Source organism: Pan troglodytes, chromosome 2 (assembly GCF_028858775.2).
Source record: "Pan troglodytes isolate AG18354 chromosome 2, NHGRI_mPanTro3-v2.0_pri, whole genome shotgun sequence".
Classification (NCBI taxonomy): domain Eukaryota; kingdom Metazoa; phylum Chordata; class Mammalia; order Primates; family Hominidae; genus Pan; species Pan troglodytes.
The window spans coordinates 52,311,921-52,383,374 of record NC_086015.1 but is presented as its reverse complement, the minus strand read 5'-3'; the positions used below and the strand labels follow the sequence as shown (position 1 = coordinate 52,383,374).

The following is a 71,454-nucleotide window of genomic DNA, read 5'->3' as shown; positions in this document are numbered from 1 at the left end:
GAAGCAAGTCCCCTATTCTCTCAAAACTTCAGTTTCCTCAGAGTCTCCTGTGCCTCCAAACTGCATCCCTCTGGTCACAAGTTCAGCTCTGTAATTCATCATCTATTCAGCAAATATTTAATGTGTACCTACTCTTTGTAGTTCCTTATATAAGCCCTGGGGCTCACCAGAGAAAGAATTCAGGCTTCACTTTTCCTGTTCTGTCTGACTAGCTCAGAAGATTCCGAGGCAGCAAAAGAGCGCAGGTACGGCTAGGTTGGCAAGCTCTAGGAAGGCGAGGTGGTTGCTCTACCCATCCCTATTGAGTTCCCAGCCTCTTGCAGTTTCCTCTGACCAGTCCACAGACCTGGCCCAGTGCCTGGCACATAGTAGGTATTTAGTTAATATTTGCTGAATGTGTAACTCATTGAGTGGATGAATGAATATCTATATGAGAAAGAAAAGTTAGGAAAGATGAAGAAGAAATAAAAGGACAAACAGAGACTATGAAAGACAAAAAGAATGGCAGAGACAGAAACTTGGAAGCAAGACAGCAAGACAAAGTGATCCAGGAGCCTGACCCAGGCTCCTCTGCTCACTGTTCTCAGTTGTAGGGATCTAGGCAGAGTGGGAAGAAAATTCTGTTCCACCAAAGTGCAGTTGGTTGGTTTTGAAGCCACCAGAGAATCCTGAGCATCTCTGCCCCAAGATTCTTGGAGGAGACCTATCCATCCTGAGTGTCAGGAAGAAGGACCACACAAGTACTTGCCTGGGCCTGGCTGAGGGTCCCACCCCTGTTCATTGTACCACAGTGGCACCTATGAACTACCACCCTTAGTATTCATGGAAGGCCAATGAAGGGGACAATGACAGTAGAATGGAAATTTGCATGGGTGGGCAGTGGCAGGTCACCTACAACTCAGGCCAGCCTGTAGGGCCATCTGTGGGTATCAGGAAGGCATGGAGACCCAGGGCTAACAAGGAGCCCTGCCTCTACCCTGTCATGTCCTGGGGAGGCCACACAACCTGAGAGTCTCCTCCTCATCCATGTGAGGAATCTGGGGCTGTTTCATGCCAGAAGGGGTCTTAGCAGGTCCACAGCCAGCAAACTTAGGCCATGAGTGTCACTACTTCCCTCCTTTCCTCTCTCCAAACCCCACCCCAAGGACCATGACTTGGTCCTTGTACTCTGTCTTAATAACCCTGAGCCACCCCCATGGACTTCCTCCACCCTGCTCTCTGCCTGGGCATGGGATGAAAGTGTTCTCCCATGATGAACTTCAATTCACAGGATGGGCATGGATCTCCCAAGACCACACAGGAGCCAGAGGAGACAATGTAAAGTGCAGGCCCAATGGGCAGAAATGAGAGCATCTGGAAATGTGGAATGGGAGAGAAGTATGGACAGGAGGTCTTGAAAGCTGCACTGCCAAGTGGAGTCATGAGGGTCCTGAGCAGTAAATAAAATCACGTGGCCAGAGGGTTTGGGAGGGCCCTGAAATGATCCTGTGGGACACAGGGTTGCTGTGGACCAAGGCAAGAGCATTGGGAATGGAGAGTGGGGTTGGGACCAAGAGTCTCAGCAGAGAGGGAAAGGGATCTATAGGTTCCAGTGCTTTCATGCAGGATATGGGGGCCACAGAGAGTTCCATGGACAGAGGTGTCTAGGCTGGGCAGATAGAAGGCAAGGTGATGAGACATTCTTGAAGACCAGGAACCCAGCAGAAAACATGAGTCTGTTGGGAGAGGAGGACATCGCTTTGCGTGCATTGAATTTAGAAGCTGCATGAAGGGCTGTGAAAATGGAACTTCATGTGCTCATTGAATAATCTTGTGTTTGGCGGCCTCAGGTGCACTCAGAAGGTACATGGCTAGAACAGGTCTTCACAGATTCAGAGCCATTGTCTTGGGTGAGGTGATAGGCACATGGGAAGGAGATGACTCACATGGCATTGCCATGCACACTGGGGCACTTGATACAAACCCAGGCGGTAAGGGAAGCACCAGAGCCATGGTGGGCTGACAGCAGAACTGGGGGCCAGGCACAGTGGCTCATGCCTGTAATCCCAGCACTTTGGGAGGCTGAGGCGGGCAGATCATGAGATTAGGAGTTCGAGACCAGCCTGGCCAATATGGTGAAACCCCATCTCTACTAAAAATACAAAGAGTAGCTGGGTGTGGTGGCGCACACCTGTAGTCCCAGCTGCTTGGGAGGCTGAGGCAGGAGAATCGCTTGAACCCAGGAGGTGGAGGTTGCAGGGAGCTGAGATTGCGCCACTGCACTCCAACCTGGGCAACAGAGTGAGACTCCGTCTCAAAAAAAAAAAAAAAAAAAAAAAGTAGAACTGTGGGCCCATGATGGGGCCAGAGTTTTCCCTGGACCTGCACAAAGAAAGATAACTCATCACTCATGACTTGTTCCTTTCTTCACCCACCAGATGCCCAGGAACTTTAACATACTTTGGACACTTCCTACCTTACTGCCATTGTTCCAAGTATTAAATCCTCAAAGTTACCAGTGAAGACATTTCTATTCTGTTTCCCTCCTAAAAGAAAACACTAAGGCCCAGAGAACTGCGACACACTGAATATTCAACTTCCCATCTTGCTGGCACATGTTGAACAGGCCCTGTAGCTCCTTTGCGGTATAATTCGCCTCCTCCCTGAATATGGCCAGTATTTCTCTGGTGGAGAATATTGTGAATTAACTTAGTTAAACCTATGGTTGTGTAATGACACCGTATTTGAGGTATAGAACAGTTCCATTTCCCGCCTGTCCTCCCAATTCCCCTGTACTCCTCTGTGGTGGCTTTTGATAAATTGAAGTTCTTTAATGAAATCCAATATCTCAACTTTGTTCTTTAATGGACTGTGTTTCCTTTTGCAGATACATTTGCCCACCACAAAATCACTTATTGCTTGAATCTTTATTCTTTTCACATTTCATATGTAAACGTGTGATTACTGTGAATTACTTTTTCCATAGGGATAGCCAATGGACACGCACCATGTGTTGAAAAGGCCATTCTTTTTTTTTTATTTTCTCATCCTGTGACTCTCAAGACCATTCTTTATTATATTTCTCTGACCTCTTTGCTTAAAATCAAGTGATTGTATATATGTTGATCTGTTTCTGGATTCTCCATTATGCTCCACTGATCTATGTAAGTGATTAATTTATTCACTTCTTTATCAAGACTGGGGTAAAATCATGTTAATCAGACAAGGCACTGAGATGACAGGAGATCAATTTGCAGCATTTTAAGATTGCAATTTTTTTTTTTTTGAGACAGAGTCTCGCTATGTCACCCAGACTGGACTGCAGTAGTGCGATCTCGCTCACTGCAACCTCCGCCTCCTGGGTTCAAGCAATTCTCCTGCCTCAGCTTCCTGAGTAGCTGGGATTACAGGTGCCTGCCACCATGCCCAGCTAATTTTTGTAATTTTAGCAGAGATGAGGTTTCACCATATTGGTCAGGCTGGTCTCGAACTCCTGACCTCAAGGGATCCACACGCCTCGGCTTCCCAAAGTGCTGAGATTACAGGCGTGAACCACCATGCCCAGCCAAGATTGAGCTACATTTAAGATCTACTTCTGGATCGCCTTGATGTTACCTCAGGTGTGGACCTTGAGGTCACCCAGCCCAAAGTGTAGTGTATTTACTAAGGGGGCCCTTGACTTGGTTGGGCCTTGAAATTCAGTGTTTTCCTCTTTAGCCCTGAGAAACCAGGACATATGTTAGGGGATTTCTGCCCAACTTCTTATTCCCCTACTCAATGCAGTCCAAGAATCTGACAAATGCCTGAAGTGGAAGGAGAAACCAAACCAGGTGTTAGGGTCTCATCCTTCTACCTCCTTTCCCTGGGATATTGGCCACCCAAATCCTGACTGCTTGCCATCACACATTCCAATTTTGTCACTTCGTTTTGTTCACCTCTTGGTCTCTTAGCAGCAACTCTACCTAGACCTCCCTGTGCCCGGGTTTTCAGGCTCCTTCGTGCTATTAACAGCCAAATGCCCACAGGCAAAAATCAGATAACGAATTCTGGCTCACCACGCCAGTTCACTTCCTTTTGCCATCTGCCCACTCAAATCCATGTTGCCTAGGCAGCTCTCTGAAGGTTTCATACAGATTAATTTTTTAAAATCTTATTTCCTTCTTAATCTGTTTTTCATGGGAGCACGAGTTTTCCACAAATCACTCCAACAGCCAGAAAAGGAAGTCTGGATCCCTGGTTTCAATGAGGTCTATATACTGATGACTCCCATATCTGTATACCCTTCCCTCCCTCACACTATATGTGAGTTAAAAACTGTATAACTGTTTGTCTTCTTAGCATCTGTACTTTTGTGTTTAAAAGGCAGCTGAGATTTTGCATGTTTGAAACAGAATTATCTCCGCTCCCACAAACACACATTCTCCCTGTGTTCCCACTCACAGTAAAGGCCACTAACATTTATTCCCTTGTTCAGGCCAGAAATCTCAGTGTTTTTCTGGATTTCTCTTTGCTAATGAGGCTAACTGCCCTCATCTTCTCTGTAGTCCTTCATCACCCCCTTCACGGCTCAGCTAAAACACCATCGCCACATAAAGCTCTTCCTAAAATAACGCTTCTCATCCAGCTTTGTCCTTCATGCTACTTTATTTGTCGTTACCCTCAACAGCCCCTGTAATTAGATTTTAAATAAATTATTAAGTAAATTTATTTATTTATTTGCTTATTGTCTGTTTCCTTCTATGGAATATAATTTCTTTGATGAAAGGAATATGCCCCTCTGATTCACTTCTGAATAAACATAGTCCAGGCTTGTTTCTGGTGCATGTGATTTAATTATAACCTGATGAATGACGGGATGGATGAATAAATTCTAAGCTGATGAGAATTACGAGTTCTCTAAACATGGTTACTAGCAACTATGGCTAACACAGAAGAGCTCTTGCTTGATGTAAAGGCAAACACAAATTTAAAATGAGGCTTACTTCTGGTTGAAAATAAGGGAAGAGATTTCCCTCCCTTCCCTTTTCTTAGAGCATTTACTTTAGAAAATTTGTCACTGTAAGTTCTTTTTCTATCTCGAAATGCGTGTCAGCTGAGTACAGTGGCTCACGCCTATAATCCCAGCACTTTGAGAGACTGAGGCAGGTGGATCGCTTGAGCCCAGAAGTTTGAGACAAGCCTGGGCAACAGGGAGACTCCATCTCTACAAAAAATACAAAAATTAGCTGGGTGTGGTGGTGCACACCTGTAGTCTCAGCTACTCAGAAGGCTGAGGCAGAAGGATCAATTGAGCTTGGGAGGTCAAGGATGCAGTAAGCCATGCTTACGCCACTGCACTCCAGCCTAGGTGACACAGTGAGACCCTGTCTCAAGAAAAAGAAAAAAAAAAAGCTTTTAAGAAGTTAAATAAGCTTCTTGCCAACTTTATGACACAGGGATGTCTTTCTCAAAGACCTAGGAGCTGTAGGGGCACTATCTCCCTTGATGTTTACGTTTCAATGAAATATAAGAGCATCCCTATCTCCCGGTTTCCATCAGGGGTAGGAGTCTAACTTCACTGGGTGCCTTGCTCCCGGTTGCAAAACTATCTCCTGTCATAAAGATCAAAGTTTATTTTGCTTTTGTATAAAACCACTACTAACACAGGTGGACACCCCAATTACCAGGTGAATTTAGGCTGAACTATGTGCAATAAATGGTGCTATCAAGTTCTCTTACTTGAAGACTAATTAAGGACTAATTACTGTTTATTTTTGAGAACATGTATGTAACAGATCGTATCTGCTTGGCTATATGAAAGGGTGAGATTTCTTTCTGTCTCTGCAGTCTCTTAGTGGATCACCTGTGATGCACATCACATTCTGGTTGGGTGCTTATTAAAACTATTTTATTTCTCAGGTGGAAGTTGGGGCTCAGGCTGGTAATCCCAGCACTTTGGGAGGCTGGGGTAGGAGGATCGCTTGAGGCCAGGAGTTTGAAACTAGCCTGGCCAATATGGCAAAACCCTCTCTGTACTAAAGAATACAAAACTTAGCCGGGTCTGGTGGTGCATGCCTGTAATTCCAGCTACTTGGGAGGCTGAGGCACGAGAATTGCCTGAATCCAGGAGGCGAACATTGCAGTGAGCCAAGATCGTGCCATTGTACTCCAGCCTGGGTGACAGAGTGAAACCCTGTCTCAAAAAATTAAATTAAAAATAAAAATGCAACTATTTTATTTCTTTTACCTTTGTGAAGAGGTTTTCTGAGTTGGGAGAATATTTTGTTTTTAATTATATATTTCCACAACACTGGCAAAGATAGAAAAAAAATTTCTCTTGAGATTACATGAATTTCAGACATATTCTAAACATGCTCATTTGTCCCCAAAGCAATATTCCAAAGGGCTATATAAACATGAGTCACATCCAACATAAATGAAGATGAAGTCACAATCAAAGATCCAGCTACATGAGTTGGAAGAGGTTTAGTTGTGTTTCATATTTTCCCACCCTTTCATGAGGAAAAATATAGTAGAATTATAGAATTAGTTTTCTCAATAGAAAGAAATACAATATCAAAAAATACATAATATGTATTGCTGGACAATCCCAAACTACCACCTGCCTTTTTCTGAACAAAGTTACGTTTTTCAGATAAATGTTTGATAAACCCATAGAGTTACAGATGAGGCCTCCAAGGAGCTTTCTCAAGTGACAATTGACACTGAATATCTTAATAAAGAGAATAGATTTTTCTTGTTCTGGGGGAAGATATGCAAATTAGGAGAGGGCCTAATTATAGACAATTGATACAAATTTGAATGCTCATGGGTAGTTGTTTCTAGGGAGAGAAAGAGAAAAATCTAGACTTGGAGTAGATTGCAAAAATGAGTACAATTTCCCATGCCTCCTGGTGTGTGTGGCCCTTTACAATGAGACTTTGTAGCTCCTCCCAAGATGAGTCCTACTTCTCTACCTCTTGAATCAGGTCTGGCTTTATGACTTCCTTTGGCCAATACAGAGCCCCCAAGATGTCACTGTGCCATCTCAGAGCCTATGCCTCAAGAGGACAGGCATGCTTCCCTTCTCTCTCTGGGAACCATGCCCATTCCAAGCAATCCTGGGCTAGCCTGTTGGATGGCAGAGACGCACAGCCTCATTACTCCTGTCATACAAGTGGACCATCATCATCCTCCAGCCACGTAAGTGATGCCACTCGAGACGAGCAGCACCCAAGTGACCTGCCGCTTGGCTGCAGATGCGTGCATGAGCCCAGCTGAGATGCAGCTAAGTCAGAAACGGATTAGAAGAACAGCCTGACTGAGCCAGGCCCAAATTGCCAACCCACAAAAACATGAGCTAAATAAATGGTTTATTTATAGCTGTAAAGTTTTGGGGGTGGTTTGTATGTAGCAATATAACTAATAAAACAATGCACAGTCAAATGCCTTTGACATCAGGATGCCTCTTGAATAAACTTCATATTCAAATTTACTTTCTAGCTAAGTCTTCACCATGATTTTGAAAGAGCCATATTTCTTTTTTTTTTCTGAAAGAATTGTATTTCAAAAACCCATTCTGTTTACATGAAAAATTTAAACATTGCTGAAGTTTTGCAGATCCGTAATTTAAGAAAAGAGAAAATATCTTCTGCTGACTAGATCATGGCAATAAATATAAACCTGCGAAATAACAGAAAAATCACATCATAGCTCAGGCACCATCATTCCACTCTAACATGAAGAAATCTGATGTTTCCCTTGCTCTCTTCTACACATGGGGATCACAAGGACCTTACTGAATCTCTGCCAAAGTCATATCCCAGGAGCCATTATTTAGGTTGAAGGTTGATATTTTCCATATCAATGAAGGTTATTCCAGTTTCTGGAACAGCAAGCACCACAATTTTTCAGTGAGATAAATTGCCTGAATCCAGAGATAACACATGAAGTTTATCTGCCACTGGCACAGGAGTCTGATGTGGCTCCACCATTCCTTGTGGCCTCAGAGCCTACTATATGCAAGTGGGATGAAAAACAGTGGAGACACAACCATGCCTTAACCACCCCGGCCCAGCAGTCACCCACAGGACTTGGTGTCTGGCAAGTGTGTCAGCCCACGGGTAGTGGGTCCTCAAAAGATCCCATCCAGATGCAAAGAGGATTGACACCTCTACATGAAGGATAAACATGTTTTTGGCACATTCCACCAAATAGCATCTATTCATCTAAGTTTAATTTCACTATTTTTCTGGTGGAAAATTATTCCCATTCATTGTAAATTGGTATTTAACTTGTTCTTTGTAAGTACCCATGATTATAAAAAAAATCAGTCTTTGAAAAAGTGTATTTCAGGCCAGGCACGGTGGCTCATGCCTGTAATCCCAGCACTTTGGGAGGCCGAGGTGGGCGGATCAGTTGAGGTCAGGAGTTCGAGACCAGCCTGGCCAACATGGTGAAATCCCGTCTCTACTAAAAATACAAAAATTAGCCGGGCGTGGTGGCAGGCCCCTGTAATTCCAGCTACTCAGTAGGCTGAGGCAGGAGAATTGCTTGAACCCAGGAGGCGGAGGTTGCAGTGAGCCGCGATGGTGCCACTGCACTCCAGCCTGGGTGACAGAGTGAGATTCTGTCTCAAAAAAAAAAAAAAAAAAAAAAAAAAAGAGTGTATTTCTACTTCATGACTATTTTCTTTCATTTAGGAAAATCCATAATTTCTCCCCACAATTAGGTGTCTCAGTGGCTCTCAATTTGGTTAGCCACATTCTCCTAGTGAGAGTAAATCAGCAACTCTCAAACCACATGAGTGTAGGATGCCCATGGCTGATATTTATAATCTTGAAATCTTAAAGACCCCTGTTAAATGTCTTCTAATGAGAAAATGTCTTTTCCTGAAATGAATAAGGATTTAGAGAAAATATGATTCTCTGAACTTGCTCTGTGCTTTGAACACGTTTATAAGCAACTTGGCAAGTTTCTCAGGTCCTCAATGAAGAGGAATAGAGTGGTTCCACTGATTGTCCTGGGGATGGAAGCTCTGATTCATTCACTAGATTGCACTGAGATGTGTGTCAGACACTGCTGGTGACCCCTTGGTGCTCCCTTGGCCCATCTGAGTTCTCCTGCAGCCGTAGGGCAGGACGGCTTCCTGTGTGTTATCATCTCCATAATATCTCACATCTGGGCATCTCTTCTCCGCCTGAGGCTTTCTGTGGTATCACATGAGCTTATTTGTTTGAACACAGGCAGGGACCAGGGCTGTGGGGGTAAAAGTCAAACACTGGGGCATGGGAGTTGATGGACAAATGTTGCAGCTTTACATACTCAACTGGGAGGATTCCGAGTTTGTTTCACAGCATTTCTCAGCGATTCACCAAGTGGGAGTGAGCTCATTAATGCCACCTTGGATGGCTTTTCTACCTTCCTTGTCTCATTTCCCCATTTCCTCACTTTTGTTTTTCAGGACCATCTTCCAAGTAAAGGCTGGCTTTGCAAACTGGGGGGACTTGATCCACAAAGATTTGTGGCAAAAGGCAAATAGGTCTTGTTGTTCCTAGGGATGAGATGGGATGGGCAGCCAGTGATGATATTGCTCAGCTTCTATGACCAGAAATGACAAAGATTAGGCATACAGAAGATTCATGTCAGCCACCAAACAGAAAGTTATGACCCTTCCCACAATTTTGATATCTGAACTAGTTCTTGCACATAGGGCCCATTGTTTGAATGGGGACCTGGGTGTCATTGAGAATGAAAGCAACAGAACCTCTGTAAGTATAGAAAACTTATATCTACCTAGTGTTTGCAGTAGGACCTCTTGCCATGGACCTGAGTAATAAACACTAGGGAAGGGAATATGCCTAGATTTATTGAGGACTATTGGATATAGATAATGAGCTCACCCTGATACTAGGATGATAAAAATGTTAAACTGGGGCATGTGGGGACCAGAGGATAGATGGCCCAAGTCAATTCTTTTTTTTTTTTTTTTCCTTGAGACAGGGTCTTGCTCTGTCACCCAGGCTGGAGTGCAGTGGCGCGATCTCGGCTCACTGCAACCTCCGCCTCCCGGGTTCAAGCCATTTTCCTGCCTCAGCCTCCCAGGTAGCTTGGGACTACAGGCATGTGCCACCATGCCTGGATAATTTTTTCGTATTTTTAGTAAAGATGGGTTTCACCATGCTGGCCAGGCTGGCCTCGAGCTCCTAAACCTCAAGTGATCTGCCTGCCTCAGCCTCCCAAAGTGCTGGGATTACAGGCATGAGCCACCACACCTGGCCCCAAGTCCATCTTCTGTTGGATCCAGTGGTTCTGCAAACTTACCCTATTGTCAGCTCCCTGGTCTATAATTATAAAATTATGATGGATGTACCTGGCAGCTGGCAGAGCACACATACTGGTTGTATGACCCATAAAGTAAAATTCATTACAGTAAGTAGAAGTAAGTGATTATTCCCAAAACTGCCTTGACTGATTAAAATAGTGTAAAGCAGAGTCATACTTCACTCAGGTAAAATTGCAGCCATGAAGATAAAGGGGATATAGGACCCATCATAGCCCAAGAATGGCTACTGCAAAAACAAGATGGATCAGGGCAGATGAGAGTCAACTACCCTAACCCTAACCCTGTGGTTGTTTCATAAGCAGCTGCTGTGCATATTGTGTTAACCTTACAGGACTAGATCAACAGGCTCTGGCAAGTGGTATGTGCCCATTTATCTGAAGAATGTCTTCTTTTTTCATCTTTATCAGCAAAGATGATCAAAAGCGATTTTCATTTACCTAGATAAGAAAGCAATTCATATTTCTCTCCAGAGATGATGGCAAATTTTCTGTACTATGTCACAATGTATCTGAAGGGATCCTGATCATTTTGACATTTTACTATACTGAGAACATCATGCTAATTGAATCTCATGGATAGGAAGTAGAAAGTTCTCTGGGTGACATGGTATGATGTATGTGTACCAGAGGATATGATAAATGCTAAAAATCCTCTTTCCACTTTTAAAAGATTTAATAGAGTTTCTTATATAACAATGTTTGCCTCCACTTCCTAGACTTCTTCAAAACCACAGTTTCAACGAGGCTACTATAGCCATCAATCCCTCAAAAACTTCCTTCATGCTTAATTCAGGAGTTACTCCTATAGTGTTATATTAAAGTCTCTCTTAATAGTTTTGGACAAAATCAGCATTTCCTCTTTGTTAAGATGGCATTGGTGGGAGAAAAAATGGTCCTTATGTATTTATATCTCCTTGGCAGTTCTACTCTTTTTAAAATATATATCTAATTTTCTTTTGTTAGTAAGAATCTTCACCGGGAAGTTCCACTCTTTCTTTTGTTTCTATTTCACTGTTTCTATCATAAATGTCTGGGTATTTAAGATTTGTGAGGAAGTATGTAGAATCACACATTCAGGGAAATTTATCCCTCAAAGGAACCATAATTCCATCTGGAAAGTAGAATTCAATTCTCTACACTCATTTATTGCATCTGAGGATATCTGCTTCCCATCCCTCTGGAAATTGCTGGAAAGTTTCTCCTCTAATTACTTTTGACAGTCTCTTTGGATATTTTCATTAACCACTAGTAGTTGTTTACAATAATTAATACCTTGGATGAAATGTTTTTAGAGAATTAGCATGATGTCCCTTTAGCCACTGTCATTACTGCTGCAGATGACATAATAATCACAGCTCTGGAAAGAGATGAGGTCAGAGGTTCCCAAAGTTATAACCCAGAGTTCAGCTGCTCCTGACCACACACAGATAGACTCTGACTTCTGAGCCACAGTCCTAGCAGCAGAGGTTGGTTAGATGAGTATTCATATATTTCAGGCAAGAGGAAATGTTGGAAAAGATGCCAACTGGGCTCTCCAATGAAGAAGACAAAGAGTTGTTCCTGGAACTGCAGATCTGATCAAGGCGCTTCCTCTTGATCAGCCTTAGCTATATAGCTTCCTATGTCTTCCAGCCAAAGTGCTGTGTGAATTTATCGACCTATTCTTGCTGATAAAAGTACTTTTATCATTGTAATCTGCAAAATAAACATTATAGCACACACATCTCAAGATATTTTAATACTGTCATGCACGGCATAACGTTTCAGTCCACAATGAATCACATATATGACAGTGGTCCCATAATATTATAATGGAGCTGAAAACTCTTTTTGCTAAGTGACATCTTAATGATGCTGACCCCATATAGGCCTAAGCTAATGTGCTTGTGTCTCAGTTTTTTGTTGTTGTTTTTGGTTTTGTTTTTGTTTTTTGAGATGGAGTTTAACTCTGTTGCCCAGGCTGGAGTGCAGTGGTGCAATCTCAGTTCACTGCAACCTCTGCCTCCCGGGTTCAAACAATTTTCCTGCCTCAGCCTCCCGAGTAGCTGGGATTACAGGTGCCTGCTACCATGCCTGGCTAATTTTTATATTTTTAGTAGAGATGGGGTTTCACCATGTTGGTCAGGCTGGTCTCGAACTCCTGACCTCAGGTGATCCGCCCACCTTGGGCCTCCCAAAGTGCTGGGATTACAGGCATGGGCCACCGCGCCTGCCCTTGTGTCTTAGATTTTAACAAAAGTTTAAAAAGTAAAAAAAAATAAAAATAAAAATAAAAAAGCTTATATATAAGGATATCAAGAAAATATTTTTGTACAGTCATACAATGTGTTTATGTTTTAAGCTTACTGTTATTACAAAGTAGACAAAACATTTTTAAAAGTTTATAAAGTAAAAAGTTAAAGTAAAGGTTACTTTATCATTGAAGAAAAAAGTTTTAAATTAGTGTAGCCTCAGTGTTCAGTGTTAAATTTACAAGAGTGTACAGTAATGTCCTAGGCCTTCACATTCACCCACCACTCACTCACTGACTCACCCAGAGCAACTTCCAGTCCTGCAAGCTCTATTCATGATAAGTGCCCTATATAAGTGGTACCATTTTTATCTTTTATACCATATTTATGCTGTACCCTTTTTATGTTTGGATATGTTTAGGTACGGAAATACTTACCTCATGTCACAATTGCCTACAGTACTCAGTACAGTAACATGCTATACAGGTTTGTAGTCTAAGAGCCATACACTGTACCATAGTAGGCTATACCACTTAGGATTGTGTAAGTACACTCTATGATGTTCACACAACGATGAAATCGCCTAATGACGCATTTCTCAGAACGTATCCCCATCATTAAGTGATGCATGACTATAGTTAGATGAGATCATCGAAGCAATTATCAGATGAATTATGTTTAATATATGTTCGTCTACCACCTTCCCTCTGGGCCCTGGCTGGATGAGCCTGATGTATTTTTTTTCGTTGAGAAAATAATTCGCTTGAATGCTCATGAACAGGCTTACAGTCCCATTTGTATCGTCTTCAGTTAAGGATTAGTGGGCCTGAGAAAGTGTCCATCACTGCTGAGTCTGAGCCTATCACTGTATGTTGAACACCATGAAATCACTGGCTATGAAGTTCTTAAGAGAAGAAAGCAAACCTAACACTTGACAGTAACATCAGAGTTACTGGCCTTATTTTCATATAGCATATAAAGCTGAGACATTTCCACTCTTACTTGACTTTTATGATCACCTTTATCCCATCACACATCCAAAATGTGACCTTGTCATCTTCTCTAAGCTCTAACAGACTCTAAAATATTGCAACATGAAAAGTGCCATGTCAGAGTAATGCCAAAGTGGCAGTGCTGCGTTGCTCGTGCAAAAAAAAAACTGTCAAAGTTTAGAGAGTGAGAGTGTACATGGATTTTAGGGAGACTGTTTCCTCAATTTTTAATCAAGTTCAGAGGCCAATGGATGATAATAAATCCATCCAGGCTTCTTCTGAGCTGTATTTACACTGCATTGCGCTTTTCCTCGTAAGCAATCTACTCTTTCTAATCATCTCAGCTCATATCTGTGTTCAAAGACCTACTGTTTTAGAGAAGTACATGTTTTATGTAACATATGTATGCATTATATATAATTGACATATATGTATATTATGACACATATATTATATATATATATATATCATTTTTTGAAGCACCTAATACCAAATCAATCCCTTTGGAAATTAAGCTTATATAGTGAGTCATTATCTTTCACTAAATTATTATTGCCTATTTTGTTAGTCTTCAGTTTTTCTGTTTCAGATTCCTGCCCACTTTTATTGTTTGTTTATTTTTCTTAACTCCTTTTCTCTTACTTGAGTGCTGTTATCCTGGCTTCTCTCTTTATCACAGATCCTTCTGTAGATTTTAAAAATCCATTTTAGGAACTATTTTCATTTGTCATTTTTCATTATTTAGTCTTTAATGTTAGTCAAGCATTGATTCACTGAGGGAAAAAATCCTTCAATAGAAACATATAATCAAACATCACTCTTACCTTTATAAAAAAACAAAACTTCAAGGCCAGGCACAGTGGCTCACGCCTGTAATCCCAGGACTTTGGAAGGCCGAGGCGGGTGGATCATGAGGTCAGGACTTCGAGACCAGCCTGACCAACTGGTGAAACCCCATCTCTACTAAAAATACAAAAATTAGCTGGGCATGGTGGCGCACACCTGTAATCTGAGCTACTCGGGAGGCTGAAGCAGAAGAATCGCTTGAATCTGGGAGGCAGAGTTTGCAGTGAGCCGAGATGGTGCCACGGCACTCCAGCTTGGGCAACAGAGCGAGACTCCATAGCAAAACAAAACAAAACAAAAAGAAAAACAAAACAAAACTTCTTAATATTTCATCTCTACTATTACTATTCTGTGGAGCTCTAACTATCCATTTGCTCACTTCTTTTCCCTCTCTCTCTCTCCTTCTTTCTCCACCTGCTCAGGGGCTTATGTTTCTTTTTCTTTCTTTTCTTTTTTTTTTTTTTTTGAGATGGAGTCTTTGTCACCCAGGCTGGAGTGCAGTGGCACATCTCGGCTCACTGAAACCCCTGCCTCCCTTGTTCAAGCGATTCTCCTGCCCCAGCCTCTGGAGTAGCTGGGATTACAGGCACGTGCCACCATGCCTGGCTAATTTTTGTATTTTTTTGTAGAGACGAGGTTTCACCACGTTGGTCAGGGTGGTCTCGAACTCCTGACCTCAGATGATCCACCCTCCTCAGCCTCCCAAAGTGCTGAGATTACAGGCATCAGCCACCACGCCCAGCATGCTTGTCTTTAAATATCTTAAAAATATGCTGGCTTTCTATAATATGGCAAAATCTAAGTTGTTTGATTCTATGCCTTTGCATTCTATGTCTCAAACTTAAATGATTTTCTAATCCAGACTCTCTTGTCACATTAAATATTCCATTAAATATGTACTTTGAAACTGGGATAATTTTCTTTTAATAAACACGCACATTTAGCATTCTATATCTTCCCACTTTCTGAGAACTTGGAATGGAATATTCTGCAGTGTGGGTTAGATCTGGAAAGGGTTCAGATATTCTGAACCTTTCTGTCCCTAACTACTTAGATTTCATTTAGGATAATCTTCTAAGAATACCCATTTGCTGTTTAACACTGACTCTAATTAAAGTTGATTTTTAAAGTGTTTTATTTTATTTTATTTTGAGATGGAGTCTTGCTCTGTCACCCATGCTGGAGTGCAGTGGCACGATCTTGGCTCACTGCAAACTCTGCCTCCCATGCTCAAGCAATTCTCATGCCTCAGCCTCCTGAGCAGCTGGATTACAGACACATACCACCATGCCCGGCTAATTTTTGTATTTTTAGTAGAGACAGGGTTTCACCATGTTGGCCAGACTGGTCTTGAACTCCTGGCCTCAAGTGATCCGCCTGCCTTGGCCTCCCAAAGTGCTGGGATTACAGGCATGAGCCACCACGCCCAGCCAAAGTGTTTTAGAATTCTAAATTTTCCTCTGCCATCTTCCATAAAATGTTATTTCACATACAAATACTAGGAACAATATTAAAAATTTTCTATTTATGTGTGACCATATAGTCCTCTACCAACATCCTATTTCTTTTGAGAGAGTCTCACACTGTTGCCCAGGCTGGAGTACAGTGGCACCATCTCAGCTCACCGCAACCTCCGCCTCCTGGGATTGAGCGATTCTCCAACCTCAACCTCCCAAGTAGCTGAGATTACAGGCATGTGCCACCACGCCCGGCTAATTTTTGTAATTTTAGTAGAGATGGGGTTTCACCATGTTAGCTAAGCTGGTATTGAACTCCTGGCCTCAAGTGACGTCCCTGACTCAGCCTCCCAAAGTGCTAGGATTATAGGCATGAGCCACTGCGCCCGGCCTAACGTCCGATTTCTAAGAGATGAATTCAGAGTTTTTCCTGGGGATTCTAAGTATTAGCACAAAAAGATGATTCTTAACCATGTCTATTTATGTGAGATTCTGAAGCGTGGCCCGCACTATCTTAAGTCCTAACCTGGAGGTGCCTACCATGCCAAATGAAGATAAATTAAGATTTTTCTGTGATTCATTGAAACCTGGCCACGTGTAAGGGAAAATTAGTCTTAATATTTTCTTTCCAGTGCCCCATCAGTAGAGCCTCACTTTCTTTTCATGTGTCAAATGACTGGTTTGGATTAGATTTCAGCAACCTTCAGGGTCTGACATTCTCGATTCTCAGTGATTAGTACTTGGGGAATTTAAAGTGATTGTTTAAAATATTAAATTTTAGTAATAATTTCATGTGTCATGTTAAATTTTATTAAAATATATGCATACAAAATATATGCATGCAAAGTACCTATATTTTGTATGCATACATATATTTTAATAAAATTTAACGTGAATATATATATATATTTTTTGAGACAAGGTCATTCTCTGTCACCCAGGCTGGAGTACAGTGGTGTGAGCTCAGCTCACTGTAGCCTCAAACTTGTGGGCTCAAGCAATCCTCCAACCTCAGCCTCCCTGAGTAGCTGGGACTACAAGCACACACCACCACACCTGGCTAATTTTTTAATTTTTTTGTACAGACAGGGGTATTGTTATGTTGCCGAGGCTGATCTTGAACTCCTGGCCTCAAGTGATCTTCCTGTCTTGGCCTCCCAAAGCCTGGGATTACAAGCATGAGCCACTGTGCCCGGCTTAAAAAATATTTAAATATATATGATACATATAAACATTTACGATACCATGCCTATTCCAGAGTAGGCACTGAATAAATGTTTTCTTCAACTCTCTATATACTGCCTTTGTTATTATTATTATTATTTTTGTCATTTAATAAGCTAAGTAAGCTCTTGACTGTATCATTCATTTGAAAAACCAGTCAGGCAGCACTGACTAAATTGCCTGTAAACTGAGGCAAATGTTGTCTTTCTGAGCTTCTACCTGCTTGCCTGTTTCATTGGATAGGCAGATAAAAGGGAAACTATGCTAAGAACTTTTCTTAAAAGGACTTTGCCTGGTGTTGAGGAATCCACAAGCATTCAACCTAGCACAAGTAAAATATGCGGTGAGTTGGGTAAGGATGCACAAAAATTTGGACATGTTTCAGAAGGGTAAGAATTAGGGCATGAATCCTCTACCATTGCCACGGTTCACCTATAGGTCGCCAAACTTTTGGTGTCCTAATTTCAAACCTCAAGAGAAGATGCCTAGAACAGGAGTAACAACAGAGTTTACTCCTTTCCAGAGCTTACCATTCATCTAAAGGTGGAAATAATCACTCAACGAATGAATGCATTCCCAATAAGATTTCTGGTGGAGATAATTGAAATAGAGATCTATAAAGCAAGATAAGGGAATCAAATAATGGAATAAAATATGTATTAAGTCAGGGAGAGTTTTACTGAAGAGATTAGCTCAGCAGAGAACACTTCTTACTTCCTAATGTGATGATCTGTCCTGGAGAATGGTCCATGTGTGGTTAGGAACGTGTATTCTGCAGCTGTTGAATGAAATATTCTATAAATGTCTGTTAGGTCCTTTTTGTATATGGTGTAGTTTCAGCCCAATATTTCTTTGTTGACTTTCTGTCTGGATATTTCAACTGTTGTGACTGAGGAAGTGGGCTGGCTAGCTGCCACGGGCAAGGAGACTAGGTGAGTGCCTGTGACAGATGCTCTCTGGTGGTTCAGGGCCAACTCCAGGCCAGCTGTCAATCCTAGAGTGGGTGCTTGGGGCCCAGTGGCTGCAGGGGCCTCCCTGCGGTGTAGGTCAGCCAGTGTCCCTGGGTGATAGTGTGCCTTGTGGGTTTGGGCTTAGGATCCCAGTCATTCCTTTGGACCTACACTCTGGGCATCCAGGGTTTTGGTGCCGCAGGTACCCATGTAAATTTAGTGGAATTACGGCAGGACCTCAGGGATGGAGGGTTTTGCGGCTACTGGCCCCCAGGTAGGCCGCACTACAGATAGGGGTCCCGTTTCAAGATGGCCCCATGCTAGCCGTTAAGGTCACGGGGATTGGGGATGTCAAGGGGGTTCCTGCTTTGGGATAATGTAGCCATGCAGACTCCTGGCAACTGTTCACATTGAATTCTGCCCCGTGAGGACAGGGGCAGTTGGGGGACACTCCTGTAGCAATGACTTCTGGCATCTGTGGTGGTGATGGGGACAGCCAAGGGTCTTCAGCTTACCTTTTCCCTGGAAAAAGTCCTCCCTGGCTCCCATCTGATCCTGGCAGGGGAGACAGTGTGCAGAGGCAGATGCCTCACTCCCCACCCTATGGCCCTATCCTGGGCTCCCATGCTCTGCAAGAGTTTCGCTCTTCTCCTGGTGCTCTCACATGCGCTTCCTCAGCCACTCTAGACAAAATATAGTTGGTTATTTATTGTTTTGCTTCCTTTTTGGGGGCGGGAAGTAGGGGAGGAACAAGAGCCAGGCAACTCTAGTGTAAGCCATCTTGCTGACCTCACTCGCCTATCACAATGTTATTTCTGGTATAAAATTTGGAAGAACTTCCAAGACTTAAGTGACACTGCTATATAAAACTCTTTCAATTCCCATCTACTTACTTATTGTAAACATGATTTTTCAGTGTGTGGAAAACAAAGAATAAATATAGAACTGATGTTGAGTCCTGAGTCGTTCTAGCAACAAGTAATATTCAAGGGTAGATATTTAAACTAACTGAAAAGCATCAGCAAGCGTCAACCATGTATTACTCTGTTCTGGCACTGCTTTAAAGAAATATGTGCGGCCGGGCACAGTGACTCACGCCTGTAATCCCAGCACTTTGGGAGGCCAAGGTGGGTGGATCACTTGAGGTCAGGAGTTCAAGACCAGCTTGGCCAACATGGTGGCCAAGTGTCTCTACTAAAAATACAAAAATTTGCCAGGTGTAGTGGTGCATGCCTGTAATCCCAGCTACTCGGGAGGCTGAGGCAAGAGAATCACTTGAACCCAGGAGGTGGCAGTTGCAGTGAGCCGAGATTGCACCACTGCACTCCAGCCTGGGCGACAGGGTGAGACTCCATCTCAAGAAAAAAAAAAAGAAAGAAAGAAATACGTGAAACCAGGTAATTTATAAAGAGAAAAGGTTTAATTGGCTCATGGTTCCACAGGCTGTATAGACTTCTACTTTTGGGGAGGCCTCAGTAAACTTACAATCATGGCAGAAGGCAAAGCAGGAAGGAGGCATCTCACATGGCTGGAGCAGGAGGAAGAGAATGAATGGGGAGGTGCTATACACCTTTAAACAACCAGTTATTGCAAGAACTTGCTACCAGGAGAACAGCACCAAGGGGGATGCTGTTAAACTATGAGAAACCACCGCTGTGATCTAATCACCTCCCACCAGGCCCCACCTCCAACAATGGGGATTACAATGTCACATGATATTTGGTGGGGACACAGATCCAAACCAAATCAATCCATCACAGTAAGAAATGTATACTTACGCTGGGCGCGGTGGCTCATGCCTGTAATCCCAGCACTGTGGGAGGCTGAGGCACATGGATCACGAAGTCAGGAGTTCGAGACCAACCTGGCCAACATGGTGAAACCCCATCTCTACTAAAAATACAAAAATTAGCTGGGCATGGTGGCGTGTGCCTGTAATCCAGCTACTCAGGAGGCTAAGGCAGGAGAATCACTTGAATCCGGGAGGTGGAGGTTGCAGTGAGCTGAGATTGCACCACTGCACTCCAGCCTGGGGGACAGAGTGAGACTCCATCTCAAAAAAAAAAAAAAAAAAGAAAAGAAAAGAAATAAATGTACCTCTACATCAAATAACTATCAAATTTTATAGTATACCTATGTTTTGATTGACATGTACTATTAACTGTGATAATAACTCAGTTCAAGAGAAACAGATTAAAACTTTATATCCTATGATCCCAGGAACTTTGAAAAATCCATTTATTTGCATATTTCTGATGATGAAAAGTAGAAAAGCATGATCAGTAACTCACCATCAAGCATAACATTGAAATAAAAGTTATATGGAGAAAGCAGAATGAAACGTTCATTCAAGGAGAAAAAGAAATGACGTACAATTTCTAACTGAGTTCATCCATGTGGCTTTCAAATATACAATGTAAAATCAAATTGCCATAGAATGTAAATTCCATGGGTTATGTCTAAGATAATGATTTTTATTTTAAAATAGTAATATTTAAACTAGGCCAGTAATTGAGTTATTTGTAACTATTTAAACTTTTTTTTAAAGACAGTTTTGCAGGCAACCCCCTTTGGGTCCCCTCCTTCGTATGGGAGCTCTGTTTTCACTCTATTAAATCTTGCAACTGCATACTCTTCTGTTCCATGTTTGTTCCAGCTCGAGCTGAGCTTTCACTCACTGTCCACCACTGCTGAAAGCCACCATCGCTGACCCACCATTGGCTTCCACCCCTCCGGATTGGGCAGGGTGGCTGCTATGCTTCTGATCCAGCGAGGTGCCCATTGCCACTCCCAATCAGGCTAGAGGCTCGCCATTGTCCCTGCATGGCTAAGTGCCTGGGTTCATCCTAATCGAGCTAAACACTAGTCGCTGGGTTCCAGAGTTCTCTTCCATGACCGACGGCTTCTAATAGAGCTATAACACTCACTGCATGTCCCAAGTTTCCATTCCTTGGAATCCGTGAGGCCAAGAACCCCAGGTCAGAGAACAAAAGGCTTGCCGCCATCTTGGGAGCGGCCTGCCACCATCTCAGGAGCTCTAAGAACAAAGACCTGCCTGGTAACAGCTGTTGGCCCGTACAGGTATTCTCCAAAGTGGTGAGTAATATTGGACCACTTTAGCTTGCTATCCTGTCCTATCCTTCCTTAGAATCAGAGGAAATACTGGGCACCTGTCGGCCAGTTAAAAATGATTCGCATGGCCACTGGACTTAAGACTCAGCTGTGAGGCTTTCTGGGAAAGGGCTTTCTAACAACCCCCAACCTTTTGGGGTTAGGAGCGTTGGTCTGCCTGGAACCAGCTTCCGCTTTCACAATTTCCTGGGGGGAAGCCGAGGGCCGACTAGAGGCAGAAAGCTGTCGTCCTGAACTCCCGGCATTCGCTGGTTGAGATCATGGTGCAGCCAGAAGTCTCTACTCAACAGTTGCCCACATGTGCACCCCTACCTTTCCTTCTGACCCATACCTCCTGGGTCCCGACCATGACTTTCTTGAAAGTGTAGCCCCAAAAATTCTCCTTACCTCTGAATCTACTTCCTCCAATCCCTGCCTCCTAGGTACTAATGCTTCAGACTTTCATTTCCTCTCCCAAGTATTAGGGCAAGTTGTATCTCCAAAGGGATCTAAGGAAGCTCTATGCTGTGGCCTTAGATATCTAGGCTATGAACCCAGGGAGTCTTGCCCCTGGTGTCCCTCCCAATTTAGGTATATAGCTGTCAACATGGGCTGTTATGTGGGACCCATTCCCCACCACCCTTGCCAGGGCCCCAAGTTTGTAAATAGCTAGGAAGATTGCTCTCCCATTGTGTAAGATGCTCTCCTCCCCTAATTTCTACCCAGTTTACTACCCCCTGCAATACAATCTCCAAGCCTTGGCTCCTTGGCCAGGCCCTTAGAACTGATAACCCAGTATTTTAACAACTGGAACTGAGTCTACAACAACATAATAGATCAGGATGAAAACGAATTTGAGTAAATTAAAGGGAGGCACATGTTCCTATAGTGGCAAACTGGGGCAACAAGTGAACGTCCTTCCACTGCGTTTCCAAAATCCATCTAAAAAAAGACAGACAGAGAGAGGAAGAGGCAGAAAGTCAAAGAGAGAAAGAAAGAAAAAAGGGAAAGAGAGAGGTAGTAAAGAAAAAACAGTGTACCCTATTCCTTTAAAAGCCAAGGTAAATTTAGAACCTATAATTGATAATTAAAGGTCTTCTCCACGACCCTATAACACTCCAATACTACCTTGTTGTCAGTGTAAACAAGGGCGTAGCCCGAAAACACTGAGACCACTGACAACCCGTAGCCTTCCTATCAAAAATCCTGAACCCAGTAACCCGTGGATGGCCCAAATGCATTCAATCTGTAGTGGCAACTGCTTTGCTAACAGAATAAAGTAGAAAAATAACCTTTAGAGGAAACCTCATTGTGAGCACACCTCACCAGTTCAGAACAATCCTAAGACCAAAAAAAAAAAAAGGTAGCTTACTAGCTCAAAATTCTTAAAGTATGGGGCTATTCTGTTAGAAAAAGGTGATTTAACACCAACCACTGATAATTCCCTTAACCCAGCAGATTTCCTAACAGGGGATTTAAATCTTAATTACCATACAAAGGTCCAACCAGACCTAGGAGGAACTTCCTTTAGGATAGGACGATAGATGGTTCCTCCCAGGCGATTGAGGAAAAAACCACAATGGGTATTCAGTAATTGATAAGGAAACTCTCGTGGAAGCAGAGTTAGGAGAATTGCCTCATAATTGGTCTGCACAAACTGCGAGCTGTTTGCACTCAGCCAAGCCTTAAAGTACTTACAAAAAGAGCAAGCCCATCTTTTTCTCCTCGCTCTCCTTCTCGTAGGAAAAAGGCACATAGGATAAACAGGAGCCATCTCTCATATTTCGTACCCAAAAGGACTTAATCCGGGGCAACAAAATCTTAAGATCGATAATTAAGGCATATTCCTACAAAGGAAAAGGACAAAGGCCCTAGTGGGCAAAAACTCTTATCTCAATCCTGACTCAAAAAGTTACCTACACCCTCTCTGAAACGAATTTGCATAAGAACTGTTGTTTATGAAAATGCATCTTGATGGGGCAACTGCGTTGTTATGAAATACTCAGAAACCCAGCCCAGCTCTAGAACTCACTCCTGAGTGCAAAGGCAATGTCAGGCACGCTGGTAAAGGACCACTAGAATCCAGCAGCCCAGACCCCTTTCTTTGTGGTCAAGAAGGGCAGGAAAACAGGTGCAGGACTGTTACATCAGTGAGTGTAACTAATCTGATAAGCAGAGGTCCGTGGGTGGTTACGCACCCTGAAAAGGAATAAGCATTAGGACCACAGAGGACGCTCTAGGACTAATGCTCATCAGAAAATGACTAGGGGTGCTGGCATCCCTATGTTCTTTTTAAACGTTCCCTCCCCCAGGCAAAAACGCCCCTAAGATGTATTCTAGAGAATTAGGACCAATTTGACCCTCAGATGCTAAGAAAGAAACGACTTATATTCTTCTGCAGTACCCCTGGCCACAATATCCTCTTCAAGAGGGAGAAACCTGCCCTCCAAGGGAAGTATAAATTATAACACCATCTTACAGCTAGACTTCTTTTGTAGAAAATAGGGCAAATGGAGTGAAGTGCTATATGTGCAAACTTTCTTTTCATTAAGAGACAACTCACAATTATGTTAAAAGTGTGATTTATGCCCTACAGGAAGCCCTCAGAATCTACCCCCCTGCCCCGGCGTTCCCCTGGCTCCTTCCCCAACTAATAATGACTCCCCTTCAACACCAACGGTGCAAAAGGAGATAGAGAAAGGGGTAAACAATGAACCAAAGAGTGCCAATATTCCCAGATTATGCCCCCTTGAAGCGGTGGGAGGAGGAGAATTCAGCCCAGAGTGTGTGTACCTTTTTCCCTCTCAGACTTGAAGCAAATTAAAATAGACCTAGGTAAATTCTCAAATAACCCTGATGGCTATATTGATGTTTTACAAGGGTTAGGACAATCCTTTGATCTGACATGGAGAGACATAATGTTACTGCTAGATCAGATACTAACCCCAAATGAGAGAAGTGCCGCTATAACTGCAGCCCGAGAGTTTGGCAATCTCTGGTATCTCAGTCAGGTCAATGATAGGATGACAACAGAGGAAAGAGAATGATTCCCCACAGGCCAGCAGGCAGTTCCCAGTGTAGACCCTCAATGGGACGCAGAATCAGAATGTGGAGATTGGTGCCGCAGACATTTGCTAACTTGCATGCTAGAAGGACTAAGAAAAACTAGGAAGAACCCTATGAATTATTCAATGATGCCCACTATAACACAGGGAAAGGAAGAAAATCCTACTGCCTTTCTGGAGAGACTAAGGGAGGCACTGAGGAAGCATACCTCTCTGTCACCTGGATCTATTGAAGGCCAACTAATCTTAAAGGGTAAGTTTATCACTCAGCTGCAGACATTAGAAAAAAACTTCAAAAGTCCGCCTTAGGCCTGGAACAAAACTTAAACTAAGAACTTGGCAACCTCAGTTTTTATAATAGAGATCAGAAGGAGCAGGCAGAACTGGACAAACGGGATAAAAAGAAGGCCACCGCTTTAGTCATGGCCTTCAGGCAAGTGGACTTTGGAGGCTCTGGAAAAGTGAAAGGCTGGGCAAATCGAATGCCTAATAGGGATTTGCTTCCAGTGCGGTCTACAAGGACACTTTAAAAAAGATTGTCCAAATAGAAATAAGCCACCCTCTCATCCATGCCCCTTATTTCAAGGGTATCACTGGAAGGCCCACTGCCCCAGGGGATGAAGGTCCTCTGAGTCAGAAGCCACTAACCAGATGATCCAGCAGCAGGACTGAGGGTGCCTGGGGCAAGCGCCAGCCCCTGGCATCACCCTCTCCAGGTATGCTTGACCACTGAGGGCCAGGAGGTTAACTGTCTGCTGGACACTAGCGTGGCCTTCTCAGTCTTACTCTCCTGTCCCAGACAACTGTCCTCCAGATCTGTCACTATCCGAGGGGTCCTAGGACAGGCAGTCACTAGATACTTCTCCCAGACACTAAGTTGTGACTAGGGAACTTTACTCTTTTCAAATACCTTTCTAATTATGCCTGAAAGCCCCATTCCCTTGTTAGGGAGAGACATTCTAGCAAAAACAGGGGTCATTATACACTAGAATTAGGAGAAGAAAAAAAGGTAAATATCTATATAGACTCTAAGTATGCTTACCTAGTCCTCCATGCCCACGCAGCAATATGGAGAGAAAGAGAATTCCTAACTTCTGAGGGAACACCTATCAAATATCAGGAAGCCATTAGAAGATTATCATTGGCTGTACAGAAACCTAAAGAGGTGGCAGTCTTACACTGCAGGAGTCATCAGAAAGGAAAGGAAAGGGAAATAGAAGGGAACCGCCAAGCAGATATTGAAGCCAAAGAGCCACAAGGCAGGACCCTCCATTAGAAAGGCTTATAGAAGGACCCCTAGTATAGGGTAATCCCCTCCGTGCCGCTATACTACCAGTAGCTCCCCTTACCAAGAGCTTCTATGGAGAATGCGGCTTCCCGGAAATATTGAAGCCCCATCTTATAGGAGTTTTTCTAAAGGAAACCCCACTTTCAGCCCCACACCCATATGCCCCTGAACTTCAGGCCATACATTTCAATCCCTGTATCTTTAACCTCCTTGTTAAGTTTCTCTCTTCCAGAATCAAAGCTGTAAAACTACAAATGTTCTTCAAATGGAGCCCCAGATGCAGTCCCTGACTAAGATCTACCAGGGATCCCTGGACCGGCCTGCTAGCCCATGCTGTGATATTGATGACATCGAAGGCACCCCTCCCTAGGAAATCTCAACTGCACGACCCCTACTATGCCCCAGTTGAGCAGGAAGCAGTTAGAGCAGTTGTCAGCCAACACCCCCAACAGCACTTGGGTTTTCCTGTTGAGAGCGGGGACTGAGAGACAGGACTAGCTGGATTTCTTAGGCTGACTAAGAATTTGTAAGCCTAGCTAGGGAAGGTGAACGCACCCACGTTTAAACAGTTGTAACTCAGCTCAAGCCCGACCAATCAGGTAGTAAAGAGGGCTCACTAAAATACAAAATAGGCTAAAAGCAGGAGGTAAAGAAATAGTCAAATCATATATCGCCTGAGAACACAGGGGAGGGACAATGATCGGGATATAAACCCAGGCATTCAAGCAGGGAGCGGCAACCCCCTTTGGGTCTCTTCCCATCATATGGGAGCTCTGTTTCCACTCTATTAAATCTTGCAACTGAAAAACAAAAAGACAGTTTTGCTCTGTCTCCCAAGCTAGAGTGCAGTGGTGCGATCTCGGCTTACTGCAACCTCTGCCTCTTGGGTTCAAGCGATTCTCATGCCTCAGCCTCATGAGTAGCTGGGATTACAGGCACATACCACCACGCCCAGCTAATTTTTGCATTTTTAGTAGAGACAGGGTCTCACCATGTTGGCCAAGCCGGTCTCGAACTCCTAGCCTCAAGTGATCCGCCTGCCTCAGCTTCCCAAAGTGCTGAGATTACAGGCTTGAGCCACAGTACCCAGCCTATTAAAATTTCTGATGGAAAATTTTACATGTAACTTAAAAATATATATAAGCAGGCACCAAATTTAGAGGGATTAAAAGCAAAAATTCTGAAGACCACCATGGTAGACACTGTGGTTGATCAGAGCAGTGCTGAGAAAATACACTTGACCTCCCAGAACTATGTGGCATGTCCCCAGTTAAGGCCATTCATTTAGGACTTAGACCTGAGGAATTTATGATAACCAATAACTTCTGAACTTCTGCTTTAAAAAATGTTAGCGTTTTGAGAAATTTTTGTTCAAATGGTAGAACAAGCTATCATTTAAGGGAAATGAGCACTCTATCTCCAGATTTCTCAGCTCTGCTAAATAAGACTGAACTTGGAGGATTCCATATAAGGTAATTTTCTACTTTAAAACCCTGTGAGTCAGGGCAAATCAGTGGCTCACACCTGTAATCCCAATGCTTTGGGAGGCCAAGCAAGAGGGTCACTTGAGGCTAGGCGTTCAAGGCTGCAGTGACCTGTGATTATGCCACTGTACTTCAGCCTGGGCAACAGAGAAAGACCTTGTCTCTAAAGAAATAAAAATAAATAGAACCTCTATAAGTCAATATAGAAATAATCTAAAGCAGATGCTTCAATAAAGTGACCACTTTTGACTTGATAAAATAACTGCACATGCAGATGTGGTACTTTATAGTATTGTGTCAATATCTGAAGCCGTCGGCCGGGCGCGGTGGCTCACGCCTGTAATCCCAGCACTTTGGGAGGCCGAGGCGGGCGGATCACGAGGTCAGGAGATCGAGACCATCCTGGCTAACACGGTGAAACCCCGTCTCTACTAAAAATACAAAAAATTAGCCGGGCGTGGTAGCGGGCGCCTGTAGTCCCAGCTACTCGGGAGGCTGAGGCAGGAGAATGGCGTGAACCCGGGAGGCGGAGCTTGCAGTGAGCAGAGATCGCGCCACTGCACTCCAGCCTGGGCGACAGAGCGAGACTCCATCTCAAAAAAAAAAAAAAAAAAAAAAAATCTGAAGCCGTCTTGAATGTAATAATTATAATGCAAATTAAAATGTAGGAATTCAAAAATTGTGTATGACATATGTCTAAAATGGTAGGTTCAGCTTTGGCAAGAACAGCTAGATTTGGGAGTAGTACTGGACAGTACATACCACCCTCAGAAATTTGAAATATGAACTCACAAGATTTAAGCATTACAGAATTTAGAGTTGAAAGAAATAGATTTGAGTCATATCTACACTTCCTAATTTCAAAGCTCACTCTCTTCTACTGCCAGGCATTGGAACCTTGAAAAGACAAATAAGCTTTGCCTTCCTTCCTAGTTCATTATGAACAAACTATCAACAAAAACCATCCTGTTCAGCCAGTTTCTCAGAGCAACCATGGGAGTCACAGCAGGTAAAGTGGACTTCTTAATTTGCAAACTTTTAAGGGTTGTATTATTTATTACTTGGTTTTTTTCTCAGGGGAGGCCTTGGGTAGAAATTATCTCGATATAGAATGAAAAATGTTTGCCTGGAAAATGTGTAGGATGAAGAGAATAGAAACCAGTAATTAAAATATCAATTGGTATGTACTATAATAATTTCAATAATGCAAGTAAGCTGTTGGTAAATATACTATGATTTTCCTTTCAGTAATTTTACTGGATACTAAGTATTAACACCAAGTAACAACATTAGGGAAGATTACAAGTAAAGGAGTGAGGTTTTGGTGTTTTGTCCCTTCTTGTTTCTTATTGCCTGTTGACTTACACATGTTGTTGAGTGACTGCTCTTCAGAAATGGGGTCCTACTATGTTGCCCAGGCTGGTCTCGAACTCCTGGGCTCAAGTGATCCTCCTGCCTTGGCCTCCCAAAATGCTGGGATTACAGGCATGAGCCACCATGCCTGGCTACTTTTAAATATTTTATTGGAAAACTCTTGGTATTTATTCTTTCCCTTGGCAAGCATTCTTTACTAACTCTTTTTCTGGCATCTTCTAAAATTCTGTTTTAAAAATTTTTTTTTCAAATGTCCAAAGATTTTAGGGAAATGAATTAAACAATTGAGTTGCATCAGACACAATTCATTCCAAATGACCTGAGGAAAGAACAAATTATTTAGACTTCATTTCCTGGTCAGTGAGGGATCTCTGTGAGAACTTGTACTTCGCATAGATGTTTGTCCTACATCAAAAGTTGCATATTTCCACAGTTCTTCTGTCACCATGAAGGGGATCTGCTCAGACGCCATCCTTGTTCTAGCTACCTCCATGTGGATGGCCTTTGCAATTGGTGAGTTATGTGTCCTTGCTCTGCCCACATTTTCTACAGTAAATCTAGAATCATGGGAAAATTAGAGATGGAAGTGGAAGTGCTGTTCAGTTTTATTTAATCCTAATTTCTCATGTTACAAATGTAGAAATTAAAACCCAGAGAAAGGATTCATACAATGTTGCTACTATCAAAGCTGGGATTTGAATCCAAACCATCCAAGTCCAGGAACATTGAACTTCCCAAAATGCCAGGTTACTACCTAAGATATTTAAACCTCAGAAATGTACATTTCTAGAGTTTGTATATTTACATATCTCAAATCAAAAAAAGAAACTCATTAGACTATGTGGAAGTAGACTCAGATATTATTCTGGTTAATGGCGGGTTTTAGCAAAAGTCATGCTTATAGTTAACTGTAGGGAATCTCTGAAGGCCTCAACATGTCATTTTTCTATTCGATTTCTGCAACTCTTTCCTACTTGTCTCCAATCTCTTACTTTCCATTGGTATGGCGTCTCACTTAAAACATTTTTTTCAAGGCTCTCACATCTTAGGAGAGTTCTGTAACAAGCTGAAAACTATTTTTCATGACTCTCATATCTTACGTAAAAAACAAATAAGCCTGGTCCCTCTCCTCCCCTTCCCTCTCCAATTTAATCATCTGTTGACAAATCTAGGTATATTTCTACACTTCCTCACCTTTCATTCAATCCTCACCCCCACTGCTACTGAGCATATCAGCCATTGGCATCAGCCTCCCTGTAAGCCTGCTGTGTTCCCTTCTGGCTGAGTCTCATCCTCTGTCGGGAACACACCATAACTCAACCAAAGTGGACCACTCCATCTTTCTTGCAAATCACCCTTTCCTTGTTCTCGTAGTTGTATGGCCTTATATTTTTGCCTCAAACCTATTTCTCCCCTGTATGCCCATAACCAGTGACTAAGTTCGGTTGATAGAACACTTCATATATCATGTAAATTCATGCTTTTCCACATTTCCACAACAGTGACTTCCTCAGTGAAGGTTCTCATCATTTCATGAAAATATTTTTATATTCTCCTTAACCGTTCCCTTTGCCTCTAACTTGACTTACTCTAACCCATGTACCACTGCTACAATAGTTGTCATTTTTAGTGCAAATCTTATCTTAGTTCTGCTGTAATAAACACAAAGCCTTTGTGATGTGGCCCTTACTACTATGCTGGGTTTCCCAGCACCCATTTATTTACATATTCAATAAATATATACTGTGTGTTGACCTTATGCCAGTAACTGGGCTAGACATGGGTTATGTGTCAGGAGTGGTACCTGAACACACCAGTGGTGGAAGATATATAGATATCATAGTTCATACCTAATATTAACACACTTTTTTTTTTTTTTGAGACAGAGTCTTGCTGTTACCCAGGCTGGAGTGCAGTGGTGTGATCTCAGCTCACTGCACCTCCACCTCCTGGGTTCAAGCGAGTTTCCCACCTCAGCCCCCAAAGTGGCTGGAACTATATGCATGTGCCACCATGCCTGGCTAAATTTTTTTTATTTTTAGTAGATACATGGTTTGACTATGTTGGCCAGGGTGGTCTCGAACACCTGACCTCGAGTGATCCATCCGGCTTGGCCTCCTAAAGTGCTGAGATTACAGGCATGAGCCACCTCACCTGGCCACACCTTTTTTTTTTCTTGAGACAGAGTCTCCCTCAGCCACCCAGGATGGAGTGCAGTGGCACCATCTCAGATCACTGCAACCACTGCCTCCCAAGTTCAAGCGATTCTCCCATCTCAGCCTTCCAAGTAGCTAGGATTACAGGCATCCGCCATCATGCCCAGCTAATTTTTGTATTTTAGTAGAGACAGGGTTTCACTATGTTGGTCAGGCTGGTCTTGAACTCCTGACCTCAGGTGACCTGCCAGCCTTGGCCTCACAAAGTGCTGGGATTACAGGCGTGAGCCACCGCGCCCGGCCAGACCACACATTTTGATAAATGTTTCAAAAGGTAGGAACAGCAAGAATGTGTAGAACTTAAGCCACTGCCTATCTTTCCCCTTCCCTTCCCAGTGCAATGTGAGGGAAGATCTACTCTGGACAGATATGGCCAAGATGAGTTTTTCTTCTCTCCCTAAGCTTACAGGTGGCAATGGTATATCTCCCTCGGAAGGACACGTCGTCAACATTTTTCATTCCCCCATACCTTTGTGTTGCTGAGGCTAAATTCCAGGAAAGTGAGTCCCAGAGGCAGGGTCCTCTTTTTTCCCACGCATCTCCTACTTGTGAGACTGAGGCTCCATCCCAGGTGAGGCAGACTGAGAGTAGTGGGGCCCTGATGGCCCTCACCCTAGCTTAGGTCAGCCCAGTGTCTCAAAAAAAAAAAAGAAAAGAAAAGAAAAGAAAGGACGGTTGGTCATGGTGGCTCATGCCTGTAATCCCAGCACTTTGGGAGGCCAAGGCGGGCAGATCACCTGAGGTCGGGAGTTTGAGACCAGCCTGACCAACTTGGAGAAACCCCATCTCTACTAAACATACAAAAGTTAGCCAGCCATGGTGGTGCATGCCTGTAATCCCAGCCTCCCATCTCAGGAGGCTGAAGCAGGAGAATCGCTTGAACCTGGGAGGCAGAGGTTGCAGTGAGCTGAGTTCGCACCATTGCACTCCAGCTTGGGTGACAAGAGTGAAACTCACTCTCAAAAAAAAAAAAAAAATTAGCCAGGCATGGTGGTGCAGACCTATAGTCCCAGCTACTGGGGAGGCTGAGGCAGGAGAATCACTTGAACTAGGGAGGTGGAGGTTGCAGTGAGCCAAGAATGTACCAGTGCACTACAGCCTGGGCAACGGAGTGAGCCACTGTCTCAAAAAAAAAAAAAAAAAAAAAAAAATTACAACGTTACATTAAAAAATACTTACTTAGTGCAACACAAACCAGTGAAGGAGGACTTGAGAAAAAAGGAGACATACACAAAACAAAAAGTAAAATGGCAGGTGTAAGTCAATCCAACTATATCAATAAAAAAATTAAATGCGAATGAATTACACAATCCAATCAAAAGGCATAAACTGTCAGACTGAACAAAAAAAACCCAACATCCAACTATATGCTTTATATGGAGATACTCCTTAGATTCAAAAACACAAATAAGCTGAAAGTAAAATGATGAGAAAAATATATCATGCAAACTGCAACCATAAAAATTTGGAATGGCTATACTAATATCAGACAAAATACACTTCAAAACAAAAATGTTACTACAAATGAAGAGAGACATGTTATGATAAAGGGTCAGTCTATCAGGAAGATAAAACAATTATGAACATATATGCACCTAAAAATAAAGCCCCAAATATATGAAGCAAAATTAACAGAATTGAAGGGAGAAATTGATAATACAACAATAATGGTTGGAGACATCACCTCAAACTTTTAATAATGGCTAAAACAACTAGACAGAAGACCAATAAGGAAATAGAAGACTAGAACAACACTATTAACCAACTAGACCCAACAGACATCTACAGACTACACCATCCAACAACATCAGAATACACATACTGCTCAGGTGCACATGCAGTGTTCTCCAGGATAGGCCATATCCTAGATCATAAAACAAGCCTCAATAAATCTAAAAGGATTGAAATCATGTAAAGTAATTTTTCTACTATATAGAAATGTTTATTTGAATGTATTCTATATGTTCTCTATGTTAGAGAACATATAGAAATGTAATATATTTGATAATAGCACAAAGCGGGTGAGTGGGAGCAACCTTGCTCTCACCACTACTATTTAACATTGTACTGGAGGTTCAAGTCAGGGTAATTAGGCAAGAGAAAATGAATAAAAGTTATCCAGATAGGATTGGAAGAAGTAAAATGATCTCTGTTTGTAGATGACATAATTTTGTGAATAGAAAGTCCTAAGGAATACTCTAAAAACTGTTAGTGTTAATAGCAAGTTTGCAGAATACAAGAGCAATATACAAAAATCATTTGTATATCTATACACTACTAATGAACATCCTGAAAATGAAATTAAGAAAACAATTTCACTTACAATAGCATCAAAAATAATAAAATACCTAAGGATAATTTACCAAAGGAGGTGAAAGACCTGCACACTGAAAACTACAAAACATTGATGAAAGAAATTAAAGAAGACTTAAACCAACATAAAGATATCCCATCTTCATGGATTGGAAGACTTAACATTGTTAAGATGGCAATACTCTAGAAATCAATCTACAGATTCCATGCAAATCCTATCAAAACCACAGCTGGCTTTTTTGCAGAAATGGAAAAGCTGATTCTAAAATTCATATGGAAAAGCAAAAGACTGACAATAGACAAAATAGACCTCAAAAAAAAAAAAAAAAAACAAAGTTGAAGTACTCACACTTTTCAATTTCAAAGCTTACTACAAAGTTACAGACATCAAGACAGTTTGGTACTAGCATGAGAATAGAAATACAGGTCAATGTTTCAGTCATAGAAAATATCTATCTCGCTCTCCCCTCTCCCCTCCCCCCTCTCCCCTCCCCCCTCTCCCCTCTCCCCTCCCCCCTCTCCCCTCTCCCCTCTCCCCTCTCCCCTCTCCCCTCTTTCCACGGTCTCCCTCTCCCTCTCTCTCCCACCATGGTCTCCCTCTCCCTCTCTTTCCACGGTCTCCCTCTGATGCCGAGCCGAAGCTGGATGGTACTGCTGCCATCTCAGCTCACTGCAACCTCCCTGCCTGATTCTCCTGCCTCAGCCTGCCGAGTGCCTGCGATTGCAGGCCCGCGCCGCCACGCCTGACTGGTTTTCGTATTTTTTTGGTGGAGACGGGGTTTCGATGTGTCGGCTGGGCTGGTCTCCAGCTCCTAACCGCGAGTGATCCGCCAGCCTCGGCCTCCCGAGGTGCCGGGATTGCAGACGGAGTCTCGTTAACTCAGTGCTCAATGGCGCCCAGGCTGGAGTGCAGTGGCGTGATCTCGGCTCACTACAACCACCTCCCAGCCGCCTGCCTTGGCCTCCCTAAGTGCCGAGATTGCAGCCTCTGCCTGGCAGCCACCCCGTCTGGGAAGTGAGGAGCGTCTCTGCCTGACCGCCCATCGTCTGGGATGTGAGGAGCCCCTCTGCCTGGCTGCCCAGTCTGGAAAGTGAGGAGCGTCTCTGCCCGGCCGCCATCCCATCTAGGAAGTGAGGAGCGCCTCTTCCCGGCCGCCATCCCATCTGGGAAGTGAGGAGCGTCTCTGCCCGGCCGCCCATCGTCTGAGATGTGGGGAGCACCTCTGCCCTGCCGCCCCGTCCGGGATGTGAGGAGCGTCTCTGCCCGGCCGCCCTGTCTGAGAAGTGAGGAGACCCTCTGCCTGGCAACCGCCCCGTCTGAGAAGTGAGGAGCCCCTCCGCCCGGCAGCCATCCCGTCTGAGAAGTGAGGAGCGTCCTCCCTCCTCGTTCGGGAGGGAGGTGGGGGGGTCAGCCCCCCGCCCGGCCAGCCGCCCCGTCCGGGAGGGAGGTGGGGGGGTCAGCCCCCCGCCTGGCCAGCTGCCCCGTCCGGGAGGCGAGGGGTGCCTCTGCCCGGCCGCCCCTACTGGGAAGTGAGGAGCCCCTCTGCCCGGCCAGCCGCCCCGTCCGGGAGGGAGGTGGGGGGGTCAGCCCCCCGCCCGGCCAGCTGCCCCATCCGGGAGGGAGGTGGGGGGGTCAGCCCCCCGCCCGGCCAGCCGCCCCGTCCGGGAGGAGGTGGGGGGATCAGCCCCCCGCCCGGCCAGCCGCCCTGTCCAGGAGGTGGGGGGCGCCTCTGCCCGGCCGCCCCTACTGGGAAGTGAGGAGCCCCTCTGCCCGGCCAGCCGCTCTGTCTGGGAGGGAGGTGGGGGGGTCAGCCCCCCGCCCGGCCAGCCGCCCCGTCCGGGAGGGAGGTGGGGGGGTTAGCCCCCCGCCTGGCCAGCCGCCCCGTCCGGGAGGTGAGGGGCGCCTCTGCCCGGCCGCCCCTACTGAGAAGTGAGGAGCCCCTCTGCCCGGCCAGCCGCCCCGTCCGGGAGGGAGGTGGGGGGGTCAGCCCCCCGCCCGGCCAGCCGCCCCGTCCGGGAGGGAGGTGGGGGGGTCAGCCCCCCGCCCGGCCAGCCGCCCCGTCCGGGAGGGAGGTGGGGGGGTCAGCCCCCCGCCCGGCCAGCCGCCCTGTCCGGGAGGTGAGGGGCGCCTCTGCCCGGCCGCCCCTACCAGGAAGTGAGGAGCCCCTCTGCCCGGCCAGCCGCCCTGTCCGGGAGGGAGGTGGGGGGTCAGCCCCCCGCCCGGCCAGCCGCCCCGTCCGGGAGGTGAGGGGCGCTTCTGCCCGGCCGCCCCTACTGGGAGGTGAGGAGCTCCTCTGCCCGGCCACCACCCCATCTGGGAGGTGTACTCAGCAGCTCATTGAGAACGGGCCATGAAGACAATGGCGGTTTTGTGGAATAGAAAGGGGGGAAAGGTGGAGAAAAGATTGAGAAATCGGATGGTTGCCGTGTCTGTGTAGAAAGAGGTAGACATGGGAGACTTTTCATTTTGTTCTGTACTAAGAAAAATTCTTCTGCCTTGGGATCCTGTTGATCCGTGACCTTACCCCCAACCCTGTGCTCTCTGAAACATGTGCTGTATCCACTCAGGGTTGAATGGATTAAGGGCGGTGCAAGATGTGCTTTGTTAAACAGATGCTTGAAGGCAGCATGTTCGTTAAGAGTCATCACCACTCCCTAATCTCAAGTACCCAGGGACACAAACACTGCGGAAGGCCGCAGGGTCCTCTGCCTAGGAAAACCAGAGAACTCTGTTCACTTGTTTATCTGCTGACCTTCCCTCCACTATTGTCCTGTGACCCTGCCAAATCCCCCTCTGCGAGAAACACCCAAGAATGATCAATAAAAAAGAAAAAAAAGAAAAAAAAATGTTTCAGTCATACGTTTTATGAAAAAGAAAAAGAAATACAGATCAATAAAATATAAGAATCCAGGGGAAAAACACCTTACATTTGGAGTGAATTGATTTTAACAAGGTCTGAAGACAATTCAGTGGACAATAATCTTTTTAAACAAATGCTGCTAGGACAACTGGATATCTATATACAAAAGAATAAATGTGGACCTTTTCCTCACACCATGGACACAAATTATAATGCCTCAACATGGATCACAGAACTAAATGTAAGAGCTAAAATTATAAAACTATGAGAAGAAAACAATATGAGTGAATTTCGTGACCTTGAATTAGGCAAAGCCTTCTTAACGATGGCACCAAAGGCAGAAAGGAACAACAAAAACAAAAAGATCAATTGGACTTTTAAAAACTTTTGTGATTCAAATGATACCAATAAAGATACCAATATGGCCAGGAGTGGTGGCTCATGCCTGTAATCCCAGAACTTTAGGAGGCTGAGGCGGGCAGATCACCTGAGGTACTGAAAATACAAAAATTAGCTGGGTGTGGTGGTGCACACCTGTAATCCCAGCTACTCGGGTGGCTGAGTCACGAAAATTGCTTGAACCTGGGAGGTGGAGGTTGTAGTAAGCAGAGATCACGCCACTGCACTCCAGCCTGTGTGACAGAGCGAAACTCTGTCTCAAAAAACAAAACAAAACAAACAAAAACAACAGAGATACCACTTCACACCTACTAGGATGGCTATAAGAAAAAAGAGAGATAGTAACAAATGTTAGCAAAGATGTGAAGAAATTGAAGCCATCGTGCATTGCTGATGGGAATGTAAAATGCAGCTGCTTTGGAAAATAGCCTGGCAAGTCCTTAAAAGGTTGGAATATGACTGGCAATTCCACACTTTGTATATACTTAAGGGAAATAAAAACACATGCCCACACAAAAATGTGTGCATAAATATTCATAGCAGCTTTATTCATAATAGCAAAAAAGTGAAAGCAACTCAAATGTCCATTAACTGATTAATGGATAAATAAAATGTGGAATATACATACATTGAATATTATTTAGTTATAAAAAAGAATGAAGTACTGATACAAGCTACAATATAGTTAGAACATTAAAACACGGACACAAAAAACCATATACTTCGTTGCATGACTCCATTTATATGAAATGTCCAGAAAAGCAAATCTACAGAAACAGAAAGTAGAGGCTGGGCTTGATGGCTCATGCCTGTAATCCCAGAAATTTAAGAGGCTGAGGTGGGCATATCACCTAAGGTCAAGAGTTCGAGACCAGCCTGGACAACACAGTGAAACCCCGTCTCTACTAAAAATACAAAAATTAGCTGGGCATGGTGGCATGCACCTGTAATCCCAGCTACTTGGAAGGCTGAGACAGGAGAATCACTTGAACCCAGGAGGCCGAGGTTGCAGTGAGCTGAGATCGCGCCACTGCACTCCAGCTTAGGCGACAGACCAAGATTCTGTCTAAAAAAAAAAAAAACAAAAAGAAACAGAAAGTGGATTATTGTTTTTCAGGGGCGAGGGTGGGGCAGGAGGGGAAATAGTTGGAAGAGGGGCATCATAAATGACTGCTAATGGTTACAGGGTTTCTTTTTGAGGTGATGATGGCATAACTGTGAATATACTAAAAACCATCAAACTGTAAACTTTAGGTGAATTATTTAAAAAGAAAAAAATCCTCTATATGATGGTAAAAATTGGTAAATTCGGCTGGGCACGGTGGCTTACATCTGTCATCCCAGCACTTTAGGAGGCTGAGTGGGAGAATTGCTTAAGCCCAGGAATTCCAGACCAGCCTGTACAACATAGTGAGACCTCAGCTCCACCAAAAAAATCAAGAAAATAAGTTGGTCATAGTGGTGCATGCCTGTAGTCCCAGCCACTTGGGAGGCTGAGGTAGGAGGATTACTTGAGCCCAGGTAGTTGAGGCTTCAGTGAGCTGATATCGTGTCAATGCACTCCAGCCTGGGTGACAGAGCAAGACTCTGTCTGAAAACTTTTTTTTTTTTTAGACGGAGTCTTGCTCTTTCACCCAGGCTGAAGTGTAATGGTGTGATCTTGGCTCACTGCAACCTCCACCTCCTGGGTTCAAGTCATTCTCCTCCCTCAACATCCCAAGTAGCTGGGACTACAGGCATGCACCACCATGCCTGGCTAATTTTTGTATTTTTAGTAGAGACAGTGTTTCACCATGTTGGCCAGGCAGGTCAAAGCATTTTTTTAAAATCTGGTAAAATTCTATGATATGTGAATTATACCCAAGAAAGCTGATATATATGAGAGTTTATAACATATTATACATATTATATACTATAAAATTATATCATGTGATTATAATATATACTTATATAAAATTTTATATACATATGTAATTGCAAAGACTGCTTTGGATTGAATATGTAAGCCTTAATGAAACTCAGCATCTTTTAGGGCATCTCAATATAATGAATTCATGGTAATTTGTAACTTAGAGCATGTTTACTAAAAATAACTGACAAGGATTACAGAAGTTGTTACTTATGAAATGGAAGGGCTAGAATTAAGAACTCCATTTTACAAGAAGGTAAAGGCACGTATTTCCTGATTCTTTGCTCCTTTAGAGGGCAGCTTGCATCAAAGAGGAGCCCAGCCTCTTCTGATGGGGTTTGATGCTTCCTGTGTGCCAACTAGGGTTCCCCTCATCTTACCTTTTTCGCTGAGGGCAGAAGACAGAGAAGCAACTTTTCTGTATGTGCTTTTGTCTTCCAGACTTCCCCCTTCCTATGGCCTCTGAAAGAGGTCAGCTAGACAAAACAATAGTGAGTACTGCTTCCTTGGTTCCTAATAACAGGAATGGGGAGAGAGCCGGTTTGCCCAAAAGCCCCAGCTCTTTCTTCTGGGAGGTGGGCAGTGGAGGGGGCTTGCATGGGAATAACAGAACAATAAAAGCTGAGTCACCAAGTATGTGTAGCACATTTTATATGTTCCTGAGCCCTCTTCTCAAGGGTTCTCCCAATCAGTTTACATAACTCACCTGTGGGGTAGAAAGCAAGTATTTTGCACCAATAAATGGATGAGGATGTCGTGGCACAAATTCAGGTAGGTCCTATGCCACAGTGGATACTGTTTCCACCATGATATGCCAGGCATACCCCCTGCCTCCCTCACACCAAGGCCCTATGAGGTATTTTCTCCATCTCCTTCCTTTGGTGCCTTCAACCTGCTGTGACAAGTTTGAGCCCCTGCCATCTGAGGCACCACATATGATAATGTTCATCAGAATTTTTTTTTTTTTTTGAGACAGAGTCTTGCTCTGTTGCCCAGGCTGGAGTGCAGTGGCGTGATCTCAGCTCACTGCAACCTCTGCCTCCTGGGTTCAAGTGATTCTTCTGCCTCAGCCTCCCGAGTAGCTTGGACTACAGGTACGTGCCACCACACCCAGCTAATTTTTGTATTTTTAGTAGAGATGGGGTTTCACCATGTTGGCCAGGCTGGTCTCAAACTCCTGACCTTATGGTCTGCCCACCTCGGCCTCCCAAAGTGCTGGGAGTACAGGCGTGAGCCGCCATGCCTGGCCCTTCATCAGAAATTTTAACCTGGAAAGACATTTCCCTACTTCTGCTCTCTGTAACCTACCAATCACATTTTGGGGTTGGTACAAAAATATGATTGTTAGGTTACAGAGGGCAGGGATTTTTATCTTTTTTTTTTTTTTGGAGACGCGGAGTCTTGCTCTGTCGCCCAGGCTGGAGTGCAGTGGCGCGATCTCGGCTCACTGCAAGCTCCGCCTCCCAGGTTCACATCATTCTCCTGCCTCAGCCTCCCCAGCAGCTGGGACTACAGGCGCCCACCACCACGCCCGGCTAATTTTTTGTATTTTTAGTAGAGATGGGGTTTACCGTGGTCTCGATCTCCTGACCTCGTGATCCGCCCGCCTCGGACTCCCAAAGTGCTGGGATTACAGGCATGAGCCACCGCGCCCGGCCGGTATTTTTATCTTAATAAAGAATTTATGGGAGTCTGGAGAGTGCACAGATTATATATTATTTTGCAATTATATACATATTGTGGGTGGTAACTGTTGGGGTCAAACACTGAGGCTTCTGAATCCTTTTCTCTGAACTCCTGATCTGGTGCTCGTATTCCATCCACCTCCCAAGCTATGCATAATAACGGCCAAAGGACCTGGATGAAAGTGTCTGAAGCAGTTGTGTGTGTCTCACCTTCAGGTTGAATGCCTCAAGAATGTAAATAAGTGCTGGTTTTTATCCTACATCAAGCCCAGTGAACCTATTTGTGGCAGTGACCAGGTTACCTACAGTAGTGACTGCCATCTGTTCTCCAAAATTCTGTAAGTCCTAATTTTGTTCTCCCTTTCTTTCAAGTCAAGAGGTTAAGAGTGGTCAAAAGAGGGTGATGACCTCAGCCCACTTCCTACATCATCCAATGAGACCTTCTCTCCAGACATTCCTCCAGTATTTGTTCCTCCCTTTCTTCCATTCCTTTCTGTGACCTCAAAAGGTACATGTGATCCTATTCAGACAATGCAGAAACAGAAATCCACTAAGGTGAGGGCACTGTGTGTGACCTGGACAAGCCTCAAGTGGAGGCACTCAGAAACAAGCAGCCACAGCATGTAGATCATGTGACCCTACATGAAGGTCATCCTCATGCCCCCTCAGGCCAAAGAACAGAAACAAAGAACAAAAAGAAGAGGAAGAGGAAGCTGGGTGAAGAATCTTCCCAGCTAATAGTTTATTGGTCCTAAAATGGATATTATTTTCCAAAACAACTTTCTTTTGCTTTCAACTTAGTATGTGGTTTAGTCTTTGCACCCATCACATGTTAGAAGCTTTGAGTAACACACAAGTGAAACGCCCAATTGTTGAGCCCAAGGGGAATAGCGAGGAGCAGGGGTTTGTATGAAGGAAACTCCGTATACAGTTAGGAGGATTCTCTGACATCTGCCTTCTCCTTTAAGGAGAAAAGCCACACCCTTGTCTAACTAAGGCTTACAAGTTGAGTGCAGTATCTTAAGAGAGAAAAGCAAAAACACAAGAGTAGATCAGAATTAAGTCTCTCTCCCCTTCCTCTTCTTAGCTTCTCCTCCAGAGAAGGAATAAGAATCTTCTTGATCAGGATGAGAGATATTTGGCTGGGCAGGATCGGACTTTCTTGTATTCTTGGCTGAATAAACACTAAAGCTTACACTAGAACCCATACGAGAGTTGTAAGGTAAACAACTTTGGTGTCAGCCTCAATCACTGGCACAGACGCTGACACCTGACAATCAGAAAGCATCATCTGGGGAATGCGCAGCATCACAGAGTCAAACGATGCTGGAACAGGAGACATCTGAGAGATGGCCTCTAAAGAGCTCCCTTTCAGTGTATCTTAGAAATTATTCTAGCTGGGCGCAGTGGCTCACGCCTGTAATCCCAGCACTTTGGGAGGCTGAGGTGGGCGGATCACCTGAGGTCAGTAGTTCGAGACCAGCCTGGCCAATATGACGAAACCCCGTCTCTACTAAAAATACAAAAATTAGCCGGGTGTGGTGGTGCATGCCTGTAATCCCAGCTACTCAGGAGGATGAGGCAGAAGAATCCCTCGAACCCAGGAGGCGGAGGTTGCAGTGAGCTGAGATTGCATCACTGCACTCCAGCCTGGGAGATAAAGCAAGACTCCGTCTCAAAAAAAAAGAAATTATTCTCTTAGCAGTTGCACTGGATATTACAAGTTAAATTTTAATTTATACCAATCTAATTTGGATTAATACCAACTTAATTACAAAAATTTTAAAAAATATTTTTGCCTGGAGGGGTGGCTCAAGCCTGTAATCCCAACACTTCGGGAAGCTGAGGCAGAAGGATTGTTTGAGCCTAGGGATTTGAGACATGAGCAACATAGCGAGACCCTGACTCTACAAAAAAAATTAAAAAATTAGCCAGGCATGGTGGCACCTGCCTGTAGTCCTAGCTACTTGGAAGTCAGGATGATTGCTTGAGCCCAGGAGTTCAAGGCTGCAGTGAGCCATGATCGTGCCACTGCACTCTAGCCTGGGCAACAGAGCAAAGTTCTTTTGAGACGGGCAGATCAGGAGGTCAGGAGATAGAGACCATCCTGGCTAACATGGTGAAATCCCATCTCTACTAAAAATACAAAAAATTAGCCGGACGTGGTGGCGGGTGCCTGTAGTCCCAGCTACTCAGGAGGCTCAGGCAGGAGAATGGCATGAACCTGGGAGGTGGAGCTTCCAGTGAGCCAAGATCGCGCCACTGCACTCCAGCCTGGGTGACAAAGTGAGACTCCGTCTCAAATAAATAAATAAATAAATAAATGCTCCTTTTTTTTTATTTTTTGAGATGTAGTTTCACTTTTGTTGCCCATGCTGGAGTGCAATACTGTGGTCTCGGCTCACTGCAACCTCTGCCTCCTGGGTTCAAGTGATTCTCCTGCCTCAGCTTCCCGAGTAGCTGGGATTACAGGCGCACACCAACACGCCTAGCTAATTTTTGTATTTTTGTAGAGATGGGGTTTCACCATGTTGGCCAGGCTGGTCTCAAACTCCTGACCTCAGGTGATCCGCCTGCCTCGGCCTCCCAAAGTGCTGGGATTACAGGCATGAGCCACTACACCCAGCCAAAAAATGCTGTTCTTAAATAGCTCCATTCTCCCCATCCTTCTTTGAACTGTTTTTGTTATACAAATTACAGCTTTATTCATTGTACACCCATTCACACAGATTTATAATTGTTTTATGCAGTTGCCTCTTAGGAGAGAAAGATTTACAAACAAAAATATGTTTATACTGTCTATTATTTTCCTATATAGTTACTTTAACTGGCTCTTTATTTCTTCACATGAATTCAAGTTTCTGCTTATGATCCTTTCATTTTAGCCTGAAGGACTATTTAGTATTTTGTAGGTCTGCTAGCAACAAATTGCCTCAATTCTTCTTTATCTAGACATATCTTAATTTCACCTTTCTTTCTGAAGAATAGTTTGGTGGGCGTAGAATTCTTGGTTGACTGTCATTTTCTTTTTTTATTTTTCTTTTCTTTTATTTATTCATTTATTTATGAGACCAGGTCTCACTCTGTCACCCAGGTTGGAGTGCAGTGGCATGATTGTGGCTCACTGCAGCCTCGACCTCCTGGGCTCAAGTGATCCTCCCACCTCAGCCTTCTGAGTAGCTAGGACTACAGGCACACCCCACCATGTTCAGCTAAATTTTTTTTTGTATTTTTGGTAGAGACAGGTTTTCACCATGTTGCCCAGGCTGGTCTTGAACTCCTGAGCTCAAGCAGTCCACCCTCCTCCACCTCCCAAAGTGCTGGGATTATAGGTGTGAGCCACCGTGCCTGGCCACCTCTCATTTTCTTTCAGCATTTTGACTGTCATCCCACTGCTTCCAGCTTCCATGACTCCTGATGGAGGAATCACATGAATTCATCAGAAATCATGGAGGCTAGAAGCAGTATGAGGATCATTTACATGTGATATTCACTTCTCCCTTTCTGCTTTTTGGATTCTCTCTTTGCCTTTGTCTTTTGGCAATTTTATAATGATTTGTCTATGTGTGGCTCTATTAGAATGCATCCTATTGTAAGTTTTTTGAACTTACTGGATGAAGTTTTTCATCAAACTTGGGGAATTTCAGCCATTATTTTTCCAAGTATTCTTTTGCCTTTCATCTCTCTCCTCTCCTTGAGGGATTCCCTTTATGTATATGTTGATGCCCTTGACAGTGTCCCACACTTCTCTGTGGCTATATTCATTTTTTTCCCAATTTGAATTGAGTTTTATCTTATTGGTTATGTGAGGCATTTTAACCCATTTTGTTCTTTTTTCTTCATAATTATTTTTCTTTCTTTTCCTCAAACTGGTTACTATTCATTGGTCTATCTTCAAGCACATTTGACTCTTTCTTCTGTCTGCTCAAATCTTATATGAGCCCCTCCAGGGAATTTTTCATTCTAGGTCATTGTAATTTTCAACTTTAGAATTTTTATTCAGGTTCTTGAAAAATTTTTTCTGTCTCTTTATTGATATTCTCTATTTGGTGAGACATCATTCTCATACTTGCCTTTAGTTCTTTGTTCTTTACATACGGTTTCCTTCAGTTCTTTTTTTTTGTTTGTTTGAGATGGAGTCTTACTCTGTTACCCAGGCTGGAGTGCAGTGGCATGATCTCGGCTCACTGCAACCTCTGCCTCCTGGATTCAAGCAACTATCTTATCTCAGCCTCCCAAGTAGCTGGGATTACAGGCTTGTGCCATCAAGCCCCACTAATTTTTGTAGTTTTAGTAAAGACAGGATTTCACCATGTTGGTCAGGCTGGTCTTGAACTCCTGACTACAAGTGATCCACCTGCCTCAGCCTCCCAAAGTGCTAGGATTACAGGAGTGAGCCACCACACCCGGCCCAGTTCTTTAAACATAAGTAAAATAGCTGATTTAAAATGTCTTGTAAGTCCAACATCTAGGCTTCCTCAGTGACAGATTCCATTGACTGACTTTTATCCTATATGTGAGCCATACTTTCTTTTCCTTTGTGTGTGTCATAACTATTTTGTTGAAAATTGAATATTTTGAATAATATAATGTGGCAACTCTGGAAATCAGATTCTCACCTCTATCCAAGGTTTGTTGCTGTTATTTGTTGTTGTTGCCATGTGTTAGTTTAGTGACTTCTGAAATAATCCTGTAAAGTATGCATTTTTTGTCATGTATGGCCATTGATCTGGTCCTACTCATTATCTTATTATCAGCTAATGATTGGAAAAAAATTTCCTTAAATGGCTGGAACCAATAAATCTCCCAGTCTTTGACAACAAAAACTTTGTGTGTGCACTGAGGCATGTCTCTACTCTACCAGGCAGTTTAAAGCTACACTTTAGTGTTCACTGGATGTTTGCACAGACCCACAAGATTAGTTAGAGATGAGATGTTGGGACTTTCTCTGGTCTTTTCTGAGCATGCAGAAAGCGTTACACTGGCTGCAAGGCCTTCTGTATTTCCAGTAACATGTTAGAGCTTTTCAAAACCTCCTATGGACATCTCATTGCCTAACTTACTTTTAAGCTCTTGGTTAACCTATTGTTTTTCACAACTGTTACACACCGTGCAGCAGCCATGATGTTAAACAGTTGCCTCTGATTGTTTTCAACAAATTTTCCCAGGGAAAAGGCTGTTTGCACCAAGAGAGGTTTGAGTATGGTCAAATAAAAGCTTTGCAAATGGGTCTTTCAGAGAACCACCCAGACAGGTCAAATAATGACAATTCTCTGGTAATGGTGCATTGAAGGCATTCCAACACCAGTCTTCTCCCTCCAGATGCTGCCAGGCTGCTGGTTTTCACCATGATTGTGGGTGGTTGTTTTTCATTACTACCATGGAACTGGGAATGCTGCAGATGGGTCCAGAGCAAGATAAAATGCCATGAAACTCACTATTCTTACTGAGAAGCAGCAATTTTTCTTCAATAGATGTTCCTTGGATTGCTGCATGGTTTGATTTTTTTTTTTTAATTCCCAGAATTCTGGAAAACTTGATTCTGACCATTTTTGCCAGTGTTCTTGTTGCTTTCATGGAGGAAATTTAAAGATTCTTACTTCTCCATTTTCACTGTCCAAGCAAAAGGGCTCACTTTTGAATGAAGACACTGAGACCTGAGGGGAGCAACTTATCAAAGTTCTTATAACTATAAATGGGTGCAAATGCATATTTTTAAAGATTGAGGTAAAATTCATATGACATAAAATGAACCATTTTAAAGTGAACAAATTGGTAGCATTTAGTACATTTATAATGTTATAAAACTGCCACCTTTATTACTTTCAAAACATTTTTGTCACTCCAGAATAAAACCTCATGTCCATTAAGCAGTTAACTTCCCATTCCCTCCTCCCCACAGTTCCTGGCAACTAGCAATAGACTTTCTGTTTTTACAGATTTACTATTCTGTATATTTCACATAACTGGAATTATACAACCTATGATCTTTTGTGTCTGGCTTCTTTCACTTACATAATCATTTTGAGGTTCATCCACAGTGTGGCATATATCTTCATTTCTTTTTGTATTACTGAATAGTTTTCCATTATGTGTATATACCACAATTTTTTTATTTATTAATTGAAGGAAATTTGGGTTGTTTCCATGTCTAACTATTGTGAATAGTGCTCTTACAGACATTTGTGTACAAGTATTTATTTGAGTACCTGTTTTCAGGCTTCTGGTTATATACCTAAGGGTGGAATTTGCTGAGTTATATGGTAATTCTGTGTTTAACTTTTTGAGGAATCATCAAACTTTTCCACAGGGGCTGAACCATTTTACATTCTTCCAGAAATATGAGAGTTCCGATTTCTTCACATCCTTGCTAGTACTTTTAAAAAATATTATTATATCCATCCTTGTGGGTGTGAAAATGGTATCTCATCAAGTTTTCATTTACATTTCTCTAATGACTAATGAGGTTGGACATCTTCTCATGTACTTTTTGGCTATCCATATACTTTTTTGGAGAAATATCTACTCAAGTCCTTTGCCCATTTTTAAAAATTGTGTTGTCTTTATGTTTTAGTTGTAAGAATTCTTTATATATTTTGAATACTAAATACTATGATTTTCAAATATTTCTCCCCCAATTCTATAGGTTGCCTTTTACTTTCATGATAATGTCCTTTGATGCACAAAGTTTTTAATTTTGATGACATCAATTTATCTATTTTTTCTTTTGTTGTTCTTACGTTTGCTATTACACCCAAAAAACCACTGTAAAATCCAAAGGCATAAAGATTTACTTCTAATTTTTCTTCTAAGAGTTTAGTAGTTTTAGCCCATTGATCCTTTTTTTTTTTTTTTTGAGACAGAGTCTGACTCTGTTCCCAGGCTGGAGTGCAGTGGCATGATTTCAGCTCACTGCAACCTCTGCCTCCCAGGTTCAAGCAATTCTCCTGCCTCAGCCTCCGGAGTAGCTGGGACTACAGGTGTGCACCACCACGCCCAGCTAATTTTTTGTATTTTTAGTGGAGATGGGGTTTCACCATGCTGGCCAGGCTGGTCTCGAACTTCTGACCTTGTGATCCCCCTACCTCGGCCTCCCAAAGTGCTGGGATTACAGGCGTGAGCCACCACGCCCGGCCCCATTGATCCATTTTTGAATTAAATTTTATATATGGTGTGAGATAGAGGTCTAACTTTTTTTTTTTTTTCTTTTTGAGACAGGGTCTCACTTTGTCACCCAAGCTGGAGTGAAGTGGCACGATCTTGGTTCACTGCAACCTCCACCTCCTGGGTTCAAGCAATTCTCCTGCCTCAGCATCCCCAGTGGCTGCGATTACAGGTGCCCACCACCAAGCCTGGGTAATTTTTGTATTTTTAATAGAGGTTGGGTTTCACCATGTTGGCCAGGCTGGTCTCAAATTCTTGACCTCAGGTCATCTGCCTGACTCAGCCTCCCAAAGTGCTGGGATTATAGGCATGAGCCACCATGCCCACCCTGTCTAATGTTATTCTTTTGCATGTGGTTATCCAGTTGTCCCAGCTTTATTTGTTGAAGAAACTATCCTCTTCCCCCATTGAATGGCCTTGGCACCCTTGTTGAAAATCAATTGGCCATAGATATATGAGTTTATTTTTGGATCCTTGATTCTTTTCTTTTGTTCTGTATTTATATCCTAATACCAGTACCAGTACCACTGATTATTATACTTTTTTTTTTTTTTTTTTTTTTTTTTGGAGACAGGTTCTTACTGCATCTCCCAGGTTGGAGAGCAGTGGTGTGGTCATAGCTCACTGCAGTCTTGAACTCCCAGGCCCACACAATCCTCCTGCCTCAGCCTCCCAAGTAGCTGACACTGCAAGATTATTGTAGTGTTATAGTAAGTTTTTGAAATTGGACATTTGGAGTTTTCCAATTTTGTTTCTTTTTCAAGATGATTTTGGCAACTCAGGGCCCTTTGCAATTCTATATGAATTTCAAGATTGGCTTTTCTATTTCCACAAAATATAAAGGCCACTGGAATTTTGATAAGGATTGCATTGAATCTGTAGATTGCTTTGGGAAGTATTGTCATCTTAAATTAATTCTTCCAGTCAGTGAGCATGGGATGTCATTCATTTATTTAGGCCTTCTTTATTTATTTTCAGCAGTTTCAATTTTGTAGTTTTGAGTGTACAAGTCTTTCACCTCCAGGATTATTACTAAGTATTTTCTTTTTTGGATGCTGTTGTAAACTGAATTGTTTTCTTAATTTTATTTTGAAATTGTTCATTGCTGATTTATAGTTATAGAAACACAACTGATTTTTGTTTGTTAATCTTGTACTCTGCAACTTGCTGAATTTATTAGCTTTAGTCATTTTTTATATTAATTCTTTGGGATTTTCTACATATAGAATCATATAATCTTTGAATAGAGATCATTTTACTTCTTCCTTTCCAATTTGGATGCCTTTTATTTCTTTTTCTTGCCTAATTGCTTGCCTAGAATTTCCAGTCCAATGTTGAATCTCAGTGGTGAAAGCAGGTATTCATGTCTTGTTCCTGATCTTATACAGGTCTTTCAGTCTTTCACCATTGAGTACGATATTAGCTATGGGTTTTTCATAAGTGTTCTTTATCATGTTGAAGAAGTTCTCTTCTATTCCTAGTTTTCTGGGTGTTTTATTATGAAATGGTGTTGGATTTTGTTGAATATTATGTGTGTATGTTTTGAATCAATTGATATTATCATGCAGTGTTTTTCTGTCATTCTATTAATGTGATATTATTAAATTGGCTGATTTTTTTTTTTTGAAATGCTCTGAATTCTTGGGATAAAGGCCATTTTGTCATGGTGTATAATCCTTTTAATATGTGGTTGTATTCAATTTGTTGGTATTTTTCTGAGAATCTTTGCATCTGTATTCACAAGGGATATTGGTCTATAGTTTTCCTTTATGTGATGTCTTTGTCTGTCTTTGATAACATGGTAATGCTGTCCTCATAGAATGAAGTAGCAAGTGTTCCCTCCTCTTGTATTGTTTGGAAGAGTTTAAGAAAGATTGGTATTAAATCTTTTAAAAATATTTGGTAGGCCAGGTGCAGTGGCTCATGCCTGTAATCCCTGCACTTTGGGAGGCCGAAGCGGGTGGATCACCTGAGGTCAGGAGTTCAAGACCAGCCTGGCCTACATGATGAAACCCAGTCTCTACTAAAAATACAAAAAATTAGCTGGGCCTGGTGGCGCATGCCTGTAATCCCAGCTACTTGGAAGGCTGAGGCAGGAGAATTGCTTGAACCCAGGAGGCAGAGGTTGCAGTGAGCTGAGATCGTGCCACTGCACTCCAGCCTGGGCAACAAGAGCAAAACTGTCTCAAAAAAAAAAAAAAATTTTTTTTTGGTAGAATTCAGTACTAAAGCCATCTGGTGTTTGTCGGGACATTTTTTATTACTGATTCAGTATCTTTACTTGTCATAGGTCTGTTGAGACTTTTTATTTCTTATTAAGTTTTGATAATTTGTGTGTTTCTAGGAATTTGTTCATTTCATCCAGAATATCTAATCTATTGACATACAATTGTTCATAGTATTCTCTTTTAATCCTTTGTTTCTGTAAGGTCAGTAGCGATGTTTCAGCTTTCATTAAATGCATATTTTAACTTTAAGACACATTCTTTTTCTAATCCTCTGTATTTCTACTTGAATTTTCAAAGGCTATTTTGAATTTCTGTATTTTATTGTAGACTGAGTAAGTTTTATATACTCAATGTCTTTGACAAATAAAAATTCATATAGTAGAATTTTTAAATATTTGCTAAGAATTCATTATTAGCAGAATGTTTATTTCCCAAACTTAGCCAAAGATTATCAAGTAAAATTTAGTCAGAATTTATGATATACCATACAGCAAAAATAATTTTAAAATATAATTTCTTTCAGATTTGAAGGGCTTAACATAACTAAACTGTATGATGGACAATGTGTAAGTAAAGACACTTTTATTTTTTATTTTTAGAAGTAAACTAGATAAGTTAAGAGCTCACTGTTTTAGAGAGTTTTAAATGTTTTGTTATGAACATTTTCAAACATACATAAAAGTAGAGCCAATAACAGATCCCATAAGCCTATCATGTGTATTCAATAAATTGTAATGTTTTGCCACATTTCCTCCCTCTATTCTTTTATTTCTCTGTTTTCTTTGATGAAGTATATTAAAACAGGTCTCAGACATCATGTTATTCACTCCTACATACTTCAGAGTTCCTCTCTAATAAGTTTGGACATTTCCTTACATACTCAAAAGGTCTTATTACAACTAATTATTTCATTGTCATCTTCTAATACATACTTCATATTCAAATCTCCCCAACCAAAAATAACACCTTCTGGAGGAAGAAACATAATTTGGCCTGATAATTCAGCTTAAAGAACATCTATTTCACCCTTGCTCTTCCCTGTCATTTCCAATATCTAGGATATTAATGAAAGACACTAATTGAAATGTGAACAGTTATTCTGAGAGTGAATGGGCCAGGACTTGCCGGAGCCCTAGGTCTAGAGATTGTGTCCCTGACTTCCAGGTTATAGTCCAAAGCAAGAACTCAGCTGAAGCCATAGAGATCATTATTGCATTATGAGGCGTGGCAACAAGACTGGGAGAAATCAATGTAGAAGAGAAAATAAAGACGGTAGGAGGTAAAGCAGGTAAAACAGGACAATTATATAATTTAGTAATAATTTTATGACAATGTCTTCTGACACCATCTCCATGACAAACTCACAGGGCTCATCTGATTTACAGACCAGCAAACATATTACTCACTTAGGGACGGTCAATTACCTGAATGTTCTCTAGTTCCACTAAAGAGAGATCACAAGAACTTTTAGACACTTTCATGATTTGGAGTAACTATGAAAAGATCTCACATAATTTCTACTTCTGTCAGATTCTTGCTGAGCTGGGCTTACTCATTAAAAATCCTGCTAAATCCCTCCTTTTATATCTGGACCGTACCTCAGTCTATGACTCTTGTCAAATAAATCTCTGGTCTTATATCCATTTTAAACTTTTAACTTCAAAGGGGTGGTTTTAAATTTAAGGATATCTATAGAATGGTGTTCAAAGTGTTCTAAGAATCACTTATGTGCCAAAGTAAAGACTAATATTTAACAGGGGAGAAGAGTTTTAGGGACATGCAGAAAGAGGGATTGATAAGGAAGATATCACATCAGTATAAAATGATAGAATTTTCCCTAAATCAGAGCGACCCAGAAAAGAATTGTGCGGCATCCAAATACAGTGAGCTTCCTTTCATCACATTTGGACTAGAAAATCCCAAATCTTCTAGGGGAGATCCCTGTATCATGTTGGGACCTCAACAGTCTATTTAAGACAAAAATGCATTTTATTCATTTATTTCAAATGTAAACATTAATTGTGCCATGGATGAAAAGTTAACTATAGGAGACCACCTGAAAATTTTACTGCAGAGCACAATTCTGTCTCTCTACCAAGGCTCTGATGAAATTGTTGATATAATTAATATTGCTTTTATAAAGTAATTCAGAAAGCTTGGATGCCAAGGATTTGCAGAGATTAAGAATGCAGACTGGGCCGGGCACGGTGGCTCATGCCTGTAATCCCAGCACTTTGGGAGGCCAAGGCAGGCGGATCACAAGGTCAGGAGATCGAGACCATCCTGGCTAACACGGTGAAACCCGTCTCTACTAAAAATACAAAAAAAATTAGCCAGGCTTGGTGGCGGGCGCCTGTAGTCCCAGCTACTTGGGAGGCTGAGGCAGGTGAATGGCATGAACCCGGGAGGTGGAGCTTGCAGTAAGCCAAGATCACGCCACTGCACTCCAGCCTGGGCGCCAGAGTGAGACTCCGTCTCAAAAAAAAAAAAAGAATGCAGACTGAAGTCAGAATTCATTGCACAAACTCAGTGATCTAGAGCTAGTACCACTGACAGCTTTAGTTATTCTTATGTATAGGTAGTAAGCCCAGGTATCCCAAGTACAGAATGTGATGTCTGGGGAAGAGCGTTGAAGAAAAAGTCACAAATCTTTCAGTTAATACCTCTGTGACTCAGCTAGAACTCATCTGTCTGGGTTATCACGAAACTCAAATGAGATGTACATTTGAATGAACTCAAATGAGATATAGGCTTAATAAAGATATGTACTCATATATATGAGTGTATAATTGCATTAAGAGCCAACCATAATGATGAACTACAATGAGCTATTGGCACCTTCCCCTAAATCAGTCCTTAGAGAATCAATTGGAGTTTGAGGAAACTAATAATTCCAGAAGAGGTGGGGGGGGGGGGGCGGATAGGGAGGGAGAGAGAGAGAGTAGGAAGAGAAAGAAGAAAAGAAGACATGAAAATGGAGAAAGAAGAGGGATAGGGAGGAAGAGGAAGTGGAAGAAGGAAGGGAGGAAAGGAAGGAAGGAAAGAAGGAAGGAAGGGGAAAGAGAAGGGAAAGGAAAGGGAAAAGAGGGGAAGGGGAAACCTGAGACACTCTTAGGGAGATGGAAAGCTCCATATCCTCCAACAGGCCTCTGCCAGGACCCTGCTTCATGTCAACTCCACTGCCTCTATCCCCTCAGGAGTTCCCAGAGGCTCTCCTGGAGTCCAAAGTCTCACCCAGACATCCCCATCCTTTGCCTTCCTCTTTTCCACCGACTTTCACTCTGCTTTTTTCTTCTCCAGTGAAATTAGAATGTCTCTAACCTGCCTTAATTCAGAGAATAATTGTTTAGCATTTCCCCTGCTGAACTATGGTTGTGGTTACCAGTGTGGTGGCTTTTCTCTTAACTTCCTCAAATTTGATTTCTCTAAGCAGATACTTCTCTTGCAGGAAAACTCTTGAACGTACCACAAAGAATTATAAAACCTACTGAATCTCCAGATTGCCAAGTGAAACACAATGGTTGCCTCTTCAAATATATCCCCTTTAATTACTAATGGTTGGATCAAACTCGTTGATTTATGTCTTCAATAAATGATTCTTAGCAGAAAACCTGGCTGGCAAACATTTCTCTTGATTAATAAGAATCTTTAAAAAATATCAGATATTCTATTTTCTCATCCCCAAACTACTTGACTCATGCCATGGGTTCCCTCTGTTCTTACACAGATTGTAAGCAAATGACCACAAAAATCTAAAATCTTAGTAAGAAAAGCAAGCTTTCTGGTGTTTTTAACTTGCCCTGTACCCATTCTCCCTACCCCAACTCTGCTGTAGGCTTAAATTAAACCAGCCCTGAAATCATGGTGGAAACCAGCCTGCGAAAAGACATTCAAAGGGGAAGAACAGGTTTGGAGGTCCCCAAAAACACCATTTCCAGAAAATGATCGTTATTTGATTTGCCTGGCAGTTCCCTAGAGACCTCCTCCGCTGGGTTGCCTTTTGGCTTTTTGTTTTGTTTTTTGTTTTGTTTTAACCTGACTGAGAGTTCTCTCACTGAGAACTTTTTCCCTGGGGCATCTGTCAAAAACAAACAGCCTCAATTTTTAAAATTTGCAACAACCTTAAGCAGTGATAACATTTGGGACAAACAAATAACAACAACAACAAAAAAAAGTAAAAGAAAAAGCTGAGAATAGAATGTCCATGGAGCTTTTGAAAAGCTCTGGCATATTTCTAGGAATCTAGAAGACCAAGAGCATGAGCAGGTCTGTAATATGTCCAGGAGAATCTTTAGAAGGCCTTATGTGCTCACCTTGGCTGACTTTAATGCTCTAAATAGCAAGAAATGAAGTCTAAAGCAGAGTTGTAAACTGCCTGCCTGACCATTGAAGGCATGGCTCAATACATACAGAATACCTCGGCAAAGGCAGAAAGACTTATTGGTTCCAAGTATTTAAAAACACTATGTCCAATCATTAGATGACCACTAAACTAATGGAACAGAGTCTTCAATGGTTACACACTACCAAGAATACATACTTTAAAAAATTAATTGATAAAAATCACTACACAAATGAATAGCAACAACAAACCTGGGGGAAGGAGAGAATCTGATTTCCAAAGTTGCCACATTATGTTGTTTAAAACATCCAATTTTCAATGAAATATTGTGACACATACAAAGAAACAAGAAAGTCTGGCCCATACACAAGAAAAAAAGATCAGTCAATAGGAATTGTTGCCAAGAAAGCTCCAATGTTGGACTTACTAGACAAAGACTTTAAATCAGCCCAGGCAGGTGACTCATGGCTATAATCCCAACACTTTGGGGGCCTGAGGTGAAAGGATCACTTGAGGCCAGGAATTCAAGACCAGCCTGGACAACATAGTTGTCCTATCTCTACAAAAAAATTAAAAATTATCAGGCATGCTGGCACGTGCCTGTAGTCCTAGCTACTTGGGAAGCTGAGGTGAGAGGATTGCTTGAGCCCAGGAGGTTTAGGCTACAATGAGCTATGATTGTGCCACTGCATTCTAGCCTGGGTAACAGTGAGGCCTTATTAAAAAAAATACACATACATACATGTATACATATTTTTTCAAAGAGATAAACTATGTCTAAAGAAATAAAGTATAAGAATGATGTGTGAACAAGTAGAGAACATCATAAAGAAATTATTTTTTTAAATATAACTTTCTTGAGGTGATAAGTACAATAACTAAAGTGACAAATTCACTAGAGAGGCTCAATAGCAAAGTTGAACCGGTAGAAGAAAGAACAAGTGAACTTGAAGAAAGATTGACATTAAACAGTGTGAGGAGCAGAAAGAAAAAGGAACAGAGCCCTGGAAGCCTGTGGGATGTAATTAAGCATAACAACATAAAGATAATGGTAGTCCAGGAAGGAGAAGGAAGAAAGAAAAGGGCAGAAAGATATTTGAAGAAATAATGGCTGAAAATATCTCAAATTTTTCAAAGAATGTTAACATATGCATCCAAGCAACTCAGCAAACTCCAAGTAGGACAAACTCAAAGAAATCCACACCTATACACATCATAATCTCTGTCAAAAGCCAAAGACCAAGAGAGAATTTTGAAAGCAGCAAAAGAGAAGCAAATCATTAAGTACAAATGATCCTCAGTAAGATTAACATCTAGTTTCTCGTCAGAAATCATGGAGGCCAGAAAGCAGTAGGATAACATATTCAAAGTGCTAACAGAAAAAAAAATCAGCCAAGAATTCTATATCCATAAAGAAAATCCTTCAGAAATGAAGAAGAGTGGTGACTCACTCCTGTAATCCCAGCACTTAGGGAGGCTGAGGCGGGTGGATCATCTGAGGTCAGAAGTTCAAGACCAGCCTGGCCAACACAATGAAACCCTCTCTACTAAATATAATTACAAAATTAGCTGGGTGTGGTGTTGCATGCCCGTAATCCCAGCTGCTTGGGAGGCTGAGGCAGGAGAATTGCTTGAACCTAGGAGGCAGAGGTTGCAGTGAGCCAAGATTGCACCATTGCACTCCAGTGTGGGCAACAAGAGCAAAACTCCATCTCAAAAAAAAAAAAAAGAAAGAAAAAAAGAAAAGAAAAGAAAAAAAAAGAAATGAAGGAGAAAGTAAGATGACCAACAAAACTAATAAAAATCGAAATAATTTGTCTCCAGCAGATCCACCCTGCAGGAAATACTAAAGGGAATACTTTAGGCTGAAGCGAAAGGACACTTAAATCCACAAGGGGAAATAAAGAGAACTGGTAGAGGTAACTACACAGTTAAAGACAGTATAAATATATGGTTTTGTTTGTAAATCTTTTATTCTCCTATATGATTTAAAAGACAATTGCATAAAGCAATAGTTAATAATAAATAATAACAGCCAGGCGCAGTGGCTCATGCCTGTAATTCCAGCACTTTGGGAGGCCGAGGCGGGCGATCCATCGCCTGAGGTCAGGAGTTCAAGACCAGCCTGGCCAGCATGGTGAAACCCCATCTCTACTGAAAATACAAAAATCAGCCAGGCGTGGTGGCAGGTGCCTGTAATCCCAGCTACTTGGGAGGCTGAGGCAGGAGAATCGCTTGAACTCGGGAGGCAGAGATTGCAGTGAGCCAAGATCACGCCATTGCACTCCAGCCTGGGCAACAGAGTGAGACTCTGTCTCAAAATAATAATAATAAATAATAATAACAAATTATATGCTTGATGATGTGTCACAGGTTTCTGAGGCTCTGTTCCTCTTTTTCTAACTTGTTGAGGTGGAGGCTTACTGAATTTCCAGTCTTTCTTCTTTTCTAATATATGTATTTTAGGCTACAAATTTCCATCTAAGCAAGGCTTTAGCAGTATCAATTTTTAAAAAATTGTATCTAAGTACAGTATACATACAGAATTCACATAAGCGTAGCATTGAATGAGGCACCTGGTCAGTACTGTTTCTAAGTGTTTAGTAAATGTTTTTTATTACTACTGTGAATTGTCCTTTGCCTCTTATGCCATAGCATCCTGGCAATGGGGAGGGGTTTGAGGGTGGGATGGTGAAGAGATTCTGGGATTCCATTTTATTGGAGCATTTTTTCCCCCTTGCTTCTCATAAGGTGTCTGTCGGGGAGAGATCTGTGTCACTTATTGCAGTTTGTTGCATGCTGGAATGCTGCAGATTCTGGAATGCCATCTATATCAGTTGTCTGGAATTTGGCTTCACATAAGGTTCTTGTCTTCTGTTTAACTGGTTTGCTGGGACTTCTGAAGTCCTGATGATCATACTGGGAAGGCAGACTCAGGGGTGGCGATGCTGGCTGTGGCCCTCATCTACTGGGCCATGGTGGTTATTGTGTTGCTTCTTTTGCTGTGTCCTAGAACAGGGGCTTTACTGAGCCACCCATGTCCTCTGAGAGCTTTGCAACTTACAAGGACTGTTCTCTTCCTTCAGGGGCTGGGATGACTTGCTGATTTAAGCCCCTTTGTTGAGATACAGAGGTATTGTCATAATGACTGGGACTTGTGTTGCTCATCTTTGAGGAAGATTTGTTTAGGCTTGCTGTTATCCACCATATCTTTTATTTAGAGTAGTTTGCTGGCTAACTCACTGGGTCCTTTGGCCTACTGCAGATTCAGTTGCTACAACTCCGTCAGTGATTCCGTGTAGGGAGAAGTAATGGGTTGTCATTTTTGGAGTCAGGGTTGGGGGCCTGGGGTTTGAGAATCAGAGGTCAGAATTCATGGGTTGAGGTTTAGGGATTTGAGGTTGGGATTAGGAGGTTAGAAAATAAGCATCAAGGGCTCAGGATCTAGAGACCAGGTCTAGGATTAAAGGATTATAAATTTAGGGACTAGGGCTTGGGTTAGGATTGGAACTGAGTAGCAGAGGAGTTAAGGTTAGAATAGCGGGTGGTGATCAAGGGTCTAAACAAAAAGAGAAGAGATGCAAGGGTCTGCGGAGAGACTGGAAGAACTTTCCTCAGAAGTTCCCAAAGGTGACTGGGTATCAGGAAACTATTGGGAAGTGGCTTCTTATTGCTGCAGAGACAGAAGCCATGAGTTGGGGATAAACCTTCCAAGAGGGCAATACCTGTGTAGGCAGACACTGAAGTCAGTTAAATGTGCAAGGAAGTCTTTACATTGATGACAGTTATCGTTTATTTTCATTCTTCTCATTCTCAGTGATTTCCCTCAAAAAAAAAAAAAAAAAAACCCAAGAAACCAAAACACTTTTTTTTTTTTTTAACCATCTTTATTCAATCTGTCACCAAGTTTCTGGTCACCTGCCACAGTTGACCCCCGATCCATTCTCCCTGTCCCCATCCTCTCCATACATCACAGTACACACCAGGAATACCCCCAGTTCTCATCTCCTCACCCTGGGCTGCTTCAATAGACTCCAGAGTAACCCAAACCACACCCTGCTGCCCAGATTCCTAATGACACGTGAAAGGCCGTTATGACTTGCTTTCCTCATGCCCTATGCACACCTGGGCTCCAGCCAAGGATCCTCCTTCATCAACCCCCATATTAGCTACGATCCTTCATGCTAATGTATCGCTCAGAGCTCAAAAGACTTTGAAGGGCCTGTGCCTTCGCTATCGAGCGCTTAAGTTCTTTGCCCTCCGCGTACTTTTGACAAATACTGGGCATCAACCATGTTCCAGGAACTACCCTAGGCAAAGAAAATAACTGGGCAAGGTTTCCATCGGTGTCTCTGCTGGCGGGCATCGCCCCCGCCGGGCCGCCACCCTGAACGAGCCCGTCCGGTCCTCTGGGTTCCGCCACCCTGCGTAGCGCTGCGCCAGCACCCGGCCCAGCACTCCCTCCCGCCGAGGGCGCCCAGGCCGGCTTCCGAGGGGCGGTTCCCACAAGCGAGTTCCGGCGCCCAGAACGGCTTCATCCTCTCGTCCCGTCCGCGGCAAATGCATGCGCCTGGAAAACCCGCCACCCTCCAGGGCAACTCACACCTCGCCCCACGCCGCGGCGCAACCGGACTAGGACCCCGAGCAGGGCTGCCCAGGGAGCGCCTGAAGGACCCCGCGAGGGCCGCAGGCTATCCAGCGTGGCGCCTGGTGGCCGGGCCCTGTGCCGGAGGACAAGGTGAACCCGCAGCCGGACTTCTGCTGCACTGGGGCTCCGAATGACCCAGAATCTGGGGTGGGCTTAGGCCCCGGGTACGAGGGGTGAGGGCTGCGCGGTTGCAGGCCTAGAGAAGTAGGGGGCTGGGTCGAGAGTTGAGGCCGTGAGCCCGGGGGGCTGGAGGGCGTGGCCACAGGGGTAGGGGCGCAGGTCCCGGCCGCGCGTGGGTGGACCAGGGCTGGGCCGCCGCCCTCCAGGAAGCGAGTGGTGGCCCCCTCGAGTGCTGGGGGGGGCAGTGTACCGACAGCTTTACTTTTTTTTTTGTTTTGGAGACGGAGTCTGGTTCTGTCGCCAGGCTGGAGTGCAGTGGCGCGATCTCGGCTCACTGCAGCCTCCTCCTCCAGAGTTCAAGCAATGCTCCTGCCTCAGCCTCCCTAGTAGCTGTGACTGTAGGCGCGCGCCGTTACGCCTGGCTAATTTTTTTGTATTTTTAGTAGAGACGGGCTTTCACCATGTTGGCCAGGATGGTCTTGATCTCCTGACTTCGTGATCCGCCCGCCTCGGTCTTTCAAAGTGCTGGGATTACAGGCGTGAGACACCGCGCCCTGCCTAAAATTTTTAATTCTCATGGAGTCACCTTTAAGTCTAACAGGATTCTCGACTTGTCAGTTTGTTGTAAACCAAGAGTCAAGACAGCCACAACTTAGCTGCGTTAGTAAAGGAACTATGTCCTCCCTACAGGCCGCGTGTTCTTGCCACGAGAACCCCTAGCAGCCTGGCCTTGGAATGGCTGGATGAGGTGCATTCGTTGGTTCATTCAGATACTGTTAAGAGCCAGCTGTGTGCTAGGTACTGCTTACACCTTCTGGTGGTGAAGACGGAACTGAAGGGAACTTGCAAGGAGCTGTGAGAAAGTGTAACGGGAAGTGAGCTAAGATCACTAAGGTGGGCAGGAGGCAATCAGAGAAAGCACATTCAGGACTGCGAAAACTACTCACACAAAGGCTGTCAAGCCAGAAAGTCTTTCAAAACTGAAAGGCCCATGAGGTTGGAGCTAGAGAAACTTACGGAGTGTGGGGTTCCAGATGAGGCTAGAGAGGTACGTGGGGAACCACAAGATCATGCAGAGCCTGGGAGGCCGTGATAAGGATTTTGGTTTTTATTCTAAGAACAGGGTGCCCTTTAAAGGGTTAAGGAGGGGAACCATATGATTAGATTTTCATGTGTGGTTCACTTTGGCTGCTGTGTGGAGATTGTAGAGGTTGGCAGGACAGAAACTGGGAGACCAAAGAAGAGGCTGTCAAGATGTCCAGAGGGGAATGATGATGTCTTAGAGTTATGGTGGTAGCAGTTGAGGATGGGAGAATGGTATGGGTTTTGAGATATATTAGGTAGGGAAAATTGCCAGAAGTTGGTGATCGTGTGGATATGAAGAGTGAGGGAGGGGAGGTGTCATGGATGTCTCTGTAGACAGTTGCTGAAAATGACGTGTTACCGCCTGTGGCATTAGGGAGAGTGGGTTAGCTGATCTTGTACTGGTTAGAGTTGGGTGTGGCTTTATGGTTTGAGTGGAAAATCAGGTTGAAAGCTGTAGAAAGGACATGAATAGGAGAGACCATGGCAGTTTCTTTGCTTGGGCCAGATTCTAATACCACCTTTAACATGATTGACAGTTTTTAGGATAAGATAAATGAGAATGTTGTCTAGACTCTGTCCCTGCCTATGTTAATGGAAGCCTTCTCTGTATTTGTCGACAAATGATTTTATATATATACACACATATATATTATATATATATACACACACACACATACACACATATGTAGTAGAGTCAGGGTCTTGCTTTGTTGCCCAGGTCAAACTCCTGGCCTCAAGTACTGATATTACAGGTGTGAGCCACTACACATGGCCAAATGAGAGATAATATTGAGATAAGATTTTGAGACAAAGTCTTTACTCCTGCAGAGGTGATAAATTTCTCACGTATAACTCGGATTTCACAATTGGAAAAGACCTCAAAATTCCCTTAGTCCAGTTTATAAAATGCTTTTATGTCCATTATATCATTTCTACAATATTGAGCTCTTACACCATGCTAGACATTAGGAATACAAAGATGAATAGAAATAAGACTATATAGGTTTATTTAGTAAATAAAATTGATCAAGCACCTTTGTGTCAGGCACTGTTTCAGATGCAAAATGGTTATGACTTGTTCCTGATGTTGGAGTTGTGTGTTGACCTCAGGGTTACCACTGAGGACAGCTGAGTGTATTAACAGGTTTGATTTGGGCACAGGAGATCCTGATCTCTCCATAATATTAGAATAGAGATGGTGTTTATCCAGCAGACTTTTTGGTATCCTGGTAGCACCTCAGTTGCTGTCCATCAATCTTCCAATTCTAGATTTGATAGGAGAGCACTATGGGATGGAAGATTTTAAGAGATGAATTCATCATTATGAATAGGCCTTGTGGATAGGCTGTTTAGGAGTATAAATTGTAAATCCTCTGTAAAATACAAAAGGAAGTTAGGAAGGGATATTGGCAGAGACAGGTAGTATTTAAACTTGAGTTTCTTTTAATGGGTAATTCCCTCATAGGCTTACAGTTGCACTAGGTTGTATACTCCACGGGGGAACTTGAATGCTCCCTCTACAACTCCCCTCCCTTGATCCCATGAGCCCAAATGGGCAATTAAAATAATGTATATGGCCTTAAGATGAAACTGTCAGGTTCTTTATGAGTGTCAGGAGTGAGAGCACTCATTGGCTTGCAAGGCTGCATGGCTCCAATGTAGGGAAGGCTGGGAGTGCCGTCCTGAAGGGTTCCTAATACAGCTCTCTAATGGCAGGAGTGAGATGGCCTCAATCTTGCGAAGCCCTCAGGCTCTCCAGCTCACTCTAGCCCTGATCAAGCCTGACGCATTCGCCCATCCACTGATTCTGGAGGTAAGAATGAATCCTAAGTCTCTACCGCATGCCCTGGGAATTGCTACTGCTTCAGGTGCCATTGGGCCATTTATGGTGACTGACAACACAGACTTGTGCTGGATGCTGTGGAGGCAAAGCTAGAAGCCATGAACTCTGACCTAAGGAGACTAAGAATCCATTGGAGACTTGAGGCAGACCTAAAATGTAAGAAAGGACCCAAAGCAATAATAGAACCAAATATCAAGACAATGTGTATTTGTTAGTTTCTATTGCTACATAACACATTACTCCAGACTTGAGAGCTTAAAACAACACTCATTTGTTATTTCACAGTTCAATAGTTTAGAGGTCCAGTAGGCTTGGCTGAGTTGTTTGCTTAAGGTCTCACAAGGCCAAAGTCAAGGTATTGGCTGACCAGGTCCTTATCTGGAGGGTCTGGGGGAAGAATTCACTTCCAGACTCATTCAGGTTGTTGGCAGAGTTGATTTCTTATGATGGTAGGACTGAGGCTGCCATTTCCCTGTTGGCCTTCAGGCAGGAACTCCTTTCAGTTTCTAGATACCACTCACATCCCTCATCACATAGCCCAGTCTGTCTTCAAGACAGCTGCAGTGCATTGAATCCTTCTCATGCTTTGAATCTCTCTGACTTCTTCAGCCTCTAGCCAGAGAAAATGCCTGGCATTGAGAAGCCTTCACAATTCTAATCCCACAGGGCTCATGTGATTAATTAGGCCCACCTGGATAATCTCCCTTTTGATTACAGCAGAATCAACTGATTAGTAACCTTAATTTCCCTCAAAATCCCTGTTGTTATGTAATGTAACATAATCATATTGCATCACATTCACAGTCCTGGAGATTAGGGTGGGAAATCTTGGTGGGGCTCGGGGTCATTTTCACATTCTGTGTACCATAGTTTGATAAATACTAACTGAGTAGCACTGCTAAGTAAGCCCACTATGGTGCAGAGGAAGATCTAAGCAGTCAGGAATGGGGGCCTGGAAGTGGCAGGACTCAGCTGGGCCTCAAAGGAATGGTAAACTTTGGTTAGTGCCAGGAGAAGGACAGGTGTTGCACAGAAGGGAGACGCTGAGGCAGGAATGCATGTGATGGGTCTGAGGGCCGCAGGCAGCCTGCGATGGTGAGACTAGAGAATTGGTACAGAGTAAGGAAAGTATAACCTTGAGCACTGGGCTAAAGTGGTTGTACTTCATTCCTTGAATAACAGGAACTACTTAACACCTTCTGACCAGAGTGTGACGTGTAAATTATAGAGTTTCTCATCTATCAAGTGTGATGGTTTGGAGGGAGTGAGAGAAACCCAAGGCAGGACCACTAACAAGACTTTTATGGTGGTCTGAGTGGTGGGTCCTGTGGTCTTGAGCTCAAGGGGTTATAGGTATGGAAGAGCAGAGACAGCGCATCCTATCCCCTTTCACCCAAGGCGCACACTCTGGCTGTGTGACTGAAGGTCTTGACCTCACCCCACCTCGTCTTCTCACCCTTCAATGGAACAAACCCTCAGGTCCTGAGCAACAAGTGGTCCTCATGGTTTCTTTTGGTCAGTTTCAGTCTCCTGATTGATTTTTATTTTGGGGATGGTCTTTATTCAGGCTGTTCACCAGCAGATTCTAAGCAACAAGTTCCTGATTGTACGAATGAGAGAACTACTGTGGAGAAAGGAAGATTGCCAGAGGTTTTACCGAGAGCATGAAGGTAGGATCAGTAGTCCTCTGAATGGAAGGTGCCTCAATCCCAAGAGGCCGTAAGAGAGATTTTACCTGGAACACAATGGCAGGCTCTCTGACCTACCAACCGTGTACAGTTGCAGCCAGTTTTCTAAAATCTTGGTTTAAAACACACACTTTTCATGATTATCCATCTTTTCCCAAGGAGGGTTCTACCTTGTAGTCCCAACCAGAAACTTAGTTTTATGTCTTGATAATATCAGTAGTTAACATATAGTGAATGAATGTTTACCATCAGACATTGTCCTAATGCTCATTTTTTCATTCAATTTTCCCAACAACCCTAAAAAGTAGGTGTTGTTATATCCCTCGTACGCAGATTAGGAAGCCAAGTTTAGGAGGTTAATGATTTACCCAAAACTACGCAGGTTGTAAGTGGCAGACCCTGGATTCAGACCCAGGTTTGTCAGACTCCAAGGTCCTTGTTCTTTTCTCTGAAACAATTTTTATTATTCTAGGTAAGGAGGTAGAAGTACAGAAAGTTGCCTTGGGCACCAGGATGAAGGTATCTTGATGAAGGTCCTCTCTCTTTGCAGGGCGTTTTTTCTATCAGAGGCTGGTGGAGTTCATGGCCAGGTACTTCTAATTTGGTTCCAGCATCTTTATCCACTGAGGCTAATCTCCCCTGCCCCTAAATGGATTTGTTCATTTCACTGCCATTCTTTAAAGTTGTAATCAGGCCAGGCACGGTGGCTCATGCCTGTAATCCCAGCACTTTGGGAGGCTGAGGCGGGTGGATCACTTGAGGTCAGGAGTTTGAGACCAGCCTGGCCAACATGGTGAAACACCGTCACTACTAAAAATACAAAAAATTAGCCCGGCATGGTGGCAGGTGCCTGTAATCCCAGCTACTCGGGAGGCTGAGGCAGGAGAATCGCTTGAACCTGGGAGGTGGAGGTTGAAGTGAGCCAAGATCGTGGCACTGCACTCTAGCCTGGGCAACAAGAGTGAAACTTCGTCTCAAAAACAACAACAACAACAAAAAATTAGCCAGGCATGGTGGCGGGTGCCTGTAATCCCAACTACTCGGGAAGCTGAGGCAGGAGAATCACTTGAATTCAGGAAGCAGAGGTTGCAGTGAGCCGAGATTGAACCATTGTACTCTAGCCTGGGCAACAGAGTGAGACTCCATCTCAAAAAATAAAGTTGTAAACATGTCAAATCTGAAGAAACACGGGTTTGGGGCTGTCACTGAGCCGATGCTGACCTGTTAGGCACCTGTCCTCTGGTGGTTAGAAGAGTCCCATTGAATGCTGCATAGCCACCCTGCTGATCTCTGCAGGCTTGATGTACACCAGCAGGGGCCCTGCATCACCTATTTGAAGCAGCATTGGTACTCAGCTGGAAAGGCAGGAAAACTCTCAGAACGTAGAGTGTGTTTTTATTCAGGCCCTTCTCACAGCACACCCTCCTAGTCTAGATGGCCAGGTTCTTTACATGTGCTTGTTTTGTTCACAGCGGGCCAATCCGAGCCTACATCCTTGCCCACAAGGATGCCATCCAGCTCTGGAGGACGCTCATGGGACCCACCAGAGTGTTCCGAGCACGCCATGTGGCCCCAGATTCTATCCGTGGGAGTTTCGGCCTCACTGACACCCGCAACACCACCCATGGTTCGGGTGAGTCCCCTGTCCATAGCCATAGGATATTTTGGGGTTAGCGGGCAGGCTGTGTGGTAGAGTTGACAGCCAGGTCCCTCCAGTGAGCTTTCTTCCATTTGTGTTTCTGGTCTTTGTAGCCATGTTGGCACATGTGGCCTGTGGACTTTCTTTACATGCCCCAGGACTGAAGGGGCAGGCAGAGTAGAGGCTCAGGATTCTGAACCTGATTATGACTGCCTCTTGCTTCTACCATGTGTGAACCCCTTCTCTGTCTTATCTCCCCTTACAGACTCTGTGGTTTCAGCCAGCAGAGAGATTGCAGCCTTCTTCCCTGACTTCAGTGAACAGCGCTGGTATGAGGAGGAAGAGCCCCAGTTGCGCTGTGGCCCTGTGTGCTATAGCCCAGAGGGAGGTGTCCACTATGTAGCTGGAACAGGAGGCCTAGGACCAGCCTGATGCAGGTCTATGAAGACCAGTGGTAGTGCCCAGACTTCTCCTAGACATCTAGTCTAAAACATTCTCCTAGGACCAGGGAAGCCTGGGCTTACAGTGCCATTTCTGCTGGGCACCACCACCTGCCTGAGGGCCTAGCTCACCACAGCACATCCTCCAGAATCTAGCCTTCTATCTACCTCTTCTCTGGAATGTTTATGGTGGTTCAGAAGAATGATGACTCCTCTTTGCTGAGAACTGTTCATCCTTCTTCAAGAAGAAGCTTGCCAGGCCGGGCACGGTGGCTCACGCCTATAATCCCAGCACTTTGGGAGGCCGAGGCGGGTGGATCACAAGGTCAGGAGTTCGAAACCAGCCTGACCAACATGGTGAAACCCCATCTCCACTAAAAATACAACAATTAGCCAGGCATGGTGGTGCATGCCTGTAATCCCAGCTACTCAGAGGCTGAGGCAGGAGAATTGCTTGAACCTGGGAGGCAGAGGGTGCAGTGAGCCGAGATCGTGCCATTGCACTCCAGCCTGGGCGACAGAGCGAGATTCTATCTCAAAAAAAAAAAAAAAAGAAGCTTGTCTAATTGACTTGCCTAAAAAATGCAGTGACTCCAAACAACATTTGACCTGTCTTCCTCAATAAAAGTCAGTGTTCTCCTGAATCCTTTATGCTGCCACATTTAGGGGAAACTTTTCAGGCTTCATCATTCTGACTTCTCAGCAGCATTCAGTTATTGCTTCATTCTCCAGAAACACTCTCTTCTCTTGGATTTTCTGATCCCACACCCTTGGTTTTCTCCTTCTGTGTGTTTTTCTTCATCTCCTTTATCAGCTTATGCAAACATTTATTTTCATAAATTCTCTATTCAAGACATACTGAAAAATGCAAAGATGGTTAAGACATGATTGGGTCCTCAAGTTGCTAATTATGAATTTGGGTGGTCAGCCAGCTATAACATGTGGCAGAGATGGAGAAGTGCCCTAACAGAGGTATAAAGTCCTGTGGGAGAAAAGAGGAAAGAAGGTTTCCTTTGGCTGGGTGAGGAGGTGAAGGAGATAGGGTGGAAAGGCTTTTATAAAAGATATAGCTGGCTTTGGAACTAAGCCTGAAGGTCAAATAGGGTATCCATAGCAGGGGTCTGGGGCACTAGACAGTCTGTTCATTTTCAGGAATATATGGGTCAGTTTTGTATGCGTGACCTAAGAAACCTATGACACTTCTTATGACAGGTCTTGACTTTTCTTTCTCAGTACATGTGTATTTCTCTTTTTGGTGGCCTTGAAACCTTTGAGTTGAAAATTGCCTTCACCATCTGCCACTTTCACTAATGGTAGACCAGGAAATTTGGACCCACTGAACATAGAGAACAACTGGAAAAGCTGTGCAAAATATAAACAGCATCTATCTGAAAGCATCAGCTGGCAATGTAGAACCAAAATTCAGGACACGAAGGAAACTCAAGAGAAGTGAGCCTGGGACTTAGAGCTACTTTTCCCATAAGGGCACCTGCTGATTCTGGAAGAGGCAGCTAAGAAGCTGAGTAGAACTTTCAACAACTTCTTGTGTTAGGGAGCCAGCTTCATGAATGCTGGCAGAAAACACACACAGGATTACTTGGGCAGAGACTACTGCTCAGGGCACAGCAGGCAGTGTGTTAGCCTTGGTCTCCCTTGCCCTCCAAGTCCCACAGGGCAATACTGGCAGGCCCAGGAAAGTGTTACACACAGCAGGTTTGCATGACGGCTAAGGAACCACAATCTTAGGGAGATACTATCTCTGTCTTCTAAGGTCATTTGCTGTACAAAAATCCTTGAAATACCTGGGCACAGTGGCACACCTATAATCCTAGCACTTTGGGAGGCTGAGGCGGGCGGATCACCTGAGGTTGGGAGTTCCAGACCAGCCTGACCAACATGGAGAAATCCTGTCTCTACTAAAAATGCAAAAATTAGCCAAGCGTGGTGGTGCATGCCTGTAATCCAGCTACTCGGGAGGCTGAGGCAGGAGAATCGCTTGAACCCAGGAGGCGGAGGTTGTGGTGAGCCAAGATCACGCCGTTGCACTCCAGCCTGGGCAACAAGAGTGAAACTCCATCTCAAGAAAAAAAAAATCCTTGAAATAGTCTGGAACAAAATCTGTCAACATCTCAGCCCACAAAGTATCAACAAAATTGATATTTTGTTGCATTTAAAAAATTTAAATGGTGGTCAAAGCGTACAAAATCTGACAATTAAGACACCCACAAGAGACACAGAATTATCTCCCAATAAAATTGTCTCATAAAAACCTGGCTCCCACAAATATGGAAAGGGAGAAAACTAGAATAAACCCTGTGGTGTCGAATTGGAGATATCAGTGTGAACTCGTGTATTTCAGTCTATAGAGATAGATGTAAATATGTTTTTGTATGTATAGTCCTTTGCACTGATGTGAGAGCAATGACACTCCAATAGTAATGACCACACCCAGCACCCAGGTCCACCAAAAGACAAAGTGCTATGGACTGAATTATATTCCCCTAAAATTCATATGTTGAAGCCCTAACCCCCAATGTGATGATATTTGGAAATGGGACATTTGGGAGATAATTAAGTTTAGATGGCCAGGTGTGGTGGCTCACGCCTGTAATCCCAGCACTTTGGGAGGCCGAGGCGGGCGGATCACAAGGTCAGGAGATCGAGACCATCCTGGCTAACACGGTGAAACCCCGTCTCTTCTAAAAATACAAAAATTAGCTGGGCGTGGTGGCACATGCCTGTAGTCCCAGCTACTTGGGAGGCTGAGGCAGAAGAATTGCTTGAACCCAGGAGGTGGAGTTTGCAGTGAGCCAAGGTAGTGCTACTGCACTCCAGCCTGGGTGAAAGAGCGAGACTCCGTCTCAAAACAAAACAAAACAAAACAAAACAAAACAAACTATTGCCTATAGCAAACCAATTGTAGCCTGGGCAACATAGTGAGACCCTGTCTCTATAAAAACTAAAAATAGGCTGGGTGCAGTGGCTCATTCCTGTAATTCCAACACTTTGGGAGGCTGAGGGGGGAGGATCACTTAAGTCCAGGAGTTTGAGACCAGCCTGGGCAACATGGTGAGACCCCTGTGTCTACAAAAATAAAAATAAAAAACTTAGCTGGGTGTGGTGGTGCATGCTTGTGTCCCAGCTACTTGGGAGGCAAAGTGGGAGGATTGCTTGAGCCTGAGAGATTGAGACTTCAGTGCAGTTTGAGCCACTGCACACACTCCAGCCTGGGTGACAGTGAGACCCTGTCTTAAAAAAATAAGAGTATGACATGAGCATGTGAGAGCAAAAGAAAACAAGGAAGTCTGCGACCATGAAGCGAATGCTTAGTCTCTGATATCACAGGCTTAAAGAAAATGATAAAGACCTAAAAAGAAAAGAAATATCCCAGCATGCTGAAGGAAAGAAAAGTTCCCCAATACCCTTCCTGCTTATTTTTCCAATATATTACACAGCTGGGTCCACCTTACCACATCCTGTTTGATTCCAGCGTTACCAACTTTTCTATTGGAGCCAAATGAGACATACTGCAATCAGTGATGAACTGTCTATATGCCAAGTGTATCCCTTGTGTAACTGTAATGGCCGAAACTGAGAAATTGGGGCGAAGTATCAAGTGGCTTAAAGGATTGCCAAGGATCCAAAATTTGAACGATTACCAAATTACCACGCACAGGAAGGAATCTATGCAGATGACTGCTTAGCACAGAGAGTAACTCAGCATAAGTGTTGTAGCCACGAACCTGGGACCTTAAAAGAAGAATCCTAAGATTCTTGGAGTTCCTATCATGTACATTTCTAACCATAGATATAACATGGGAACTGATGTCAGATGATTATGGAGCCCCTTGGTTCTAATTCTTGCCCAAGTTCCTCTGCCTTTCTTCCACCAACTTTCTCTTGTTGCCAGTTCATTAAACATGGAATAGAATGTTATTCTGTTCAATTCATTTGCCCTGTTATCAGCTGAGTATGGTTAAACACACTCAATTTTTCATGCTGTTTTGAAATTGATATTTTGTTGCATTTAAAAAATTTAAATGATGGTCAAAGGGTACAAAATCTCCGACAGGAAGAATCCATTTTATAATTTTTTTGAGGTCTGTTGCACAGTGTGGTGAATATAGTTAGTAGAGTATTATACATTTCAAAATTGCTAAGAGTAAATTTCAAATGTTCTCACTACAAAATGCTAAGTATTTGAAGTGATGGATATGTTAACTAGCTCGATTTAATTATTCTACATTGTATCCACAGATTATGACATCATTTTGTAACCCATAAATTTATACAATTATAAATTGTCATTTACAGTAAGAAATAATTTGTTGCATCTTTTTAGAAAAATAAAATAATTTTTTACATCTGTGTAGTTCAGGTAAAAAAAATTTGTTTTTTAATTTTAATAAAATAAAATTTAAAATAAAATAAAAATGGTGGCACATGCCTGTAGTCCCAGCTACTTGGGAGGGTGAGGCAGGAGGATCACTTGAGCCTGGAAAGTGGAGGCTGCAGTGAGCCGTGATTGTGCCACTGCTCTCCAGCCTGGGTGACAGCGAGATCCTGTCTCAAAAAAAAAAAAAAAAACCATTGTATTTGTTTCTGGTTTACTCTTCTTACATTTCTTTTTGAAAAAATGTGTTTCCCCTTCCTCCTCACACAAAAGATAACATACTTCATGATACTCCTTTGCATTTTGTCTTTTCTTTAACCCTGAAATATAATCTAGAAGTCACTTCATATAAGCTCATAACAGTCTTCTTTATTCTGTGTTTTACAGCTGTGTAATATTCCATGTGTGGGCATACCATAATCTGTTCAGTAACAGGCATTTAAATGGTCTCCAAAATTTTGCTATTACAATTAATTTCACATTGAACAATCGTGAACATGTGTTGGTTTTCCCCCATCTTTAGCTGTGCACACTAGTTACCTATTGCTACAGTATTGCTGTGTAGCCACTCCAAAATTTAGACTTAATCATCTTTTCTCACAGGTTTTCAGATGAAGACTAGGTGTGGGGCATCTGTGAGCTCAGGCGGGAGTTGTAAGGGAGGAGCAGCCAGGAGAAAAGAGGGAAGGAAACACCGAGTCTTGCACCCACGTCTGAAATCATTCTCTGGTGTGTCTGCAGCTCTCCACATCCACTGCTCCATCCTGGCCTAAGCGACCTTCATCTCTTACTGGATCTCAAGCCTCCCAACTTGTCTCTTCCACTCTCACCATCCACCCCCTCCCTCAATCCACCTTTCCACACACATTAAAAAAGTGTTATTTTTTAGGCGGGGTGTGGTGGCTCACGCCTGTAATCCTGGCACTTTGGGAGGCCGAGGTGGGCAGGGCAGATCACCTGAAGTCGGGAGTTTGAGAGCAGCCTGACCAACATGGTGAAACCCTGTCTCTACTAAAAATACAAAATTAACTGGGCATGGTGGTGCCTGCCTATAATCCCAGCTACTCGGGAGGCTGAGGCAGAAGAATTGCTTGAACCCAGGAGACGGAGGTTGCGGTGAGCTAAGATCACGCCGTTGCACTCCAGCCTGGGCAACAAGAGCGAAACTCCGTCTCAAAAAAAAAAAAATTTTTTGAAATGTCCATCTCTTCAGGTCACCCCCATTTAAAACTCTCCACTGCACACTGAATAAAGACCGGCACTCCCCCACAGCACTCTTCAGTGTCCTCTCTCACCACTCACCCACTCCTAGTGCTGGAGCTTGATGGACGTTCTCTACCTGCTAAGGTCTTTACCCATGAGGTCCCCCTACTTCCTGCCTGGCTCATTCCTGTTTCTCCTTTAGGTCCCAACTTAAATGTACTTTCCATAGGAAGGCCTTCCTACATCCTGCAGTCCAACTAGGTTCTCCTAGTAATTTACTCTGTCATGCAGTGTATCATGCTCTTCATAACATGTACCACCATTGTAATTAAGTCATGATTCCTATCTTTTTTTTTTTAAAGACTGGTCAAGTGCAGCAGTGAGAAAGGGGAAAGAGTAGAACAAGGCATTCAACCTGTAACTAACTGTGAACAATTGAGATAACTCACTACCTTCAGACCAGCCTCATAGCTTATTTGTTTAAAATCTGGCTTTCTAAAGGGAGAACAAATTTCATTAGTGCAAAGGCTGTTTTCTTCATGCCTGTATCCCTGTCACCCAGCACAGTACCAGGCATATTGCTCCTTTATTAACGGTAATGAATAGTATCCATACTCTAATCTTTGACGTTATTAGAATTCCTCCATCTCTAAATTCTTTTTTTTTTTTCTTTTTTTTTTTTGAGACAGGGTCTCACTGTGTCACCTAGGCTGGAATGCAGTGGCGTGATCTCTGCTCACTGCCACCTCCCCAACTCAGGTGATCTTCCCACCTGAGCCTCCCAAGTAGCTGGGACTACAGGCATGCTCCATTATGCTGGACGAATTTTTGTATTTTTTGTAGAGATGGAGTTTTGCCATGTTGCCCAGGCTAGTCTTGAACTCCTGGGCTCAAGCGATTCACCCATCTCGGCCTCTCAAAGTGCTAGGATTACAGGCATGAGCCACCACGCT

At 43.3% G+C, this 71,454-nt stretch overlaps 2 protein-coding genes and 1 pseudogene across 14 annotated transcripts; all 3 read left to right on the top strand.

Moving 5' to 3' along the window:
- Positions 1 to 27,837: 27,837 nt before the first annotated feature.
- Positions 27,838 to 52,709, top strand: SPINK8 (serine peptidase inhibitor Kazal type 8 (putative)). Its single transcript, XM_001145750.6, has 6 exons — positions 27,838 to 27,959; positions 28,758 to 28,837; positions 38,464 to 38,513; positions 39,924 to 40,045; positions 49,623 to 49,665; positions 52,548 to 52,709. Exons 2-6 carry the CDS (start codon positions 28,771 to 28,773, stop codon positions 52,557 to 52,559), a joined length of 294 nt encoding a protein of 97 aa, XP_001145750.1. The 5' UTR covers positions 27,838 to 27,959; positions 28,758 to 28,770; the 3' UTR covers positions 52,560 to 52,709.
- Positions 52,710 to 57,470: 4,761 nt separating this feature from the next.
- NME6 (NME/NM23 nucleoside diphosphate kinase 6) lies at positions 57,471 to 65,549 on the top strand. Of its 13 annotated transcripts, none has more exons than XM_016941026.4 (7): positions 58,134 to 58,253; positions 58,900 to 59,007; positions 61,012 to 61,108; positions 62,706 to 62,808; positions 63,377 to 63,416; positions 64,299 to 64,459; positions 64,731 to 65,549. In XM_016941026.4, exons 3-7 carry the CDS (start codon positions 61,019 to 61,021, stop codon positions 64,895 to 64,897), a joined length of 561 nt encoding a protein of 186 aa, XP_016796515.2. In that variant the 5' UTR covers positions 58,134 to 58,253; positions 58,900 to 59,007; positions 61,012 to 61,018; the 3' UTR covers positions 64,898 to 65,549. The 13 variants fall into 13 exon arrangements, with proteins under 13 accessions (XP_016796509.2, XP_016796514.2, XP_016796507.2 ...); XM_063805742.1 differs by having other exon boundaries at positions 58,182 to 58,253; positions 58,900 to 59,257; XM_016941020.4 differs by lacking the exon at positions 58,900 to 59,007 and having other exon boundaries at positions 57,471 to 58,179.
- Positions 65,550 to 68,129: 2,580 nt separating this feature from the next.
- Positions 68,130 to 68,913, top strand: LOC100611147 (rRNA-processing protein FCF1 homolog; annotated as a pseudogene).
- Positions 68,914 to 71,454: the final 2,541 nt, after the last annotated feature.

What these genes read in the sequence shown, in the direction of transcription:
- SPINK8 (XM_001145750.6), top strand. Translation starts at nt 28,771, where the DNA reads ATGAAGGGGATCTGCTCAGACGCCATCCTTGTTCTAGCTACCTCCATG. An exon ending in GTCAGCTAGACAAAACAATA is followed by an intron (nt 38,514 to 39,923) that starts GTGAGTACTGCT and finishes TCTCACCTTCAG; the next exon opens with GTTGAATGCCTCAAGAATGT. An exon ending in CATCTGTTCTCCAAAATTCT is followed by an intron (nt 40,046 to 49,622) that starts GTAAGTCCTAAT and finishes AATTTCTTTCAG; the next exon opens with ATTTGAAGGGCTTAACATAA.
- NME6 (XM_016941018.4), top strand. An exon ending in CCCATCCACTGATTCTGGAG is followed by an intron (nt 61,109 to 62,705) that starts GTAAGAATGAAT and finishes GTCTTTATTCAG; the next exon opens with GCTGTTCACCAGCAGATTCT. An exon ending in GTTTTACCGAGAGCATGAAG is followed by an intron (nt 62,809 to 63,376) that starts GTAGGATCAGTA and finishes CTCTCTTTGCAG; the next exon opens with GGCGTTTTTTCTATCAGAGG.